The 60,948-nt window shown below is 40.6% G+C and overlaps 5 protein-coding genes across 6 annotated transcripts; 4 read left to right on the top strand and 1 right to left on the bottom strand.

The window, feature by feature from the left end:
• Nucleotides 1-3,038: 3,038 nt before the first annotated feature.
• LOC118569134 (olfactory receptor 52B2) lies at nt 3,039-4,007 on the top strand. The gene has a single exon (XM_036166864.1). The coding sequence runs from the start codon at nt 3,039-3,041 to the stop codon at nt 4,005-4,007; it is 969 nt and encodes a 322-aa protein (XP_036022757.1).
• An 8,155-nt stretch (nt 4,008-12,162) lies between these two features.
• LOC118569336 (olfactory receptor 52B2-like) lies at nt 12,163-13,769 on the top strand. Of its 2 annotated transcripts, XM_036167101.1 has the most exons (2): nt 12,246-13,156; nt 13,739-13,769. In XM_036167101.1, the coding sequence occupies exons 1-2, from the start codon at nt 12,246-12,248 to the stop codon at nt 13,767-13,769; spliced, it is 942 nt and encodes a 313-aa protein (XP_036022994.1). The 2 variants fall into 2 exon arrangements, with proteins under 2 accessions (XP_036022987.1, XP_036022994.1); XM_036167094.1 differs by lacking the exon at nt 13,739-13,769 and having other exon boundaries at nt 12,163-13,213.
• A 15,721-nt stretch (nt 13,770-29,490) lies between these two features.
• On the bottom strand, nt 29,491-30,456 carry LOC118578611 (olfactory receptor 688). The gene is given in 1 exon segment (XM_036179701.1): nt 29,491-30,456. A coding segment is annotated over 1 exon segment (966 nt).
• Nucleotides 30,457-40,794: 10,338 nt separating this feature from the next.
• LOC118582086 (olfactory receptor 52K1-like) lies at nt 40,795-41,748 on the top strand. The gene has a single exon (XM_036184604.1). The coding sequence runs from the start codon at nt 40,795-40,797 to the stop codon at nt 41,746-41,748; it is 954 nt and encodes a 317-aa protein (XP_036040497.1).
• Nucleotides 41,749-49,903: 8,155 nt separating this feature from the next.
• On the top strand, nt 49,904-50,890 carry LOC118578682 (olfactory receptor 52L1-like). Its single transcript, XM_036179833.1, is given in 1 exon segment — nt 49,904-50,890. A coding segment is annotated over 1 exon segment (987 nt).
• Nucleotides 50,891-60,948: the final 10,058 nt, after the last annotated feature.

The following is a 60,948-nucleotide window of genomic DNA, read 5'->3' as shown; positions in this document are numbered from 1 at the left end:
GGTTCTGAGAGACCTGCTTGCAGGAGACTCTCTTTTTGGCGCTTCCTCTGTTTAAAACATCCTCTTTCCTCCTGGGAAAGGCATTCATTTGGTCTTACCTGGGTGAAGAATAGGATCTTAGTACAGCAGTGTTCATTCTAGCATGGTGCTCAGGCCTTTTGCTTTCAGAAACAGTACGGTAGGTTGGTGGTCAAACAAGCAATGAAGGTGAGGTAACAGCAACAGCCCTCACTTTTCAGTGTGCTGTCCAGGTGAACTCTGTAACCCTCACAGTTGCCCCTCCACATTGATTGTTGTTCTCTCATTGCTGAGGAGAAAACAGAGGCATGCAGAAGTAAGGTGACGTAGCTGAGATCATTCATCTGGGTCTGGCTCCATAAGTCAGAGTTCCCACTCACCATGTCATCTCCTTCATTCTCACGGCTCCTGGCCTTTCTCTACCATTCTGGCTCTCTGTCTTTTTTTGTAAAATCATGCTAATATTCCTTTAGAGCCCTAGGAAGTGTTTTCTGTGAGACTATGTGTGCCTGTTTGTGACCCTTATTTCCTGACCTTTGTGAACCCAGAACCCTTCAGTGTTTGGCAGAGTAACAGCAGGGCTGAGATGGTGGCCCCAGAGAGTACTCAGTGACAGTTCTCCTTTCCAGTCAGTAGCATCCTTTACAGGACTTCATCAACAGCTGCCCAGGTCCTTGCCATCTCAGTCTTGTGGTTATATCATATAGTTGCAAGCAGAGAGAAGGGATTAATTGAGAGCTTGTATCTGGCACATACTGCGTTATTAAAAAGAGGGATAAATTAATAAGTAGCAGAGTTTAAGACAAGTAATAAAGATTTAAATACTGATACTTTTTCTTCTAAGAAAAATGAATTTGTTTTCTGGTGGGGCTTTTGTTTCTGTAAACTTGAATGTGGTGCTCTAAAATAAAGGCAGAGCAGTCCTACCAACACTCCCTTCCTTAAAATAAAAGCAGAGCAGTCCCATCAGCACCCCTACTTTAGTGATTATTCCAACAAAGCTCAGTTTCTCCCGAGTAGATTCTGAGCAAATGTTTAAGAGATCTCGCTTGAGAGGTATCATGTGATGAGACTGCTTGGCCTTTACCTGTTGGGGTCTGGTTCTGCTTTCTCCCTCGTGTCCATTTGTAGCCCCATTGTTCCTTAAAGTGGGTTGTGCTTTTACCAAATACATTTTCAGAGGCAGGAGGATGGACTCTTGAACTGAGAATTTTATTCCTTTGTATGACTCCTGGAACATGTTTATCAGAATGTCTGTCTAGTTTTTACGTGATGCCTTTGTAGTTTTAATTTTTCTCCTTTCTTGAATGGTATTTATTTATTTGAAATAAGAACCCATTCTCTAACTCTGGTCTGTCTGGAACTCACTATATATCCATGGCTACCCTCAAATTTGTGTCCTTCCTCCTGCCCCAACTTCCTGAGTGCTGAGATTTTAGGTACTTGTCACTATACCTAGCCCCATGGAGTTTTCTTCAAGGTCTTGTTTAGATTACTAATGACTATCTTTTTCCACTGACGAGACAGCTGACAGATAATTAGCATCAGAGACAAATGTTCCATGAGCATTGGAGAGCTCAGACAAGAGGGATTTAGAACACGTTTTAGTAACAGGGAGGCTTGGTTACTTCTGGAATGAAGGAGCAAATAGGGAGAAGGCAGGGCCGTCTTGGAGCTGGCAAAGGCCAGGGGGACAGAATAGACTGATTCACTTTTGTCAAGAGAGTTTCACTGGAAGAGGGGTCTGTGGGCTTCAGGTTTTACACAGATAAGGTTTAGACTTGATCAAAAGGTCTTTTATGAGACTTTGTGAAGCACAGGTTCATGAGGAGGGTGATGAATATTGCTCCTTCAGTTTCATTGGCTGCCCCTGTTCACTGCCTTCAGGGAGGCTGTGAATCTGGGTCACAGTGGACAAACATCTCCTGGTTGTCTTCCAATTTCCACCTGGCTCTCCATGTCCATCACAGGGAGTCATGAGGGCAGCTGTCCTGAGAAATGTTCAAGGTAATAGACACATAAACAACCTGATTACATATAATCGAGTTTAGTTAATATATCTTCAGGAAGGAGATATATTAAGAATACATTACAGAGTGGTGTGTCTTGAGGAGCTATTTTAAGGCTAAGATTTGGGCAAAATGAAGAGGAAAGGGAAGGAAATTTAGGTAAATACAGAATAAAATGTCAGGGAAGGAACAAGTACAAGCTGTGTTGTAGTGGTATTGTGTTCCTCAAAATGTTGTGCATGCTAATAAACTTATCTGGGGTCAAAGAATAGAACAGCCACAATATTAAACATAGAGGATAGGCAGTGGTAGTACACACCTTTAATCCTAGCATTCCAGAGGCAGGGATCTACCTGGATTTCTGTGTGTTCAAGGATACAGCCAAGCATGGTGACTCACGTCTTTAATCCCAGGAAGTGATAGCAGAAAGCAGAAAGGTATATAAGGCGTGAAGACCAGAAACTAGAAGCTTTTAGCTGGTTAAGCTTTTAGGATTTTGAGCAGCACAGTTCAGCTGAGATTCATTCTGGATGAGGACTCAGAGGCTTCCAGTCTAAGGAAACAGGATCAGCTGAGGAATTGGCAAGGTGAGGTAGCTTGTTCTGTTTCTCTGATCTTCCAGCATTCACCCCAATACCTAGCTTCAGATTTGATTTTATTAATAAGACCTGTTAAGATTCATGCTACACTGTGTAGAGAGCAATTTGTACTTATATGGATGGGAATGGTAGAACGAATGTTAAAAGGTGGAGGTGGGTGAAGACACTGGGGCCATGGTGAATGGAGGCAGGTGCAGCTTCTGTTGGTTCTAAAGCACCTTGCCACAGAAACTGTGCAAATGAAACCTTCAGGGCCAGAAGCCATTCCTACACCCTAGCCACTATCTTCAAGATGAGCTTTCTCTTGGGAGCTCAGCAATTCACAAGTTTTCATCTGCCTTTGTGCCTTTGCACACACTCAAATTCTTTCTGTTTCTTCACTTCCAGCCACTCATCAGCTATAGTGGGCATCATGATTCACAGCAACATCACCATCTTCCACCCTGCAGTTTTTGTGCTCCTTGGCATTCCTGGGTTGGAGGCTTATCATACCTGGTTGTCTGTACCCTTGTGCCTCATGTATGTCACTGCAGTCTTTGGGAACAGCATCCTGATAGTAGTCATCATCACAGAACGGAACTTGCACGAACCCATGTATTTCTTCCTCTCCATGCTGGCTATCACAGATATCCTACTGTCCACTACTACTGTGCCCAAGGCCCTAGCCATCTTTTGGCTCCATGCATACAACATTGCCTTCGATGCCTGTGTCACTCAAGTCTTCTTTGTCCACACAATGTTTGTGGGGGAGTCAGCCATCCTGTTAGCCATGGCCTTTGACCGCTTTGTGGCCATCTGTGCCCCACTGAGATACACAACGGTGCTGACATGGCGAATGGTGGGGAGGATTGCTGTAGCCATTACCATCAGAAGCGTCTGTATCATCTTTCCCGTGATTTTCTTGCTGAAGCGGCTGCCATTCTGTCGAACCAACATCATCCCCCATTCCTACTGTGAGCATATTGGGGTGGCCCGCTTAGCCTGTGCCGACATCACTGTTAACATTTGGTATGGCTTCTCAGTGCCCATCGTCATGGTCATCATGGATGTGATCCTCATTGCTGTGTCTTACTCACTCATTCTGCGAGCAGTGTTTCGTTTGCCCTCTCAGGATGCTCGGCACAAGGCCCTGAGCACTTGTGGGTCTCACCTCTGTGTTATCCTCATGTTTTACGTTCCATCCTTCTTTACTTTACTGACCCACCGCTTTGGGCGGAACATTCCCCGGCACGTGCATATCTTGTTGGCCAATCTTTATGTGGTGGTGCCACCAATGCTGAACCCCATTGTCTACGGGGTTAAGACTAAGCAAATCCGGGAGGGTGTAGTCCACTGGTTCTTGGACATCAAGACTCAGTGTTGTTCCTCTACTTTGGGTTGATGGGTCCTTTCGAATCTTTATACTCAGCTTCATCAAGGAAGTTAGCCAAGGAGCACAGATCTCCTGGATAGAGAAGACTGTCCTTCTTTTGCTTCATCTTTGTCCTCTTCCCACTTTTCCATTTTCTGATTTGTCTTCCTTATCTCTTTCTTTTGTTCAATATGTGCTACCCACTTCATACATTTATCCTAAAAACTGGAGATGGTAAACTAAGTGTACATTTCTCTAATATGAGGATTTGACTCTTTCAGTAATTGGATATATCACAAGAAGTAAGGTTATAAACAAATAAATATATTTAAACATATTTAATATATGGAGAGGCTCTGATATTTTAAAGTCCCTAATACTGTTTCTTTACATAGAATCAAGTAAGCTGGGCTTGGTGGTTCATTCCTGTAATCCCATCACTCAGGAAGCTGAGGAAGGATTGATCTGGGTTTGAGAATAACCTGGCTTACATAGTCAATTCAAGAGCAACCTGAGTTATAAAGCAAAACTCTGTCACAAACATTAAACCAAAGCTAATAAAAGTTCTCCACTATCTATGGTGTCAGGTTTTTTTTTTTTTTTCTTTTTTAGAGGGCATATATGTTCTGCCTTCTGGAATATTGTCTCATTCTTTAAATTTCAACTCAGGAACTACCATCTCAGACAGGTGGTGTGACACACACCTTTAATCCCAACACTCATGAGGCAGAGGCAGGCGGGAGTGGGGGGATGGAGGAGGGGTTAGGGAGTGGGGTTGGGGGAAGGATAACAGCTACCTTCTCTGCCAAGTCTTTCTCATTTTCTCTGGGCAAGCCAAGGCTCCTACTTTTGCGTGCCTGGTTCATCTTATACAAATCTGTACATGTGCAGAGTGAGTTGTAATAAGCTGCTCATTTCTTTGTAACCAGAAATGACTGTAAATGCCTTGAAACCAGAAGAGTATGTATCTTTCTTATTTGTACCTTTATATGTGAAAAGTGTCTGGCATTTAATAAATGTTTGTGAAGTAAGTGAAAAGATGATGGCCTTCATGAAGTTAGAACATGAATCTCTAAGCTACATTGAGATGGCCAGTGACATCAGTCCATAAAACCAGTGATAGTTTATCCTCCCAGAGGCAAGTCAGCTGCTGCATACAGCTCTACTTCTCACACATTGGCTCTAACTCAGACACTAGGAACAGACAAGGCAGGGAGACACAGGACACTCTTTTTTTCCCCCTATTTTTCTTTATTAAGAAAATTTCTACTCACTCCACATGCTATCCACAGACCCCCTCCTCCTCCCTCCTCCTACCCTCCAGCCCTCTTTCCCAAGCCACCCCATATCCCCCAAATCGAGGTCTCCCATGGGGAGTCAGCAGAGCCCAGCACACTGAGCCTGGGCAGGTCCAAGCCCTTTCCCACTGCACCAAGGCTGTGCCAGGTGTCACACCACAGGCACCGGATTCCAGAAGCCTGCCTATGCACCAGGGACAGATCCTAATTCCCCCTGCCTGGGTGTCCCCAAACAGTTCAAGCCAAACAACAGTCTTCCATGTCACAGGACACTCTTGACTCTTCTAGCTGGCTCCTGACAACCTTGCTGTTGGGCATATGTAACAGTATTCATGAGGTCAGTTGAGCAGAATTGGAATAATCTCTTAAGGACTCATGTTCTTGACCCTTGCTCCTTCATACTTATTTAGGAAAGGTCATGTCCATTTATTTCTTCTGCTACCACCCACACTGGGACCCCTAAATTCGTGTTTCTACTGTCTTCCACCTTCTACCCCTCCCTCCCTCTCTCTGTCCCTTCCCCGTATGTGTTTAGACACACACATCCTCCTGTTCACTGGCTGTCACCTCTGGAATATAGAACCTCCTTTCAAGCCAGATTGTTTTCTGTGTTCCTTTTCTTGGGGGAGCCAATTAGGGCAATCTTATCAACTTCACCAAGTGGGGAACCCTTGAGTTTTCTCGACTTCTTCCTCTCAGGCTGGCTCCTGAATAAGTTATTATCTCTACTACTAATGATGAAATGTCTGCATAGTCATATAAGTGGTACTTGAAATCATACAATTTTGTTTGAATCTTATCCTCATTATTTTATGTCTATGCAGATCTGGAAATTCACTTAATATTTTTTAATTCTCACTTTTTCACATATAAAATGAGTACGTTGTGGCAACTGTGGGGCACTTTCATAGAGCACTTTTCATGTTGAGAAGGTTAAATGAAATAACCCATAAATACACACACACACACACACACACACACACACACACACACACACACATTCCACTTATATAATCCTTAGCTCAAACTGCAGAAAATCTGCTAGTACTGAGTTATTTGTTTAATTACAGTCTTATTTTTAATACTGCAAATTACTAACAATTTTATTTTATTTTACCTTCCTGTACATGTGCAGAGTGAGTTGTAATAAGCTGCTCATTTCTTTGTAACCAGTAATGACTGTAAATGTCTTGAAACAAGAAGAGTATGTATCTTTCTTATTTGTACCTTTACTTTTACCTGTACTGTTTTTTCCTTCCTTTCTTCTTTTTCTTCTTCTTTTTTTTAAAGACAGGGTTTCTCTTTGTAGCCTTGGCTGTCCTGGAACTTGAACTCAGAGATCTGCCTGCCTCTGCCTACCAAGTGTTGGGATTAAAGGTGTGTACCACCACACCTGGTTTTAATTTCTTAACTGAATTAACATTTTAAATCTTTTATACTTTAACCTAATTATAAGTGACTCTACGTTAAGCATTGTAAAGGGATGAACACATCTAGGTGCTACTTTCTGGCAAATCCTCAGAGGATCCTTTGTTAATTACAGAATGTTTTCATAGAATAGTCTGTAGATGTAGGCATGAAATACTTAATGCATGTTTTATAATTTGATGTTCGTTGGCCAAATAAGACTGAAAGATACTGACATCTTTTGAGTCATGCACATGACTATTTAACAGAAGATAGCATTCACAGTTTATCATTTATTTCTGTCACCATAGATATCTTTTTACATTTCCACAAAATTATTATTGATTACACAGCAATTTACATTTATAATATAATCTAGTATTCCATTAGTCAAAGTATGAAAATTTGAATCAATCATAAACTAAGTATTAGTTTAATAATATGGTGTCCTGACTTAATCTTTCATCTCTACTTTAAAATGTTACTGTACAATAATATATTAATGTATAGCATAATAAATAGTATTGATGATAATAATGACTATCTTGATGTGGATATCAGGTAGTCCCCACAAAAGGCTCATGTGATAAAGACTTTGCCCCCCCCCCCCCCGCGTGTGGCATATTTAGGTGGAACTTTTTTCTTTTTATTTATTGTTCTCTCATACAATACATTCCAACAGCAGCCTCCCCTCCCTCCACTCCACTTCTCAGTACCCCCTACTCCCCTCTCCCCCAGATCCACCCCTCCTATGTTTCACTTCAGAAAAGAGCAGGCTTCCCAGGGATATCAACTGAACATGGCCTAACAAGATGCAATAAGCCTGGACACAAACCTCATATCAAGGCTGGATGAGGCAACTTTAAATTGAGTTAAATTAAATGAATTCCTGTTTTTTTTAATTTAAAAAGACTCATTTATTTAACTTTATATGTATGAGTTATATGTATGTATTTTGCCTTCATGCATGCATATGAATCACATGTGTGCCTGCCTGGTGCCAGCACAGGCCAGAAGAGATCATCAGATCTACAGAAATTAGAGTTAAAGATGGTTGTGAGCCACCATGTGGGTGCTGGGAGCCAAACTCAGCTCTTCTGCAAGAGAGCCAGTGCTCTGAGCCATCTCTCCAGCTCCTACAGGTGGGAGTTTTGAGATGTGATTGGATTATGACGGCTCTGGTTTCATCAGTGGATGAATCCACTGATGAATTTATAATTTGGTGGAACTATTGGGATGTGGTAGAGACCATGTCTTACTCACCATTTTTGTTTCAGCATATTAGTACAAAGGTAAGTGCCACCTCTCTCTTACATGGTCTTACATACACGTATTTAATTCTTTCTGATCTGCTGTTTCTTCTTTTTCTATAATTTTTTATGTAGATTGAAGATTTGTGGGTATAGGTAGGATCTTACTAATCTACACACTGAGTAACAGCAGATCACATTCACATACGCTCCTATGTTAGTGATCAAGAGTCATCAGCAGATGTCGTATGTGTAGAAACTGTGGAAGGATTCTCTCTGGTTTCTGAGCTGGGATCTCTGGAGACTAGCTCTGCTGGGGTTTGCTTCTGTCTAACTGAGCAAGACACCCTCTTTGGAACACTGGAGAAGAAGCTTTCTCCTGACATAAGGGATCCTAAGATGAGGTACAAATATCATCCCCTGCCAATCCAGACCCTGCATCACAGGTGGAGGAAGAACTCTCTTCAGCTGGGGTAAAATTTAGGCTAAGTTTTGGTTCTTAAAGATTTTAGGTTTTCCCTGCATGACTGTTGATTTTGATAGGATTTTTTATGTCCTCTGGGTTATTGTAGAAGTACTCATTTTGACATCTTGAATTTCTGTGTTCTGCAGGAGTAGGACTAGAGTTATTTTTCCCCATAATATTAAAGTAACTTCAAATGTGGAAATATTGAAAGCAGGCATATTAAAAATTACAATTTAGTTGGCTTGAAACATTTCCCTGATACAGAATTAGGATGTATTATAATTTTACTGGCTTTAATGGAAGAAATTTAAAAGAATTTAAAAATAAAATAGAATCAATTTAGTAATTATTAATTCATAAAAGTATGCAAATGGGTTTCTGTTTTCCTTTTATGCATCAGCTATAGCACAGAATTGTCTTGTCAGACACTGTACTTCAAACTTTGATACTTTGTTTATTGTGGAGTCTTACTTAGTTTTTTGCTAAAACATTATTTCTCTTGATTGGTGACATTTCTGTATATAAGATAAATTCCTCACTTTATTTTAGGAGATTCAGCACCCCAAGCCATAAAGAAATGAAGAGCCTTATGATATCATGATATTATGATATCAACCTTATGTGAATTTGAGACAGAAACATTGTGTGTGTGTGTGTGTGTGTGTGTGTGTGTGTGTGTGTGTGTGTATTGGATGGGTGAGCATGCCCTTGTGTGTGTGCAGAGTTCAGAAGACATTCCACATCCTGTCCTATTACTCTCTGCCTTATTCCCAAGCCTGTCTCTCACTGAACCTAGAAGGTAGCTGGGTGGCCAACAAGCCCCAGTGCTCCTCGCCTCCAACCTCATAGTGCTGGGATTGTAGACTTGAATGACCACACCTGTCTTTTTGTTGTTGTTGTTGTTTAATGCAGAACAAGCACTTTTGCAGGCTGAGCTATCTCCTTTTAGAAAGCTTTTTATTCAGAAACAGAGTAAAGACATTCCTGTCTCCTCAAGCCAAAGTGGATTTGGGTTTTCTGTTGCTTACAATGTAATGTAGTATGTTCATAGACAAATCAGATTATGCATTTGGATCTACAATTAGCTTTTTGTTTACTTAATTATATGCCATGGTTGACACTTCTTTGTGTATACATGTGTGTGTATTTTCATGTGTCTAAAGGTACACGTGGGTATGCGTGTGTGTGTGTGTGTGTGTGTGTGTGTGTGTGTGTGTGTGTGCATCCATGTAGAGATGATATTCAACTTCAGCTGTTTTTCCTCAGGAGTCATCTGTGTTCTTTTGTGAGACAGGGTTTCCCACTGAGATCTGAGGCTTTGCCAAGTATGGAGGCTGGTCTCCAGCAAACCCCAATGACCCTTCTGCTTCTACCACTCAGCAATGGGGTCACAAGCACAAGCTGCCATGCACAGCTTTTTAAGTGGGTTCTGGGGCTCAAATTGGATCCTCATGTTTATGTGGCAAGTACTCCAGAGCGCACACACCAGAGAGTTATCTTCCCAGTTCCCATACATTTAAAAATAGAAGCAATAGAGGCCCCTTAACTTACTCTCCTATGGTGGTTATGAAGTCAGACAACTAACTCCACATTGTAAGAATGTAGATGTCTGTAGATTCTCATGTTGTAATTTCAGAAAGTAGATGACAGATGTTATTGAACAGAAACATTTGCAAAGTTAAGACTTTAAAAAGCTATTGTCAAGTTACTGTCCAAAGTAGCCATAGAAAATTACATGTCTCAGCATTAGGAGCTGTTTTCCTTATGTTTTTAAGATGATATAGTTCATTTCTTTAAATTTTATGTGACTGAGCATCTATTCTTATGTACAGACTGATTTTATTATAGTATATATCATCCATTTTAATTCTTTGCATACTTAAAATATATTATATATTTTCACTAACTTTTATTATTTCAGGACATCAATCTTTTTTTCCTATTGCAAGCTTTCTATAGATATTTCTCCTAGAATCACTTATTTTTAGAATCGTCCAGTCTATTTCTATAAAATTGTCAGTCACTTGCTGCTTTATATGGAACTTGGTTCTCTTATTTTACTCAGATCTTTCCAATACAAAAAATGTTTTGTCTTAAAACACTTGTTTTAATTTTAAATATTTTTATAGTTTTGCTATTTAGGCATAATGCTTTATGTGGAAATATCTGTACCTAATGAGTTGGGAAATAATTCTATATCCTAGTGACATTAATTGAATAGATTTTCCCATATTAGATTGAAATTGTAAATTTCGAATGCATTTCCATTAGTAGCTTGGATTTCTGTTAAGTTGTACTGATTTGTTCACTAACAGCAATTACCACTGATTTTGTATTTCCATGCTAGGCACTGAAAAGTATGAATAATTTAATATTACAGATTATGCCAAATTCCTAAGATGTAAAACACTTGCCTTTAAAAATATTAGTAACAAAAGGTCAGAAGTTGTTCAGGAATTGAGCAGAAGAGGGTTTTCTGGGTGGTAATATGGAAGACTGGCTGGAAACTGGAAGACTTTCAAGGTAGAGAAATTTGTTTTAAGTGAAGAAGTGCTTGTCAAAAGCGAAGAAAACTGGAAAATTCAGGTTGAGTGGAGAGCAGGTGACACTGTAAATTAACTTTGACAGTGTGTTTAGAGCTGGAAAAAAAGGGTAATGCAGGATTGTGGAGGGTTTTCTATGTTTGAAACGTTTTGGCTTTAATTTGTAAGTTGATAGGGTTATTAAAAAAAAACATAGGAACTGGGGTGATGGCTAGTGGGCACGAGTGACTGAAAGCAGGAGGACCTGGGTTCAAATCTCCAGCACCCACACAAAAAGCTGGATGTGGTTATAAGTACCTGTAATTGCAGTGTTGGGAGTTTGAAACAGGAGGATCCTGCAAGTTTGGTGGCCAGCCAACCTAGCTAACACCACAAGCTTCAGGTTCCGTGAGACATCCAGTGGTGAGTAATAAAGATATCTGATGTCTTTTTCCTCTAGCCATCACACACATGTGTACACTCTTACACACACATGTGCATGCTAGATCGCGCACACTCATGCACACACACATGTAGTTGGAGAGCTTCTCTCCAGGTGCCACCAAGCCTCCCCGGTCCCACAACCCACGTATAAAATAATCACTCAGATGCTTGTATTACTTATAAACTGTATGGCCGTGGCAGGCTTCTTGTTATCTACTTCTATTTTAAATCAACCCATTTCTATTAATCTATAAATTAATTAATTAAACTTGTGGCTTACTGGTGCCTTACATCTCCCTTGTCATGGCAGCGGCTGGCATATCTCTCCGCCTCAGCCTTCTACTTCCCAGAATTCTCTTCTCTATTTGTCCCACCTATACTTCCTGCCTAGCTACTGGCCAATCAGTATTTTATTTATACAGAGTGATATCCACAACACACACACACACACACACACACACACACACACACACACACACACACCCCAAAACAAAACAAACCACCACCAACGTTGTTTAGAGCCTGTCACAAAGGCTGTTATCAGAGCTGCTCAGTGCAAAGGGGTGAGGATGGGAAACAGGAGATGGAGAGTCTTGCCTGGCATGGGGATGCAGTTGTAATGATCAGGGGAGTGATCAAAGCCTGGGAAGAGTTAATGTGAAAGTGAAAACACAGATGTGTATATGGGTTCTAGACACTGCTGAGGTATGGTGAGGAACACTTGTTTGTATCTGCAGTGCTAATGTGGGAAGTAGAGGGGTAACACTCCTCACTTTAAGTCACCATGATGTTTGCTCACCCTCTACCAGAACTTATGACTGGCTCTTCCTCCTGCCTCTCTGTTTTCCTTTAGTCTTCACAGGGAGACTTCAAAAGCAAGCATGCTTGGAGCTAACCTCACCATCATCCATCCGACTGTGTTCATCCTACTTGGAATCCCAGGACTGGAGCAATATCACATCTGGCTTTCTATCCCTTTTTGTCTCATGTACATCACTGCAGTCTTGGGAAATGGAGCCCTGATCCTTGTTGTTCTGAGTGAACACACCCTCCATGAGCCCATGTATGTTTTTCTATCCATGCTAGCTGGCACTGACATTCTCCTGTCAACCACCACTCTACCCAAGGCCTTGGCTATCTTCTGGTTCCATGCTGGAGAGATCCTCTTTGATGCCTGCATTACTCAGATGTTTTTCATTCATGTTGCTTTTGTGGCTGAGTCAGGAATCCTGCTGGCCATGGCATTTGACCGCTATGTGGCTATTTGTACTCCTCTGAGATACTCAGCCATCTTAACTCCCATGGCAATTGGAAAAATGACCCTGGCCATCTGGGGACGGAGCATTGGGACCATTTTCCCTATCATATTCCTGCTGAAGAGGCTGTCATACTGCAGGACCAATATCATCCCACACTCATACTGTGAGCATATTGGTGTAGCCAGGTTGGCCTGTGCTGACATCACTGTCAATATCTGGTATGGCTTCTCAGTGCCAATGGCTTCAGTTTTGGTAGATGTTGCACTCATTGGTATTTCTTATACTTTGATCCTCCAGGCTGTGTTCAGACTTCCTTCCCAGGATGCCAGGCACAAAGCTCTCAACACCTGTGGCTCTCACATTGGAGTAATTCTCCTCTTCTTCATACCATCATTTTTCACTTTCCTTACCCACCGCTTTGGCAAGAACATCCCCCACCATGTACACATTCTTCTGGCAAATCTCTATGTGTTAGTCCCTCCCATGCTTAACCCTATCATCTATGGTGCAAAGACCAAGCAAATTAGGGACAGCATGATTCACATGTTGTCTGTTGTGTGGAAGTCTTGAGAGCGGTCACAGTTCTCAATGCTCTCTTACCAACATGAGAAAGAGAACTTGCTGGTGAGTTCCCTCATTCAGGTATTGTATTATCTGCAGCAGAAAGCAAATGGGTTCTAGAATAAAGTACATGTGAGTACAAATCCTGGTTCTATTATGGTCCAATTGTGAGCCATGGGGAGTTGAAATTTAATCTTAACCTATAAAATAAAAGCCTCTTCTACTTATGTTCTAAGCTTATTGTGAGGATTAAATTGAGTATATGAGCTACTTGATATGATACCTGGCATTATATGGATTCTCAGTAACTGTCTTCTAGCTTGAAGTATTTTGACTGAAAAATATATTTTCAATTTTATTTTTGTAAGATTTCCAGTGTGTCCAGAGACCGCTCTTCCCTCCCATGCTTGCCTGTTCAGACTACATCATGAGCATTGTATTCTCCAGCATCGTGGCTGTCAACACTACACAGCTGCAGTAAATATAAAATTAGGTGAAAATATCACAGAGTTCCTTGAAAAAACACCGAAGTGTTTAAATATGTTAAGGTTGGAATTGATTGTATTTACATGTAAGGGAATTTGATCATTATTATATGCAAAAATTCTGCTTTTTCATTTAGCATGTGGGTCATGTGATGCAGCTTAGGCACAATCCATAGTGTACTAAGTATCTGGGCTGAATGCATAAACAAAGAATAAAAGTGACCAGATCATATTGGCAATATAAAATTGACATGGTATCTAAAAATTCTGACTTGTAAGTCCATTATAATTTTTCCCCTTAATCAATTGTCTGTCTTTAAATCTCACAAATTATGAACATTTCCAAATTAATAATCTATTTTAGACTTTCCTTTGAGATCCACATTCATATATTCAGCTCTTTCTTCTTCATAACTAAATTCCATCTTTGACAATTTCATGTATTACATATAATGCATTTTGATTGCTTTCAGCTTCACTTTTTTTGTTTTTCGAGACAGGGTTTCTCTATGTAGTTTTGGTGCTTGTCCTGGATCTCACTCTGTAGACCAGGCAGGCCTTGAACTCAGAGAGATCTGCCTGCCTCTGCCTCCTGAGTGCTGGGATTAAAGGTACTGTTTTTTTGTGAAATTAAAAATAAAAAAAATAAGTGTATGGGTGTTTTTGCCTGCATTTGTGTCTGTGCACCATGTACGTGCCTGATGCCTGCAGAGACCAAAAGGGTGTCAGGTCCTCTAGAACTGTAGTTACATATTGTATGGGTTGGGAACCAAACCTGTGTCCTCTTTAATAACAGTCAGTGTTCTTAACTGCTGAGCCATCTCTCCAGTACCCCAGCCCTTATTATCTTCTGCCATCTCCTGCATTCCAGTCCTTTCCTCACATCCAGGCCTTTTTTGGTTGTTATTTTGTGACCCTCTGAATTTAACCAGGGCTACCCATGTTTGTGGGTTTGGAACTACCATGGAGCCTGGTGGGCTCAGCAGTGTAGATAGCTGAGATTCTGGGGAACGAGCTGACTTGTCTTTAGTTACATTGAACGATTTCTTGCCATCTCCCTTTCTGCATCTCACAGGCATCTCAAAATAAATATGTCTACATTTGAAAGGATAGCTTAGGCTATCCTACATAACAAATCATAAAATTTCTGGGGAATTAGCAAAAGAAATATTGCTATTTCATTTAAAATGTTGCTTGTGGCAATAGGAGCTATTTTTCACATAGTGGATGTTGTGGTTAAAATGTGAAAATCACCTACATCCTCATGTACCTTTGAACACCCAGTCTTCTTTCCTGGTGCTAAAATGTTGGTCTAAGAGTTATATTGGCTCCTATCTATCTATCTATCTATCTATCTATCTATCTATCTATCTATCTATCTTGGAGTCGGTGTCTTGCCATGTAACCTGTGTTGGTCTTGAACTCACCATGCAGACTAGGCTGGCCTCAAATTTGCTGGGATCACAGCTACTATGCCTGGCCTTATGTTAATTTTTAACAGTTCAAATGTTTCCTTAGTTGAGTTGTTAGTTTCTTTGGAAAGATACATTTACTAGAACCCTAGGAGACCTCTCATGGTTTGACTTCACTGTGTGCCAACCAGCACACCCCAAGTCCTCTAGAGACATAATTCTTAACTTTTCTCTGTTTCCCCCTTGCTAGCCTCTGTGTTCATTTCTCTAACTTACTGGAGGGTAATCTGGGAATAATGCTTTATTGGGAAAGGCCTATCTTTACTCTGACCATTACCGTTCATTGCTTTATTTGAAGTGTTTATTGGGTACTACACCCATACCATAAACTTCTTCCTTAAGCATTTTATTTAACTGACAAGTTTGGTTGGGAAAGCTTTGAAAAAAATCATTTCTTATTGTTTGATGTTTACCTAGAAGCAGTGCATTTTTTCCATCTCCATAGGGTTCAGTTTATTTTTAATCCAATGTGCTTCTCCCCCTGATATATATGTATCCCAATCTGTGGAATGTGGGAATTGGATTATATGTAGAAGGAAAATTAAGGCTACACATTCGATTAAGATTGCCAAACAGGCCGGGCGGTGGTGGCGCATGCCTTTAATCCCAGCACTCAGGAGGCAGAGGCAGGTGGATGTCTGTAAGTTCAAGGCCAGCCTGGTCTACAGAGCGAGTTCCAGGAAAGGCGCAAAGCTACACAGAGAAACCCTGTCTTGAAAAACCAAAAAAAAAAAAAAAAAAAAGATTGCCAAACAGAAGACCTTAGAATAAGAATATTACCCTGGGTTTTGTGAGTGAAATCTAAGTTAGTCACAAGGGTCCCCACAAATGACAAAAAGCCACAGAGCTGTTGATACTAGTGTTGTGAATGGGAGAGCACAACTGGATTTTGCTAGTGTTGGAGATGAATCAGTATAAGCCAAGAAATGGGGGCAGAGGAGACAGATTCTTCCAGGCCTTGTGGAGTTAACTCCAGAAAGACACACATGCCTTTGTTTAACTTTGGGAAACACATTTCAGACTTCTGACCTGTAGAACTGGAAGAGAATAAAGACATATTGTTTCAAGCCACTAAGTCTGTGGGAATTAGTTGTGTTGGCTGTAGACTCCAATACACTCACCATTTACATTTTGTTTGCTTCTTGGAAAGTGGCCCATTATTTCCACATATTTTCTGCCCAGTTCTCATTTAGCTACCTCAGACATGTAGCCAACACACATGACAAACCTTTTCTTTCCCAGACTCTTCTGGTAGTGCTGTGTGTTTCAGAGGCAGGTGATCTGATCTCACAGGACCCCCACGACCCAATTCTTACTGTTGTCGCTGAGCTCTCCGCTTTCCCGCATAACTCAGCTTCTATTCACATTTCACACCTTGGTGTGGTTATTCTCTCACTCACTTACAGCCATATAGAGGCTGAGAGGTCACCAAGAACACACACCCTGCTAATCACCAGCCACACAGGACAAAAGTTCCTGGGAAGCTATTGGAGACTTTGTAATCTGGCCTCTAGATGGGGCCACAAGACTGACTCATCAAGTATGGGCAGAAATAATTTGTGTCTCTTACACATTTAGGTCATTAGGTATCCTGAAGAGTCCCCATGACCTCTGGAGGACACGTTGAAGACAGTAGCATTTAAAGTGAAATGGTTTTAGAAGTCTGGGTAAACACATGGAGGAGTACTACCAGCAGTCACTTATCCAGAAAGAACACAGTGTTTTACAATTTTTGGTTTGTGAACAGCCTAGTGTTTTGTTGCACTAAGCAACTGAACATTTGAAGGTGTTCTCTTACTAACATGGTCACTGAATTATTCTGATTCTTAGAACTGCTGTGTGCCAAGAAGTATATTTAACTACCAGGAATTTCAAAGGACAGTGCAGTTGTGTTTGGGGCACCTTAACACTGTCCACAGACATAACTGTTCTTTGTGTGTTTCGTCAGCTGGACTACTGGGTTAGTTAGAACAGTTCCAGTGTTCATCTTTTACCCCTAGCTCTTGTGTTTTAGCATTTCAAATTGTTGGTCTTGGATGAAGCACCTATCTCATTGGGGTAGAATGAAGTTTCCTATAGATACCTGAACATGGCTTTCAAATTTACCCATCCTGATTTAAGGGCTGATTATTTGTGGCTGTACTGTAGTTTTTGACTCTGCCCCCCCATCATTCTGTATGAAACTATGTAGTTCTGATTTCCTACTGTTTCTTATCATTGTTCCACATCCAGACTCCATTTCTCAGGTAGCTCATTGTCAAGCATGGATTCATCCCTGGATTTCTCTGAAGGCTGCTTCAGTTTACAATTGTGTGTGTGTGTGTGTGTGTGTGTTTTCAGATAAGTCTTCTCTTTGTAGATCAAGCTAGTCTCTGCACCCCAAGTGTTAGGATTTCAGGTATATGGCACCCTACTCACCTACATTATTTTAATCTATGGGGAAATACACCCCTTTTACTTTTCTCTGACCATTTGAGCCATCCATAGTGAATTTGTTAGGTAGCTGCAGGAATAGGCACTCTGTGCTAGACACTCTTTTTTCTTCCTGGTTTTACTACCATTAAAAACAGTAAAAATATATTCTAATAACATAAAAGGGCACATGGAATAGTTTTAGCAGTCTTTGGATTTTATTGCAAAATAAATGACCAACCTATGGAAATCACATTTAGACAGTCTTTCTTGTCTACTCCTTCTTTCACTCCTTCCTCTTCTTCCTTCTCATCATTTTCTTCACCCTCTTTTCTTCTTATTTTTCTCTGGTGTTAAAGATCTAGGCCCCAGGCATACTAGGCACATACTCCAGCACAGAACTAGACTTCAACTGTCTCTTAGTTTTCTGAACACCATAGTGACATAAGAGAACTGTCAACTCTGTCCACTCACAGATGAGGCAAGAAAAATGAGAGGTTGGTAAATTGCAAGTAACATAATTTCTTCTTGGCTTGGACTGCTGCTGACAGATACAAGTTGTTCAAGGAGATTTAGAATTTATTGGTTTATAGAACATAGGGAAAGGCTTAGAAACTAGATATTTGCCCATTCAGGTAGGGTGTTGGGTCTTCATTTTGATTCCAATCTTACATCATCATATAACATTTGCAGGTTGTTTTATCAGAAGGGGAATGTGCCATACCTCGAGAGAGTCAGAAAGTCATGTTCCATTCAGATAATATGTAAGTGCAGATTCTGTTCTAGGGTGTGGAATATAGAAGTGTCCTGACAGTATGGAATATGAAAGTAACAAATTATCCTTCCATTCTCTCTCACTCCCTACTGTTAGTATATATTATATTAGATTGTGTTATATTATACTCTTGTGTATAAGATCTGTTTCATATGCCCAGTTGATTGACAGCACGGCTTCTTACCACTAAGGGAATACCTCAGCACAGTCATATAAATTAGAGTGCATCATGTACAACAGCAAACATTTATGGAGTAAAGGATAAGAAGTAGGATGCCTAGGGCATCTTTGTTGACATTAATAAGGCTCAGGAGTCAGAAAGTAAGGTCAAAATGGAAGACTCCCCCCCCACTCCCTGCTTCTCCACAACAGAAGCAATTCATGTAATGTCTCAACTTTTGGTTAAATCTAAACAGTTTTCCAAATATTCTGTGAAAACAGCACATTTTTTTGGGCAGGTAAAATATTTGTCAGTATTAAGGTGAACATTTTCCTCTGTTTCCTAGTCACTATCAACACCTGGTTATGAATATTAGAATAGGTTATATATAGGCTTATATGTGGTCTGGAACAAAATATAACTTTGTAGGCTCTATAGAGGTGTACATCTACAAGGCATGATGTGACAGTTTACTAAACATATGTCCTTTATGAAAGGTCGATGTAGTGGGTAGCCATTCCAGCTTTAATCTGGAAGTTCCAACCCTATTGAGGCTTTGGTAACTGTCACGCCTACAAGGCAGGGCTGAGAGAGGACCCTGAAGACCTGAGATCTAGATGGGTTGGCTCTCTTGGTTCCTGGACCCTGGATGCTGGAGGTAGACTGAGCAGAGTTTTCCAGAGAACACCACCAGACTATGCTACACCTTTCCCAGACCCTGTAACCTATCCCTTCACTTGTAAGTTACCCCACAAAACAAACCTCCCTTTTAACTACATGGAGTATCCTTAATAATTTCACCAATAGGTCAAGTCAGAGATACTTAAAACGTTTTGTGCCAAGTATGTTTATATATGTGAATTTTAGCCCACAGCTCACTTAAATAGGATGATGTCTCCCTGGAAAGGCACAGAGCCAGCCATTAATAAAAGTACAAACACCCATGTTCGAGGCCAACCTGATCTATAGAGTAAGTTTTAGGACAGCCAGTGCTACACAGAGAAACCCTGTCTTGGGAAATAAAAAGTGAAAACATCATTTCATGTCTGGACTGTCATGCATGGTGTCAGGTAGCTGCTAGACCACATGGAATCTCTTCCTGGAAAGCAGGTTTTTCCTCTAGTGGCCCTAGGGCTTTAGCCTTTCCCCTCCTCCAGAATGGGATTCCTGGGGAAATCATAATTCTCTGGAGTCCATTGCTTCAATAATCTTTTGTCAAAGGGAGGGGCATAAGTGTTCATCTCTAAAATATTTCCTCTCCCACCAGGGTAATTATAACTGTTTAATTCACTTGGCAGATACCGAGCATAAGTTGTTTGTACCTTTCCTTGGGAGGCCAGCTTCTGCTCACTTTCCTGCACCCCTGTTAAGCTGTAATTTTGCAAGTGGGAACAAAAGGGGACAGGTGGACAGCCAAAGGGAAGAACAGAGTGTCTCCCTTAGAGTGTCTCCTCTCTCATTGTTTGGATTGTTTTAGCTATTGTGAGTTGATTGTTTTTCCATATGAGGTTAGTCTCATTCTTTCAAGGTCTATAAACAATTGTGTTGGGATTCTGATGAGGATTGCATTGAATCTGTAGATTGCTTTTGGTAGGATCACTATTTTTACTATGTTCATTTTACTGATCCATGAGCATGGGGGGTCTTTCCATCTTCTGATATTTTCTTTATTTCTTTCTTCAAAGACTTGAAGTTCTTGCCATACAGGTCTTTCACTTGCTTGGTTAGTAACCCCAAGATATTTTATATTATTTGTGGCTATTATGAAGGGTGCTGTTTCCCTGATTTCTTTCTTAGTCCATTTGTAATTTGTACATAGGAGGGATAGTTTTTTTGAGCTAATTTTGCTTCCAGCAACATCACTGAAAGTGTTGAGCAGCTGTAGGAGTTCCCTAGTAGAATTTTTGGGGTTGCTTATGTATATTATCCTATGGAAATCAATATGGTGGTTCCTCAGAAAATTGGGCATCAATATACCTTAAAATCCAGCTATATCACGCTTGGGCACATGCCCAAAAGACACTCCTATCCTACCACAAGGACACTTGTTCAACCATGTTCATTGCAGCTTTTTCATAATAACCAAAAACTGTAAATAATCTAGATGCCCCTCAACTGAAAAATGGAGAAAGAAAATGTGATACATTTACACAATGGTGTATTACTCAGCTGTTAGAAAAAAATGACATCATAAAATTTACAGGCAAATGGATAGAACTAGGAAAAAAAAATCATCCTGGATGAGGCAACCCAGACCCAGAAAGACAAAAATCATATAGAGGTATTATTTGTTAATTAAGGACAATTACACTACAATCCAGAGACTCAGAGAGGCTAAGTAACAAGGAGGGCTCTGGGTGTGGGGGACACATGGATCTTCCTGGGAAGGGGAAATAGAATAGATTTTGTGGGTGAACTGGGGATGAGTAGGGATAGAAACAGGAGGGATCAGGTGGGGGGCAGAGAGTTTGGGGAGAGAGTATGACTGGAATAAGGGGCCATTTAGGGAAGTATGTGGAAATCTAGTGCAACAGAAACTTCCTTGAATGTATGAGGATGACCCTAGTGAGAACTCCTGGTAAGGGAAGATATGAGCCATCTTCTATAACCAGGCAAGGCTTCCAGTGGTGGGACTGGGACACCAACCCAGCCACAAAACCTTTGACCCACAGCCTATCTTGGCTGCAAGATGTGCTGGGACAGTGGTGACAGTGGTGCCTCAGGGTTTGTGGGAGTGGCCAACCAATGATTGTTCTAACTTGAGGCCCAAGCCATGAAAGGGAGCCCATGTCCAACACTGCCTGGATGGCCAGGAACCAGAAGCCAGATGGTTTAGAGACTTAGGGTAGAATCAAACACAACTTGCAAAAACAAAACAAAAAAGTCAATTAAATGACTCCTAATGATATTCTGCTAGACTCATAGATTAGTGCCTAGCCCAGTCATCATCAGAGTGTCTTCTTCTGGCAGCTGATGGGAGCAGATGCAGAGACTCACAGCCAAACATTAGGTGTAGCTTGGGGGAACCCCACAGCATAGGGGGAGGAAAGATTGTAGGAGCCAGAAGGGTTGAGGATACCATGAGAACATGGCCCACAGAATCACCTAAGCAGGGCTCCTAGGGCCTCACAGAGACTGAAGCAGCAATCATGGAGCCTGCATGGGTCTGTGCTAGGTTCTGTGAATACATGATGTGGTTGTGTAGTTTGGGATTTTTGTGAGACTCCTAGCAGTGGGACTAGGGGTATCTCTGACTCTTTTCCCGGTTGCCTCATCCAGCCCTGATATGAGGGTTTGTGCTTAGTCTTATTGAATCTTGTTATGCTGGGTTTGATTGATATCCCTGCGAGGCCTGCTCCTTTCTGAAGGGAAAAGCAGGAACAATGGATCTGGGAGAGAGAGGAGGGGTGTATGTGCATGCGCGCGCGCGCGTGTGTGTGTGTGTGTGTGTGTGTGTGTGTGTGTGTGTGTGTGCGCGTGCGTGCGTGCATGCGTGCGTGCATGCGTGTGTGTGTGTGTGTGTGTGTGTGTGTGTGTGTAACTGAGGAATGGAGGGAGGGGATGATGTGGTTGGGATGTATTGTATGAGAGAATAAAAAAAAAAAAGAATATCTCCTCTGAGGCCAGAGGTTCAACATAGGAGAATAGTTACAAAATCATACAAGAATAAAAGCAAAAAATTAGTGGTGTGTGTGTGTGTGTGTGTGTGTGTGTGTGTGTGTGTGTGTGGTGCATATTTCTCTGCATCTCACCTTCATCTTGACATAGTATGCTGCTAAACAAATTATGTATGAAGCCATAGTTTTGGTCTAGGCTCCTGCATAAGGCTCCACCAGACCAAAGCAGAATGGAGTCACTTGTGCTAAATCTCATGTAATTTATCAGAACTTTATATTGGGCTTTTTTTTTTTTCATACAGTAGGTTCCAGTCAACTTGAATCAGTACAAAACAGAAGGCCCTTTAATTTTAACCCTTTAGGGAAAGTAACAGAAACAGCCAATCTACTTTTTGCTGTTTTCCCTTTCTTCAGCACTTGCCTACAGGCTCCTCTGCTCAGTTCATGGAAACATTTCTTGTATTTTATGAAGTGAGTTGGTGTCCAGTTTTAGAATGATAGATAAAATTCAATTTAACCTGTAAAGTAGGTTTATTATAATTTTACCTTTTAATGCTGCATTTAGTAAGTCTCTCTAGTGGGTAGAGTTGCTCTTATGCAAATATGAAATTTAGTTAGAGTCAAACTGTTTTCTAAAATATTAGTAATTTTGGAACTTATTTGTGTGTTTAAAATGAGACGTGATTGTATCTCATATTTCCTATCTGAAAAGTTTATTATTTTTCTTTCTTTTCTTTCTTCCTTCCTTCCTTTTTCTCTCTCCCCCTCCCTCCCTCTTTCTTTCTTCCTTTCTTCCTTCTTTCTTTCTCTCATTCTTTCTTTCTTCCCTTCTCTCTTCCTTCCTTTATTTTCTTTCTTTCTTTTTTTTGAAACAGAGTTTCTCTGTGTAACCCTGGGTATCCTGGAACTCACTCTGTAGATCAGGCTTGTCTCAGTCCCGGAGATCCACCTGCCTCTTCTTCCCAAGTGCCCAGCAGATCTTTTTTCCTTTTTGCATCATGCCCCTCAGCATATAAAGATGCCAAGGGTTTCTAACTTAAAAAGATACCTATATTTCAAATATTTTTCCTTTGGTCTCCCATTATAATTCCTGGTCTTACCCTGTCTTCCTAGGGTCTGCCTTTCACTGACCTGACTTCTTTGTATATTGTCTTCACGTCCTCATTTCTTTAGTGTATGACTATCCATCTAGTGTCCTATCACAACACTAAATACCTTTTTCTAGGAACCCCATAATCCAAAAATCCAACCAGTCTTGTATTAGGGTCTCATTAGATAGCAGATGCCTTATTCAAATTAGAATAATTTGAGAAGTATTTCCTTATAAAGAGATAGGGACAATGGTGGGGAAGTAGTCAGGTCAGAGATTCTGTCTGAGTGACAGCCCACTTACCTGGGGGGAATTCCATAGTCCCTAACCCTGCAGGGACAAGTGGCTGGAATCCTAATGAAAAAGTATAAAAAGGTTTACTTGGACAATGGTTTTGGCGTGAATGAATGCTGCGTACTGTCTCTTTGGATGTGAGCTGTTACACTGATGGCACTCATCCTTGTGGAAGTTGCTCCGGATTGTTTTCAGTGCTAAGGAAAGATTGCACTGGGCAGGCCATGCAAGTAGAATTTTACTTTTCCTTCCCTCAATGCTATTGGAGACCAAGCCTGGAAATGCTGCTTTGCTAGAACAAAAAGGGGGCATGGCCTTGGTTTGGGAGTGGGGTGATTGGATCTAAGCACTGGGATGAGGTAGTGGGAAACCCTTTGAGTACTTCAGTGGAAAGTTTGATTGATGGCATTTGTGGCACACATTGAGTTAGTCCCAAGGTTGTAAATGGTTTTCTCTGAGGCTAGGCCATCTGTGTATGTTAACTGGCGCCTGTTGAAGTCAGTCTTCTAAGTGCCTACAGACACTGAGACTTGGGCTGCTATCTTCTTCAATACCTATGTTTCAGAAGATGTTCTCCAGGTCCTTGAGAAAGGCACCACGTGATTGTAAAGTAGATGAGACTCCAGGAGAAGATTTATGTCCATTTCAAAGGAAAGCATTTACAATAACAATTTTCTGAAACAAATGCTGTGAGAAAGGGAGATTAGGGCCTATAGCCAGGAAGAAACATTGTTTAAAGTTCAGTCACACTCGTTGTATTGGCTGTGCAGTTGTTTTCCTTTCTAGTAGATTTTCTTGGGATATGGCTGTATTTCTTTGTAGCCAGAAATTTCTCTGCGCCCCCTTCCCCCCCAGCCCCGTGGTCCCACCTGGCCCCGAGGTGCCACTTATAAAATAATCACTCAGAGATTTAATGTTAATTGCAAATTGTATGGCCTATGGGTCAGGCTTCTTACTAGCTAGCTCTTATAACTTCACTTAACCCATAACTATTAATCTATGTATTGCCATGTGTTCCTTGACTTTACCTGCATCCCACTACATGTTGCTCCTTGGATGGTGGGTGGGCATCTCCCCTGACTCTACCCTTCTTCTCTCTGTGTCTCTGTTTGGATTTCCTGCCTGGCTGTAAGCTTTCTTGCCATAGGTCAAAACAGCTTTATTTATTATCCAATGGGAGTAACACATATTCATAGCATACAGAAAGACGTCCCACAGCATGCCTTTGATGTAACTTGTAGGGGAGAGGTGGAGTATGCTAATGGCTTGATTTATGTTTGAGCTTCATACTTCATAGGGAATGATAGTTCATAACTTTCTAAGTCCATGCCCTGTCTTCCTGCCCCATCTCCAATATTTTAGGACCCATTATTAATCGAAGAGTTATGTGTGGTAGGACAGAGCTGCCTAGATTTCTCTGTTGTGCTGCCTCATTAATTACTAGGCTGGCATTCTCAGTCTCACTGCTTCTCTTACTATTAGACATTCAATGTTGGTTTTGTAGGACTTCAGAATGCAAGAATTGTGGAGTCATGGAGATATCCACTCAAAGAAGGGCCTGACAGACTAGCTAGTGTGTAGCATGGCCAGAATCCCTATAGTAGGCCCTGAAAGGACAATGCACAGAACTGTGAAAGTAAAATTAGAGCTAGAATGAGGACCCCTGGCAGTTAGAGATGATAGGAACATGGAAGATCTGCTGAGTAAAGAAAGTTCCCCAATAAGCAGAACTAGCCCAAGAGACATGCCATTTGGACTGTACCAAGGACAACCATATCTCAGCCCGTTGGAGTTTACATCACAGCACTATGTGCCCTTGATGATGGACATGGATTTTCAAGTTCATGCTTGTCCTCCTTGGGTTTTGATCTTGCTTGTGTACCATTTCTTTTTGTGCCCATATCCCTCCTTTTTGAATGAGAATGTTTGTTTTATATCATTATATTTTGGAAATGATTAACTTTCTGATTTTTTTTTTTTTGTGTGTGGGTGCTCAAGGTAAGAGTCTTGAGTCTCAAAGGGGACTTTGAACTTTGGACTTTTGAGAAATGTTGAAACAGTAAGACTTCAGGAAACCACAGTAGATGCATTTTGTATTAGAAGATGGACAAGATGGCAAGGAGTAGAATGTTGTAGTTAAGATATGAAGATTCTTCCCAAAAGGACCATGTGTTGAAGGCATGGTCCCTAGCTAGTGGAAATATTGTGAAAGGTACTTGGGTTATGAAAGCGCTAACATCATAAACAAATTAATCCATTGTTGAGTTCATAGGTATGTAAGTTCTTAGGAAGTGGGGCCTAGTTAGAGGATGTAAGTTACTAGGAGCATGTATTTGATGGGTCTTGTCTATAAACCTTCCCTACTCTTTCTGTAGTTTCTGACTTCCATGAAATGAACAACTTGATTGCACATGCCTCTCTAGCCTGATTTCTCATTTCTCATCCTTGCCACAGAAATAAAAGCAATGGAGCTAGCTGAGCATGGCCTGAAAAATCTAAGCCCCCATTTTTCTTCTTTAAGTTGTTTTTCTCAAATGTTTTGTTATAATGATGGAACATAACTAACATAGTCTTAGTATGATTGAAAAATGTCAGATAGACACACAGGGTCAAATTTTGCTTTATCCACAGAAGGACGCCTATGCTATCTAACTGACCATACCAAAGGAAAGATGATTTAACTGCTTGAGAGTCAATAGTCTAAAGTTCTCATACTTGGGCTCCCAAATTTACTGGCATAATTGGTCTTTCCATGAAGTCTATCACAATGCCATGCTATTGTGTCAGGAAATCTCCTAATACACACACATTGTCTTGATCCAATATTTCATATTTGTTAATCCATACTTGGACATTGAAATAGGTAACAAACAAATTTGCTCTATTTGTCTTTGTTCTACTCAAACATCACTTGTCTTGTGGTGTGATTCTGGTTTAGAGCCTCTGTTGTTCTTTGTGTTGCCAGTGAACTATAAGATTCCATAATAATTTTTATATTTCACTAGAGAAGTTCGAATCAATTTGAATGTTTTATTTTTTAAAAATATTTTTGCTGTATTCTTTGTAGAGTTCTAAGGCAAATTAATTCAAGAATTTGTGAACTGAAAAAATAACCGCTGTCAAACTCTTACTAAAAAGTTTTCTAGGGTGGCTGCTTGTAAGGTTTTAAGAAGTACTATATTTTTCATTAGATAGGAAAATTGTTGTTGACTTCTTTGTTTTCTTCAAGAATTGAAGAACCCATTGTCTGGAGACCAGAGACCATGGCTGTGTCCAGATTTCACATTTCTAAGCTATCTTTAAATTTTTGTTCTGTAAAGTTACATTTGGCAAAAGACACTATAGAAATTGAACCATTTCATCTTCACAAAAGAAAGAGAAAAATCAGTTTTTCACAGAAATATTTTTCTATATTAAATGTGAAGAAACACAAAAACTTCTGGGCTTTGTTCTTTTCTGAAGAGAAATGGAGGAGAAGTGGATCTTGGGGAGACAGGATGTGGGAGGAACTTGGAGGTGTGGAGGAAGGGGAGGATGCTGTTGGGATGTTTATATGAGAGAAGAAGAGATAAAAGTTAAAAAGTAAAAAAATCTTCTGGTTTCTCTTCAGTATAGACTTGCCTTGAAGAATATGTTTTTACTTTGGTTTTTGCTTTGTGAGGGTGCATGGACAGTGATGATTTCCTTGAGATTTTATTTTACTGTTTAGAAGGGTTTCTTTTTTTTGTTTTGTTTTAATTTATTATATTTGTGTTTTAATTTTACACATCAGCCATGGGTTCCACCCCCACTTTCCCCCCAGCCCCTCCCCTCCATTCCCACCTCCCAGGCAGTGGGACCCAGACCTGTCCTTAGTGCTTGAGTTAGCTGTTTGGAACCTTGGGCTTACACAGCGACACTTTGCTCAGCCTGGAAGGAGGGGACTGGACCTGCCTGTACTGAATCCACCAGGTTTAAATAGAAGGGTTTCTTAGTCTCAGTGTTTGTCATCTGATTAAACATGGCTTTGTACACTCTTCAAATGCTCTACAAGAACATGAAATTGTACCTCAGTCATATGATCTGAATATATATACTCATACTCCAGATTGACTGGAGGATACTTGTGTAAGTAAGTTTGTTGCAACTCTGTGGGTTTGGTCCTGGATTTTAGCACCAAATGTGAGTTTTCAACTCTGGGGAAAGGTGTCCTGACTACCTGGGGAGTCAGGCAACACCTTGAGCTGCTTAGGACCGCTCTTACAGCTGAAGCTGCAAGGAGACATTTTAGCTGTAGAGGGCATGTATCCCAGACACCTCCAGCTGCTCAGAACAACAGCTCTGCCCTGTTTGCACAGCTCTGATGGCTGGAACTGCAAAGAAGCATCCCAAACCTGGAAAAGAGATTTTTCTGACTTTTTGGGAAAGTCAGGCCTGGAACTGCTTCAGCAGGAAAGGGTATCCTGATTGTTCAGGAAAGTCAAGGTATACCTGATGTGATGGGGGATGGTCTCCCTGCAGGATATAGCAATCCTGCTCCTCTCCTGGAGAGCTGCTACAGCTGAGCTTTGCTCAGCCCCATTTAAAGGGGCTTCCTAGCAGAACACTGCTTCTCTGGCCTAAGATATTGCTTCTTTTGCTTTACTCTGCAAAAGGGGGAACCCCTGCAGAAATGTAGCAATCTCCTCCGGCTCCAGAGAAAAGTGTTATCTCTTGTTCTATCCATTGAGGGAAGTCTCAGCAAAGATCTTCTGTTTAGTTCTTCCTTGCTCTGCTCTTTCAGCTCTCCCTTGTTTTGTCCACTGAAGGATGTCTCAGCAAGGATCTTCTCTATGCCAGTGGCCAGTGAATGAAGATCTTCACACCCAAAACTGTTTTGAGAAAGAGATTTATGTGGGTAGGAGGAGTCCAGCAGAGTATCTGCTTCTACCTGGGTGGAGAGAACAGCGCCCCCCTTTTTTTTTTTGCCTAACTGACCATGCAGGGTGGTTTACATAGGATGTCTTGGGGGTGGAGTCAACTAGGGGTTGACTTGGGATCCAGGGTTCTACTGTCTAGTTCTGTGATTGGTTGGTTTCACAAGTCAGTTGGCCAGGGGAAAAGATGGCTCTGATCTGACTGAGCCAAACTGTTTTTTTTTCTGCCCTGATCTGAGTCATCTTTCCCTAGTTCTGGGCAAGAGTCAGGGTGGGTTTCTTTAGCCAGCCCTTTTCTCTACAGCTTGGACTTGGTCGCTTTCTGTTCCTCAGTGAAATGGTAGTCACAGACATCTTCCTCTTCTTCTCTTTTTAAAAAATATTTTTTTTAGATTATTTTATTATGTTTTGTATATGAGTATTTTTGCCTTTATGTATTTCTGTGTACCAAATGCATGCTCGATGAGCCCAAAAGGGCATCAGATCCCCTGGGACAGTAGTTAGATAGTTGTGAAACACTATGTGGGTACTGGGAATCAAACCCCAGTCCTCTACAAGAGCATCATGTGCTTTTACTTCTGAGACATCTCTCTAGCTTCCATCTTTCTCTTCTTGATGGTTGTAGAACTGCATATTCTATTGCTGCCATTCATATCTACTGCCATGCTCTAAATGTAATTTTACCAAAAGTGAGTAGTATATAATTTTAACTTGCTTTACTATCCTAGCTTCCTTTTTAAAATTAGTAATGAGGTGAATGGAGAGAAAGGGTTAAGAGCAGAGACTCTGGAGACTATCTGGGTTCAAATCTCATGTTGTAACTTTGTAGTTAACCTTGTTAAAGTTTCTCTATTTACTTTCCACATCTGCAGAACTTACAATGAACTATACTTGCATCATAAGATGTCACAGGAAGTGAGAATTAACATTATGAAAAGCTTCCAGCAGTAGTTTGCACATACATTGTATTATCCAAAGTAGATGAGTTTGAGTCATACCCCTGGAAATTGGGAGAGATGGAATTTTAACCTGGTATTTTGGGCTCAAAGTCCATGCTTTCTTTTCCTGCAATACTGCATTTGGTGTTCTGTCATCTATAGTGAGTTTTACTTCCTAGACACAAACTCACTCAAGCCCAGCACCCTCTGGAAGCCTACCCTCAACTCCTGTGTCCTAAGGGCATATACCATGGGGTTGAGAGATGGGGGGATGACAATATGCAGCACATTGAGGAGAACAGGGATGAGGGGAACCTTTCTTTCTGCTAGGTGAGTGACAGATACTAAAATAATAGCTGTGTAGTAGAACAGAATGAGGATGAGGTGGGAACTGCAGGTACTGAGGGCCTTAGATATTGCTTCAGTGGAATTCAGCCTCAGCACTGTGCGAATAATCAAAGCATAGGAAGTAAAGACCAGAATCATGTCACTTCCAACCATAAGCCAGGCCAAAGCTAACTGGTAGAACCTGTTAACAGTGATATCATCACAGGCCAGACTAGTGACCCCCAAGTTAGAGCACAGGCAGTGATCAATTTTATTCTTGGAGCAGTATTATCTCTGTGCAGCTAGTACAGGCACTGGGATGGTTAACAGGCCATTCCTGAGAAGCATGGATAGTGTGACTTTGATTACAAAAGCTTCAGTGACTATGGAAGGATACTGAAGGGGATAACAAATGGCTACATATCTATCCATTGCCATGCATAAAAAGATGCCTGACTCCATGCACATAAAAGAGTGGATAGCATAGATCTGAGCAAAACACTCAGGGAGGCTGATGGCCTTGGCATCAAACCACAGGATGGCCAGGATCTTGGGCATGCTGGTGGTAGCCAAGCCAATATCTACTGCAGCTAAGATACCAAGAAACTGATACATTGGCTGATTCAGGCTAGGCTCATGGTAGATGGTGACCAAGATGAGGAGATTAGCACCAAGAGCTACAAGGTAAAGCAGAGCCATGGGCAAGGAGAACCAGTGCTGCCACTCATGAATGCCTGGGAATCCCAGCAGGATGAACTCAGACACTTGAAACTCTGAGCTGTTGGTTGCATGCAGGGTGGTACCCATATCATGGGATGTCTTGTTCTCAGCATCTGCCTGTGGATTAAGGGGAAACAGAAAAAGACTATTATTATCTAGGCTGAAGGAAGAGGAATAGGTCTCACCAATAATGTGGTCTTTTGAGCATACTAAATTCTCAATGAGTCCTTTAGAAAAATTCCAGACAAGTGCAAAAGAACACAAACATTTATTGTTTTGGTTATCTTTTCCCTAATTTCTGTTTGGTGTGTTTTTTATGTGCTGTGAAATATCCACTTAATTTGCTATATATAAACTTTAAAATATTTATATTTGTATTCCATTATCCAAACAAGAAACAATCATAGAATATCATTCTTTCCTCGAAAAATTTTTACCAATATTTGTTTCTGAATGGCTATTATTTTTTAATGATTGACATTTTGGTTTATATTGCAATTAATTTACATGGAATTGATTTTTCTACTAATGAGAGATCTATAAACAAACTGATTTTGAGTAGTTAAGCATGGGTTCTGCCTCTCTCATCAAGTGATTATTGTGCTTCTTTTGTCATAGTCTTAACTATATGACACCTCACTACGACACACACAGACACTCGTACGTGTACACATGTACGTACACAGAGTACACTTCTATTCTGGGAATCTAATGTTTCTATTTTTGGTTATTTTTGTGTAAATACCAGGAAGTTTAATATACAGGAAGTTTCCTTCCTTTCACTATTCCTTCAATTTTAATTCCCACTGATGCCTTAATTTTCTAGATTAACTTCAGAATTTCTGTGTTGATTTATAAAATAGCACTGTTTTGTTTGGGGTTATATGTTGATAAGTTTTTGGATAAAAGAGGAACTTTTGCATCACATCTTTTCATTACAAACATGAATCATTTGTTCCTGTATTTATATCTGTTAAAATTCTGATTAAAATTTGTATTGGGAGGCTGGAGAGATAGCTCTGTGGGTAAGAGTGCTGGAGTTTGGTCCACAGCACTTATACATATCAGGGGCTCACAAAGACCTGTAATTCCAGCTTCAGGGGATTTGACACCTTTTTCTGGCCTCTGAGAGTACCTACACACACATCTGTATATACACATGCATACACATAGGCAATAAAACAACAAATAAACCTTTAGAATGTTGCCCTGTGATGTTCTTATAATATTAATATTTTGTTCTTTTAAATAGGATATTGATTCTCTAGATATGTATTTAAATATATACTTATACATATTATATATTTATATATTTTTTCTGGCATATGATCATCTGTGAAGTTGACTCTAATTATCCTTATTTCTTCTTGTATTCATTAACTAATAGGCTCATGCTGTTTCTATTTTGTGTTCAGTTGTTTACTTTTTTGAGATAGAGTCTCATATAACCCAAGTTGGCCTCAAATTGGCTCTGTATCTAAAGACAAAGTTTTAAACTCCTGATCCTCCTGCCTCTCAAGAGCTGGGATTCCAGCCATTGGTTATCCCCTTCAGGATCTAGCCACTGCAGCTTCTATGCTCCTTTGGTGCTCCCTTTAAAAGTTTTATGATTTAAATTTTTTGTATTGTATCAAGTACATAATTACTGATGGTTTAAAAACCTTATACTTACTATTTTACACATTATAGTTTTGTTTTGGTCTTCTTTACCATCCACTTTGCTAAAGTATTGTTAATGTCTATAATTTCTCATTGGTACTGGTTTTTTAAATATTTTTTAAAGTTAGAAAAAAAGTTACATGCAAACAGTACTTTTTCTCTTTATAAATATTTATATCCCCTATTTTCTGTTTCCTGTCTCAATGAAATGGTTAGAAGCTTGTGGATAGAATATCAGTGTAAAACAATGCCGATATGATCACAAGTAAATCAACTTTTTAATTTATATTAATGGGAATACAGTTTGGATTTACATTAAAAACTATATTTTTAAATATTTTATCTTTGACATTATATATCTTTTGTCAAACATAATAAAACAGTCTTTGGAGTTTATTGTTACTGGTCTGGAGAAACTGGATGTAGACTATTACTTCAAGTCCCCAGGCCTACCACTCACAGATCAGCTTAGACTGTAGCCTCATTTCTCTCTTGTTTCCTGACTACAGATTCCAGCCCTTAACTAAGTGAAGATCTGAGAGAAGGGAAATATTAAAGATGATAAATTTTAAAAAGAAAAGAAAAGAAAACCAACTATGGAAGCCAGAGATGAGATTTGTAGTCAGAGACTGGGACAGAACTCCAGGATAGAGACTATCGCCTCACCTCTCATTCATCATCAGGACTGAATTATGAGGCTGGAACTCTCCTTTCACCTCCAAACAAGCAGGACCTTCCCCACCTCACTTACCCCTTCAGGAGGGTGTGAAGAGGCTCCCTGTTAAAGGGTCCTGCAGAAGCTTCTGCTGTCCACACTATGGTGACCTGTGGACAGCCTATCATCCTGAACATATCCCTCCCCTCTTCCTCATATCTGGGGTCTGAGGGTTTAGCATAATTCCCCAAGTTGCCTGTTTCTGTTGTGTTGACTGTTGGGCCCTCCTTACTCTATTCTCAAGAGCCCAATGCCTTAAATGTTGCCAGGGGAATAGACTCAAGAGCTCTTTGGCAAGTAGCCCTGGTCCCAGGTGCAGCCTCACAGACTCCAGGTTCCTCGTGCATCAATTCACTCCGGTCTCATCAGTCATTCCTCTAGTTATAGGAAGGTTCTGAAAGCTTTCTTCCTGTCAAGATCTTTATCTTAGTCAATATCTCTTCTAGAGACCACACTCTATTTTACTTCCTCTTATTTGTGTTCTGCAGACTTTTAAGTCTTACCACCATTTACTTGTGTCTTACCCCATGTATTGTTCTTGCTAAAAACCTCAAAATGCCAAAATAATGGATATACTTTAGAACTTGATAATACTAAAATGCATGTTGATCACTTCCTTCATCTATGACTATTTTCTATCTTTTAAGATAATTTTTAAATGTTGAATTAAAATAAAAAGTAATGAGATTATTTTCCCTTACAGAAGCATTAATCTGTTTTGGTAAAGGCCATTATTTGTGATAGTATATACCAAGCAATTTATTTTGAAATGGAATGAATGAACTCAATGGTAGTTGATGTATGTGGAGTTGCTGGACAAATGGCTCAGTGGTTAAGAACATTGGCTGCTCTTCTAGAGGACTAGGGTTCAAGTCCCAGCATCTACATTATGGTCCACTACCATCTGCAACTTCAGTTCCAGGGAATCTGATACTCTCCATGGGCACCAGACACATACTTAAGTGGTACACAGACATACATATAGACAAAACATTCATATACAAAAAAAAATAAATAGATCTTTAAAAATGTACTCAATGGATTTCTTTATATTATTAGTGGAATTAAATGACAACAATGTAACAGGATGGAATATACCTATGGTCAAAGGTGATGAAATGGTAATGTTGTCTGAAATGAACTTAGAATTAAAGAATAATAAAATGAACCTGAGTAGGTCAGACTGTATTACAAAAAAAAATTGTATGTCCTTAGGGAGGATTATGTTGATGCTCATCAGAATCAACACTTTTAAATTCAGAGGTGGACCAGAATCAACAAGTCAATACTCTAAACCTACTTTCTGGGGGAATCTCATAGGGCTCCTGAGATGAGTAGTCAGGGGCCTAGTCAAGTGATGCTTGATGGTAAGTAAGTCTAGGTAAACAGATCTAGTCCATTGACTGTTTCTGAAATTCAAAGTTGTTCTGATGATTAGCAGTGACAATGAGAGATGTAAGACTACTGTAGGCTGCTATCCAGACTACTGGGTTATATGTGCCCCAGTGGGTACTAGTATTTCCCGACTGGGATAGGTAGATTTCCTAGATTTCAATTAGTATTTATGCCATTGGGAAAATTCAATTGTCAACAGAGACTTAGAACAGACATGTGTGTGTGTGTGTGTGTGTGTGTGTGTGTGTGTGTGTGTGTGTGTGTGTGTACATGTGTGTATTTGTGCATGTGCATGTGTGTTGCTGGAGTGCTCTATTTCTGAGCTACATCTCCATCACAGAAATTTCAAAATTTGGATCCTTTGTTCAAAATTTTTCATACTAAAGGACTCATTTTATTGCATTATACCACAGAAGCAACAGAAAAAAAGAGTTCGCTATTTCCTGGAGTGATGGATCCCAGTTATCCAAGAGAAAGGGGGTTGTGTCTATTCAATGGAGGCAAGTGGACTATATGCTATGTACCCATAATAGTCTTTTATGTATCTCTTAGTGCTCCCATATCAAAGAGTAAAAGTTAATGGCAGAAACATAAATTTAAAAGTTGTAATTATGTAATCATAATAGCATTGTTTTACATTGATTTCTAACCATGAACTCTATTAGCAATCAGCTTAATGCATCTTGAATACAAACTTCTCCATTTTGTCTTCTCTGTAAAATGCCTCTGGGACCTTTAACTAGTATTGTTCTTTCATCTGGAACAAAGCTAAGCTTTGTCAGTAGAAGGCGTGAAGGGAATTTAAGTTTCCTTTTTCTGCAGGAGGTAAAATTCATAATATGAAACCACATTTCCCACCTCTGTGGTGTGCCAGCAAAAATCCAAAGATGTATTGAAAGAATTACACTTCTTCTTCTTCTTTTTTTTTTTTTTTTTTTGTCTTTGGCTTTTTTCACTTGAGGGAAGGTGACCAACACCTTCATTTCTTACAGAATAAGTAAAGAAACCCAAACAAAAAGATGATTATTTAGTGTTAAGGATGTGATGAATTAAAAAAGCTGAACAATCACAGCATGTGTGTAGACTGTATCACAATCTTAAGAAGAACTGATACTGTGTGTGTGAGTGTGTGTGTGTGTGTGTGTGTGTGTGTGTGTGTAGTCATTAATCCAAGTCAAAGATCTTGACTGTGTTTAGGGTATCCTTATTCCAATCTCTTGATGCTTTGTATAGTTTCTGACTTTATCTGAAAGTTTTGAGGACTTCAGTCATGCAGTCCACATTCTCATCTAATATCCTTTAACTGAAACATTTAGTTCTCTCTCTCTCTCTCTCTCTCTCTCTCTCTCTCTCTCTCTCTCTCTCTCTCTCTGTTCCTCCAATCATTTTATGCTTCTGCCAATTGTCTTGCCTGCATGTATCACTAGGTTTCTGTCCTGTTTTGGTACCTAGCCTGTTTCCTGATGTCTCAGAGTAATCATAGCATCATCTGCCTTCAACTCACTGTTACCAAGTGTCACTTCTCAGAAAACAGGGTATTTTACATTAGGTTTATACCTTGCCTTTACCTGAAATGAGACCAGCTATATCTTCTCATTTGTTCAGGCAATGATCAGTGTTCTAGAACAAGGCTCTAGTAAATGGACTGTCAGAGTCTTGGTACTGTCCACACCTGTCCAATCTTCTGAGATTTCTTTCTGATATAGCCTGTGTTGACCTCTGTCTTTCTGATAAGGGATTATCATTCTGATGAGACAAAAATCTGTGTGAATCCTAGCTGTAAATTTATATGCATGCAGGTGTGGTGGTGCATGCTATAATCCCAGCAATATGGAAGCAGAGAGAGGTGGATCTTTGTAAGTTGAAGGCTAACCTAGTCTACATAGTGATTTCTAGGCCAGTCAAGGCTGCATAGTGAGACCCTGTTTCAAAAAAAAAAATTTACATGAATGTCCTAGTATGAGTTTCTATTGTTGTGATAAAACACCATGGCCAAAAGCAACTTGGGGAGGAAAGGGTTTATTTCTGCTTACAAGTCTCAGGTTCACATGTTATCACTAAAGGAAATCAGGGTAGAAATTGATGTAAGGAAGAGTGCTGCTTACTGGCTTGTTCCCCATAGTTTGCTCAGCTTGCTTTCCTATAGAATCCAGGACCACCCACTCAGGAGTGGCTCTGCCCCCAATGGATGTCCCCCTCCCACCCCCAATCATTATTAAGAAAATGCACATAGGCTTTCCAGGAGATCAATCTTGTGGGGGCATTTTCTCAATTGAGTTTTCCTCTCCTCAAATTGAGTTTTCCACTCTAGCTTGTGGCAAATTAATATAAAACTAGCCAGTACAATATGTTTGCTGTCATAGAACAAAATCTATCTTTCCTGTCAGAAAATTCTTCCTGGATTTGGAGAGTCTGTGAAGATTGATGTATGCCATCAGATATACCTTTTTTTTCTGATGGCTAAACACATAGTTCTCCAATTCTTCCCTATCCAATATATCATCCAAATCTTCCATAGTCCTAGATAACCCCCATCTACAGTAGGTTGATCTGACATTTTTATCAAGAGTTATTTAGTGCCTGAGAAGTGAGTTAAGCATATAAAGTCCAGTTAAAGAGCCTGAGTTGTTAGAAGACATATGGGAACAACACCTACAGTGCTTGGCTTAGCCTTGTACCCACCATTGCAACTCTAGGCACAGAACCAATAGCATTTTCTGAAACAGTATTCTCTGGCAAGGTCCTTCCTTCCATCAAGACCTCTACACATTGTTCTACTCTTCTCCTGGTTCTTCCCTCACCCTGGGGGGGGGGATCTCCTTGGTCTCCTGCATTGCTCCTAAGGTTACTTATTCCTTATCACTTCCCTGCTTTCTTCCTGAGCCTTCTTGGACCAGTGTCTTCTAGATCATCATCAGTCTAGGTCCTCCCAGTACCCCTGACAATAGGCCTTTCCTAGTTCCCTCTTGGCAAGATATCCTGGAGTATTCTGTTCAAAATATTCCCTGCTGGGGTTGTTCCCATGGGAATCAATAAAAAGGAAAGGTATTGTTGACTTTTGTTCAAAGAGGAGCCAGAAATATTAATTGGTGTCTAGGTGGTTGAAAATTCACTTTGGATCCCTACAGACAGTGTCTCAAAAGCATTCTATTAAATACTCTTTTCTTGGGGCCTGTTGGTAGCTTAACCTCTTACACTTCGGTAGGTCAACCAATGCAGTTCTTTGGTGAGTAACGGTACAGGGTAGGAAGAGAGACATATAAAGGCTATATTCATATTTTAACTGTCCTATAGTCTGGGTTGATGGTTTCTCTATAGTGAAATGGTGTGCTCTTAATATCATTAAGTAAAATTGAAAGAACAACATAGGCAATACTATATACTGTGTTTGAAACCTGCCCAGACCTTTATGTGGTGTTACACAGGACAGACAAAGGAAAGAATGAGTATGTGGGAATTCCTCGGCAAAGCAGGCAGTTCAGTCCTGGGTTAGGAGGCTTTTTGGAGGCCTGCTCTTTTTTGATTCTTAGAAGACTAGTCACAGGAAAACATTTATGAAAGCAGTCTGGAATTCAGATTTCTCTGGCTCCTTAACCCCTTGCCTCTTTTTACTTATTTCTTTGATAGAGACAGAACTGCTAGGTTTTTTTTTTTTTGGTCAGATATTTAGTTAAGAAACATGGATAAAATAGTAATATTTTCTGATCCAAGGGCTATCAGGTGTAATTATTTCTAACAGTTTCCTGAAGACAGAGACTTAAGGACGGGTTGTTTAGAGGTTAACTTGAAGGAGATGTTCAAGTGATCAGAGTCACACTTCTCTACATCCTCTGTTCCCCTCACAGCACCACATTCTGGGGTGATTAAGGGAACAGTGTGTTCCTGGGTAGGGAGAAGGGGTCATGATGGGTGGGAGTAGATACAGCACTTTTGATCAGGCTACTCCAGTTACTACACCCTGTCTCAAAGTCCCCCAAATTTCTATTACTCTTAGCCAGATTGCTTCCAGAATATTATTTATCAGGTACAGTCCAATTAAAGGGATATTTTCAATATTTGACAATTTTTATATTAAATCTCATTCAATTTTCACTATGCCTCTGAGGAGATTTTATTTTATTTTATTTTTTATTGCATTTTCTTATTTTAAAATTTAATTTAATTTTACATATCAGCCACGGATTCCCCTGTCCTCCCTCCTCCCACCCCCCTCTCCCCAACCCACCCCCCATCCCCATCTCCTCCAGGGCAAAGACTCCCTGGGGATTCAGCACAACCTGGTAGATTCAGTACAGGCAGGTCCAATCCCCTCCTCCCAGGCTGAACAAAGTGTCCCTGCATAGGCCCCAGGTTCCAAACAGCCAGCTCATGCACTAAGAACAGGTCCGGGTCCCACTGCCTGGGTGCCTCCCAAACAGTTCAAGCTAATCAGCTGCCTCACTAATTCAGAGGACCTGATCCAGTTGGGGGCTCCTCAGCTATTGGTTCACAGTTCATGTGTTTCCACTAGTTTGGCTATTTGTCCCTGTGCTTTTTCCAATCATGGTCTCAACATTTCTCAGTCATACAATCCTTCCTCTTTCTCGACAATTGGACTCCTGGAGCTCCACCTGGGGCCTGGCCATGGATCTCTGCATCTGCTTTCATCAGTCATTGGATGAGAGTTCTAGCATGACAGTTAGGGTGTTTGGCCATCTGATCACCAGAGTAGGTTAGTTCAGGCTTTCTCTCGATCTGTTGCCAGTAGTCTATTGTAGAGGTATCATTGTGGATTTCTGGGGACCTATCTAGCACTTTGCTTTTCCTATTCCCATGGGGTCTTCATTTATCATGGTCTCTTTTTCCTTGTTCTCCCTCTCTGTTCTTGATCCAGCTGATATCGAGGAGCAGATTTTAATATAATTATTTCACATGTGAGGAAACATAACTGGATGTTTGGAAATGGCTAGTTGCTTTTCTTAGGTCAATACAGCTGACAAGTCAGAAAAGATAACTTTGTAGCCTTCACAACTGTCATTATTGCACAATCCCATTGGCAGCTGTGGTTGAAGGAAAAGAAAATATATGCCTTCCTTTAGAGGGAGAAGCAAACCTTCTTGGCCATTTTCAAACTATGCTTTCTTGAGTCACATCCCAAGAGACTTTTGTTTCTTTACCTTGTAGTCAGCGCCTCACTTTTGTCATCATTGGGGCTATAAGATCAATAGCTATCATTGATCTTTCCCACCTAGCATGTGATTCACTTCTCTTACACCCAAAGCTTTTCTAGATGCTGAATATGCTCACTAGAGACTGTATATTGTTAGCTCATCTTGGCAGTCAAGTAAAACCTGGAAGACAAAGATGCTGTCACATGAAGTATTTTTCCAGATGTTCATATTTTGGGCAGTTTCTGATGTGTGGTGGGTTAAAGTTTGATGACCACCTGAGGTCAGTGCTGATGAAGTCTTCATGTCTTTGTGTCCCTGTACTTATGTTTCACATGAGAAGATCATGGTTCCTGAGGTATCAAGATGTAAGAGAGACACAATCCCCAAGTCACTGATCCTCAGTCCTTGTTTTATCATCTCTATTGTTACCCTCTTTTAGTCATGGTCCAAGGGTCCTAGATCTTCTTTCCTGGCCTGTAAGAGCCACTCTCACAAAGACAGGAGAGAATCTTGTATCTCTTGGGTCAGTGCCTGTGAGCTGTGGCTTTATTCACTTGTGCAGACCTGTGAGACTGCTTCGTTATTTCTTCTTAGATTGCTATTTATTTTATAAAAGACAATAATGACATTTAATAGGGAGCATCTTGGGAACACAGATAATGTTGCAAACTGTTGCTGTGATAACTTTCTGCTCCACTCCCAGTAGGTGGCTACAACACACAATTCTTTGGCCTTAATATTACTGATGTGTCCAAGAGCTTCGGTTTACTCTCCAGTTCACCAAAATGTTTAATGCAACACACTAGGACCTTGAAGGAGAGGGAGGTGCAGCAGGAGGCAGATATTGAGATATTGTGTCAGAAAGCAAGTGAACAGGATGGGAATAATGCAAGGAAGGGCCTGATAAGCTTTAGAGTCTCAAGGGACTACACATTATTCTCTAATGTTGGCAGTCAAATCAAATCATGTCTGGAAGAGTGACTTGCCTCTAATTGAAGGATTTTACAGATGTTAGTATTTTTGGCAGTTTCAGGAGTTCAGTGGATTAAGGGTTGCTGACACTGAAGCTAATGATGAATACATCAAGTACCAGCATTTGGAGTATGAGCTTGAGAGGAAAGATTTTAAACTAATAATACTTACTAGATACTTACAGTTAAATAAATTAGCCCAGAACACACACACACACACACACACACACACACACACACACACACACACACACACACATTGTGGATCTAAGCTTAGAATCTGGTTTCTGAACTTCTCACCAATGTATTTCCAACTGTCTTACCTCTTCTGGTTTGAAGATGTGCAGAAATATTGAATAAATTGAAATTTATTTTTGAGCATTTCTTTAGAACTGTCAGGTAAGACTGATGTGGTGCTGGTATTGACGTCAGTGAGACTGTACACCCTGACTTTCTGTTAATCTGTACTCACTGGGTCTTGTATCTCTGCCTTTCTTTACAGTGACCCTTTGCTCCTTGGTGTGGGATAATGACCATGATTCTTTCCAATAATTCTCACCTCCTTCTACATACTTTCTTCTTGGCTGGCATCCCAGGCCTGACTGCTGCCCACATTTGGATATCCCTTCCCTTCTGCTTCATGTTTGTCCTGTCACTAACTGGGAATGCAGTCCTGCTTTCTCTCATCTGGACAGAACACAGGCTCCACCAGCCCATGTTTCTGTTTCTTGCTATGCTCTCTTTTGTTGACCTGATCCTCTCCCTCTCCACTCTGCCCAAGATGCTGGCTATTTTCTGGTTTAGTGCTACAGCCATAAGCTCCTATGCCTGTCTGTCCCAAATGTTTGTCATTCATGCATTCTCTGCCATGGAGTCAGGGGTGCTGGTGGCCATGGCCTTGGATCGTTTTGTGGCTATCTGCAACCCACTGCATTATGCAACCATCCTTACTCCTGAAGTTGTTGCCAAGATTGGAGGGCTGGTGGCACTGAGAGGTGTGAGTTTAACCATCTTCTTTCCAAGCCTGGCCCATAGACTGTCTTATTGTGGTTCACACATAATTGCTTATACCTACTGCGAGCACATGGCAGTGGTGAAGCTGGCCTGTGGGGCCACAACCGTGGACAGTCTCTATGCCTTAGCTGTGGCAATCTTTCTTGGTGTGGGGGATGTGGCCTTCATTGCCTACTCTTATGGACAGATTGTCAAGACTGTGATGCATTTTCCTTCACCTGAGGCACGTGGTAAAGCAGGAAGCACATGCACAGCCCATGTCTGTGTCATCCTCTTCTTCTATGGACCAGGCTTTCTTTCTGTGGTCATGCAGCGCTTTGGGCCATCCACAGCCTCTGCTGCCAAGGTCATCCTTGCCAACCTCTACTTGCTCTTCCCCCCTGCTTTGGACCCCATTGTGTATGGGGTTAAGACCAAGCAGATCCGAGAGTGTCTGTTTACAATTATACGCTCCAAGAAGATTGAACCCACTTGACTGTCGTTTTTTTTGTCAACTGGAATTCAAGATGCCCCTTCTCCATAGATTAGAAGCTCTACTACCCAAGTCATTTGCCTGGTGGTGACAGAAGGCATCCTGGGATATTGTAAGAAGGAAACTCTTTTCTGGGTTCTCTGATGTTTGCATACTGAAATTCCAGACTAAGAAGATCTGTAGCTCCTCAGTTATTCACTAAGCGGTACCTTTTGGCATCCTTTTCTTCTAAATTTGATAGTTTGTGTTGATGATATAGACATAGCAGTTAAGAAATAAGATGTTAGTTGGGCATGGAGATATAGGAGGGAAACTGAGGCATAAGAATCTTGAGTTTGAGGTTAGCTTGGGCTACATGGTGAGTTGTAATCTGATGAGGGCTGCATAGGAAAACCACCTCTCTCTCTCTCTCTCTCTCTCTCTCTCTCTCTCTCTCTCTCTCTCTCTCTCTCTCACACACACACACACACACACACACACACACGGATTTTTATACATTGAAACTCCAGGAATTTAGTGAGAATTGTAAAATAAGTCCTTATTCTGGGCACGAGGAAATGAGGCAGCTCCCACCAAGTAGCACACACACTCAGCCTCCACATGGGAGCAGAGATCCTCTCTACCAGAGAAAGTCTGGCTTCAGAGAAAGAGAGATAGCAAATCATGGTGATGTCTTGGTGTTTGAGTTTATGAGAAAACACTTAAGATTCTTCATGCCCCACTTGTTTCCAGAGTTGCAGGTGAAGCTTTATTTTTGTATACTCGTTCAGTTTAATTTTGTGATAGACTGTTCTTCTAGTACTGTATACTTTTAACCCTTAAAAATAATGTATTCTCCTCTTTCTCCATATTTAGTCTGAAGAGTAGCGACTCAAGCATAAACATACCCAGTATTTTTTCTTGATTCTCATTCTACTTACTATTTTCTTTCTTCCTTTCTAACCCTCTTGCTCATTTCCTCCCAAACTCCTCCCATTGCCACCCACTTTAGTGTATCTGCTGTGTGGTTTTATATCCTTACATGCATAGTATTGCCCTAGTGTTATATATTCTATATATGTAAGTGCCCTTCTCTAGTTCCTCAAGTGTTGTGTTCCCTCCAGTCAGTTAGCCAAGATGCCTGTTCTTAAGCTCATCGTTTTTGTTCACCTTTATCCATTTGGAGAATTTTCCAATCACACCAACTCACCTGTTTTCCACCATCAGAAAACTTTTCTATTTCTTTTGTCATTTATTATAATTTACAATTGTATATGTATTTTTGAATGGACGAATTATTTCTGCATCCACAGCAGACAATGATTGTATTCTTGTCATGGTTCCTGGCATTTGATAAGAATAAATGTTTGCTTAATAAATAAACAGCTTTTTCTTTAATGAACTACTTTAGGAACAGCACATTTCTTAATCAGCCATATAAATATAATATGTGTTTCGGAATAAATAAATAAACAAATAAACAAATCTTTATAACAATGAGTATTCAGTATATTTTATTGAAATGAAATAAACCATTGTCATCTTTATCACATCACAAACACTAGCATCTTTACCATCATAATCATGATTGAAATCTCCTTCCATTCTTTCCAAAAGTTGTAATTTCAAATGGCTGTGTTTCAGGCCCTGCAGAGAGCACTGGAGGTTATGCTTCCCCTTGCAGGACAGACTTAGGCTGTATGCAATCACCAAACAAACAGAAAACTGTGGTGGGTATTGTGTTCCCTGAAATATCGTGTTCCCCGAAATAAACATATCTGGGGTCAGAGAAGAGACAGCCACTAGAACAAAGCCAAAAATGGTGGCTAGAAAATGGGAAGAGTAAGCCATAACAGAAGTTGGGCAGTGGTGGTACACACCTTTAATCCCAGCACTTGGGAGGCAGAGCTAGCCAGATCTCTGAGTTCAAGGCCTCTTTAGAAACAGCTAAGCATGGTGACCCACTCCTTTAATACCAGAAACCCAACCTTTAATCCCAGGGAGTGGGGGCAGAAAGAGAAAGGTATATAAGGCGTGAGGACCAGGAACTAAAGAAGTAAAGCATGTAATTAGTTAAGCATTTGGTTGATTAAGCGTTCAGGCTTTGGAGCAACACAGTTCAGCCGAGATTCATGTGGAGGAGGACTCAGAAGCTTCCAGCCTGAGGAAACAGGATCACCTGAGGAACTGGCGAGGTGAAGAAACTGTGGCCTGTTCTGCTTCTCTAATCTTCCAGCATTCACCCCAATAGCTGGCCTCGCGTGTGAGTTTTATTAATAAGAACCTTTAAGATTCATGCTACAGCAAACTAGCATTTGTCTTCTGGTCTTCACTCATTCCTCCTTTCTTTTCCTGACATTATTCTTTCATATGTGGAATGTTTCCCAGAATTTCCGAATGTTAGCAAGATGATGATCTGGGAGAGAGATTGAATAATTTCAGGATTACTGAGGTGGATTCTTTAGGTGAGTGACAGGTTGAATGAAGGTTATCTCTAAGGGACTTAGAAGTCTCTGAGGACTTTGGATAAACTACTTTTAACAATTCTCTGAATACCTTGGATTAATGAAAAATGTTGGTAATAAAGGCAGATCCTGCGTACTCAGTTCCTTGAGATAAAAAGTTGGTTTATGATCACATTCAATGTCCTCCAAATGCAAGCAGTTTATGTCATTATTCTTTTCATTTGGTATATGATGGAAACTAGAGCTCAGTGACACTGTGCAGCATTGCAAGAGAACACTACCACACATCACCATCTTGGAAAACATTAAAATTCACAATTGTTTGGCTTAGACTGAATGCATAACACTTTTGCACCACTGTAAAGCTGGACACTAGGATGCTGAGAACTGTGTGCAAATTTATTTAATAAATGAGCAGATGTAGCTTCCTAAAATGTGTGGATGAATTAGTTGTTGATTAGAGGAGGGAAAAGATTATGAGCTGAAGCATTGCTGTCACAGAAACTATAAACACTGGGTATGTCCTTGAGAGTCACAGTCTGAGACAGTTGTCATTTGTTTTAGTCTGAGTTCTTCAGAAACAGTCTCTAAAGCACAAATTCAAATGAAAGGAATTTATTGTGAAGTAGATATGGGAGCATCAATATTGAAGACTGAGGGAAGCATGATGGGCAGATGAACTTATACTGTGGTCTGGATTTCTCAGCGGCATTGGCAACCCAAGAAGACTTCTTGAACTGGAGAGACTGTTCAGAATTTTTAAAAATTTGAACGAAGTGGGTTTTATCTTTATATTCTTACATCACTAGTCCAGTGAGTGCTGAATGGAGAAGAAAAATACCCTGGGGCAAGAAAGCCTCTTAATTTTTTTCCTCCATAGGAGAGTGACTCAGTTATGACTTCTAGCAGCTAATGCTTCTAGATCTTGGGTAATAGTACCCATTAAAGATGAAAAATTCACTGGGGTCTAAGACTCTTCTGTGAGAACATGAAGTATAAATGCCACATCGGTTTGAGGTTCATGGTTCACAGAGCATGCATTTCCTAGTGCAGCTCTCAGGGTGTTCAGGCTTAGGAGTCATAGTCAGCACCACACAGAACCTAGTCACACAGTTCTGAGTGGGTGACATCACTCTGGGAAGTTCACTCACCCCCATGACTCTCCTGCCAGTCCTAGCTTAGGCTTTGATCAAATGTGTCTGCCAGTCCTCTGAGACCTACCAGTGGGTATTAATACCCTTTCCCAGAGCCTGTTCACAATCATAGTCCCTCCTTTGAGGAAACATTAAGAAGGGACTTCCGTAACTTTCACAACCAGTGACAAGATGAGGCACAGAGACTTGGGCTGTGGAAAATGAGGTCAGATTTGGGACTTAGTATTGGGGCAAACCTACTGACAGCTGATTTTTTTTTCCACAGCCCTGTGGCAATGATTATTTCTTAGCTTGGTTAATGGGGCTGGAACTCTGCAAATACACTGGTTTAACACATCTTGGTAGTCTGTGTATGTGTGTGTATGTACATAGTTTTGCGGGTGTGTGCATCAGTGTGGGTGGATGAACCTGCATGAGGAAGCCAGAGGAAGACGGCAGATGTCTTCCACAGTTTCTCTCCACCTCATGTTTTTGGAGTTCACTGACTCAGGCTGGCCAGTGGGATGGAGCATCTGGCCCACAGTACCTGCACTGCAGGGGTTTGACTGACTGAGCTTTCTCTCCAGCCCAACACCTCTTAGTAGTTTTAGATTTGTTTCTCCTGAATCAGAATGTCTGTTCTTTCCAGGTCTGGCTTAGGCACTGTCAGGGGGAGTAAAGCACAGGACACAGAGCTCACAGAGGACACATTCCTGCAAGCTAACTGTTGGTGCACAGACACCTACTGATCTCTTGAGCCTCACAGTCAGCTGGAGATACTCACAGGCCATTCCACACAGTCTCATTTTCTCATGTTCACAGCACACTAGCACAGGAGGATGCAGGCCCTTTCTCTGAGTCTTTCCAGAGCTACTAATTGTGTTTGCAACATTGGAAACATTAGCTTCCCAGGTCTTGAGTGATGTGTTTAATTTTCTCTCCAACATTCAGAAACTGCTATGCAGCCCTTCTGAGCACAAAGTTTCCCTCATCATCACCAAAGCTAGAGCAGGGTGCCACCATGGAGGCTGCACTGGTGTCTGGAAGCTCTGGAGCTGGAGGGGGGGAGGTGGAAACTCTGGGACTGAGGGAGAAAGCTTAGTAGAACCTTCCTGAGTCTGACAACTTTCCCCTTTTCTCCCTCAGCTGACACAGCTTCAACAGACACATCCTTGAGGACAGCCCAGAGACAAGGACGACTGTCCTGCCTGTTATGTTAGGTTCTGGGATGTGTTGGTTGGAGCTGTGTCTCTGAGTGCTTGACGGTGCTGCCTTCCTCTTATGTCAGGGCATTATCATGGACCCCACTGCTTCTACACCTCTGCCTGTGTTCTTGTCTTTCTTTCCTACTTCATAGAGTCCAGGTCACTGTTTAGGAGACTACGGAGAGAAAGCCATGTCATAGTGCACACAGCAGACTCCCTGCTCAAGAGGCAGTTGAAGAAGTTACTGCTAGTCACTCTTGTTTTCTATACACATCTAGAACTCTGTCCTTGCTCTTACAGCTGAGATTCAGCAGAGCCCACGTTCCCATGAAGCACCCAGAGTGTCTTGTAGGGTGGGGTACATCAAGACTCAGTGGTCACCTTTCAGTAGACACTCTTCTGTTTATTATGTACTTATCCCTGAAGTCCAGCCTCTGCTTCATCAAGTTCCCATGGTTTCAAGTCTTTTAAGACCTTTGCATACTTACTTACTCGCTGTGTCATTTAAACATTTGGATGTGTGTTTCCTTAGCCAGTCATATGCAGGGAAAATTGGATTCCAGGGCTGTTGTTTCTTGCTCTGGAAAGTCTCCCATAAGTAAGACTTCATCCCCACTCTTCAGGATTGGATGATCTTATGGTATAAGGTAATCAGTGTAGTCACACAGCAGTTGAGAGAATTATAATTGAGGACAAAGAGAGACATGTCAGACTGCCCTGCAGCACTTAAGCATGACTTGACAAATGACAGATGGCTTGGGCTGGATCTGCATGGGTATAAGTGAAGTACAGCCTTGGTCCTTTTCTAACTGTCTTACACTTCCTGGTGAGAGAGCTAAATGCATGTTTCTGTTTAGATTCCTGGAGACAAAGGCTTTTCTTTTTTTCAGTAAGGCTCACAGAGGCCCACTTTCTTACACAAGCAGCCCTAGGCTTTTACTCTGTGTGCACAAGCCACAGAACACAAGGAGGCAGCTGATGCCAGGGAACAGCATCATTACACCTCAGCTCTCTTGGTAGTGATCCTATAAAAGCTATGGACATACTTCCAAAATGTATAGAGGTACATTTGCTTCTATACTGAACAATGCAATGCATAGGAAGGGGTAGCTAAGAAAGAGAATAAATTTTCTCTTTGTGTGGAACACCAAGCACCAAAGGGAGAAGTTTTGTACATGGTTAGATTTCCACAAATCTCTCAAGAGAACTATCATTATTCCTTTATTTTTAGAGATGAAGAGAAGCAAAGTCTGGAAAATTTGTGTTCGCTAGGCATTTTGGATTTCGTAGTTATTATAGACAGAGTTTGGGGGCAATATCATAGTCATTACTGATTTAGTTTAAGTTAATCAGAAATATAGATGTTGGATCCCAAGAAATGAGTCATGTTTGACTCTTTGTGTGTGTGTGTGTGTGAATGTGAGAGTAAATCAATACTATTTCAGAGTGCATCATTTTAGTAAGGCACATAGAGTCACAAATATACCATCTAATGTTTTGTTGCAATGCTTCAGGAGTGAACCACATGGACAAGATTGAAACAGTCGCTTGTTTCATTTACTTGTGCCTGTTGTTAACATTTATGGAGGCAACAGCAATGTATTCTTTCTTGCAAGACAACACCAGACAGACATTTGAAACATAGAAGGAGGTTTATGGATAAAAAGAAAAAAGGAAAGACATTTGGGATTTCATTCTTTAATAATTTTTAGTAATAATGAAATCCATATCTTATAGAATAATGTCAGCCTAGACTTGGAATGTATACTTTGATTAATATTTATAGTAAGTTGTGTGGCTGATCTTTATTTTACTGTCAGATGAGAAATCAAGGCTTAGAAATTATAAGTATCCTGTCAAAGTTTTATTACTAGAATATGAAATAGACAGCTTAAATTTAATTAAATTTAATGCTATACACCGTGATGTGTCCAGCAGGCTGGCTTGTGGTTACCAAGTTTAATGAGATCTGATTCTGTCTTTTGAAATAAAACACTGTGACACTGAAAGGGTTTTTATGATGCTGACAAATCAGAATGTCACAGATAAACAAAGGCAGGTCGTAAAGTATGGACAATATTACTAGGGTTGGCAAACCACTGTGAATCCCTCTGCAAGCAAAGAGGGCACTGGACTCTGACTTTTGATGGATGAGAAAGACCAAATTAGATAAGAGAGGAAGGGAAAGAAGCACAGCAGTTTTGTATAATATGCCTGTGTGCTCATATAATTACAATAGTGCAAGGTAACAGCAAAACATGTGTAACAGGCAACACAACTGCTAGGAAAGCAATGCAATAAGATAACCTCACAAACTTGGATGCCAGTCTGTGAGTGGTTCCATGCATGACTTTCACCAAAGCATTTTATGTACTTGTGAAAGTTAAAATTTAGAGAGAATTTGTGATTTAAGGGTTTAAAGTAAATTTTAAAAAGAGCTCATAACAAAGTTGCAGAGTGTCACTGCATGAATTCACATTTGATGTTTTTCCAACCTGAATTTTTTCCATTATGTCTGGAAGAATTTGGGTAAGGGAAAGTTGGATTGCAAATTCAGGCAATAATATTGGGGGCTGAGAAAAAAGAAGGGCTGTGAGATATTAAAGTCAGTGGGATTGTTGAAATGATAAAAGGTATCAGTCATAAGAATGAGTAAAGACAGTTTTTGATTTGGACACATAGATATGGGTTTATTCACAGAAATATTAACATAAAGTAGATAGAGGATATTTGGGAAGGCTGGGTAAGCCAGAATGCTTTGAATGTTGAGTGTACTGGCCCAGGGAAGCAAACAGAAAAAGTAAATTTGTGCATCACAGGAATATTTTTGCATCAAAGATAAACTTGGAATGAACTGAAGCACATTAAGTAGTTAAAACAATGCAGTGGTATTCAACATAGGTGAAAGAAAGGGAGGAGATCCTGAAACCCTGAAACCAATCTGCAACGAGATGGAGATGATTGTGGGATGCAGCCTATCTTAGGAGTAACTGCTGAGTACTGTGTCCTGAGGCTGCAGGAGATGAGTGTCAAAGTGACAGGAGACTTAGCCTTCAGCACTACCTACACAGTTAGTAAAGTCAATGCTTTCAAGTTGACAGTTTCAAAATTTAAGTCATTGAGCAGAAGAGTTAACATTTCTCTCAAGAAACTGTGTTCAGGGTTTGCTCTTATCTCACATTAGAGCTAGACTCCACCCAGGTGAGATGTGTGGAAGGCTCATCTGAAAAACATTTGTATCCAGAAAGGGTTTTCTTCCTTGAATCTAACTTTATTCCCTCGTTTTGCAGCTTAAGTCACCTGTTGCTCTGATGAACATGGTGGCTGGCTCTGCACAGTGTCTTAGCATATCAAGAATGGAGAAGTCGTGACTTGGATGTCTTTGCACTCTTCTTTCTCTGTGCTGTTGATCATGGCCTTCAGCAATTCCAGCTGGAGGCAACCCCAGCCCTCTTTCTTCCTAGTAGGTATTCCAGGCTTGGAGGAAAGTCAGCACTGGATAGCATTGCCCCTGGGTGTCCTTTACTTCCTTGCTCTAGTGGGCAATGTGACTATTATCTTCATCATCTGGACTGAATCCTCCTTGCACCAACCCATGTACCTCTTCCTGGCCATGCTCGCTGCTGTTGACCTGGTCTTGGCCTCCTCCACTGCACCCAAAGCCCTCACAGTGCTCCTGGCTTATGCTCACGAGATTGGGTACATTGTCTGCCTGACTCAGATGTTCTTCATTCATGCCTTCTCATCTATGGAGTCAGGCATACTTGTGGCCATGGCTCTGGACCGCTATGTAGCCATCTGCCACCCTCTGCGCCATTCCACCATCCTGCATGCAGGGATTATAGGGCGCATTGGAATGGTGGTGCTGGTGAGGGGATTGGTCCTCCTCATCCCTTTCCCCATCCTATTGCAGAATCTTGTCTTCTGCAGAGCCACTGTCATAAGCCATGCCTACTGTGAGCATATGGCTGTGGTAAAACTTGCCTGTTCTGAAACCATAGTGAATCGAGCCTATGGGCTGTCAGTGGCACTGTTGGTAGTTGGGCTAGATGTCCTGGCCATTGGCATTTCCTATGCCCTCATCCTCCAGGCAGTGCTGAAGGTCCCAGGGGGTGAAGCTAGACTCAAGGCCTTCAGTTCATGTGGGTCTCATGTTTGAGTCATTCTCATCTTCTACATTCCTGGAATGTTCTCTTTCCTCACTCACCGCTTTGGGCACCATGTTCCCCATCATGTCCATGTTCTGCTGGCCACGCTCTATCTCCTTGTGCCACCTGCCCTCAATCCTCTTGTTTATGGGGTGAAGACTCGACAGATCCGCCAGCGAGTGCTCAGGGTGTTCTACACAAAAGCATCAATTTGAGTACATCCTAATGGCAGGCTGCAGAGTCTCCTCCTGCCAAGGACTCAGTGAAGAGCTCATGGATGGCATGGAGTATATGGACAGAAACCATGCTACAGTGTATATTTCTGCTAGTTGTCTGTGCAAAGAAATCCCCAGGCACATGGCTCAACAGTTTACTGAGATGTATCTGGATAGCTGTGTTTGTGGATATTTCTCCTTTATCCTATTATTCTTTCCAACCTCAACAATTCTCCACTGTTGTCATGGGGACTGGGGGACAGATTTTTTTTTTTCCTCAATCCAATAACTGATCATGTAACACTATCTGGAACAAGAATGGCAAATCCTAGTCTGTGCCTGGTTTAGGATTCAGTGTCTTTACAATCTCTAAGCCAATGCAATGGATTCTTATCACTGTCTCACAGAGTCTCTTAAAGGAGACAAAATGGCCACATACTGAAATACTACCTTTTGTTATAATGTAGATGTTACCTACTTATTTATTTATTTAAAACAAGCATAAGTGAAATAGGCACTGTATGTAAGAGATAGATTTTCTAGGAAGAATTATATTTCCACATAGTGTTTTTCTTCTTAAAAATCTGGTGTTTTAAATTTTATTTATATTTTTGTCCAGTATAAACAGCAGACAAGGCTAAGTATTGAAGACATCTGTTTTTTTTAGGTATTTACTTAATAAAAGTAATTGTATATTTTTTCTATCTAACAAAGCTACTAAATGGCACTAGGTTCTCATGCCCAGCTTTAGTAAATGTAGAAGCAATTTTGTTACTTAAGGTGAGTTTCTCTCTTGGAAATGGTAAATATATTGTGCTGTCAGGCATGTCATGTGTTTCTGAGGATAGGAACCAGGTAAAAACTCACTGGAGACCTGCCACACTTGGTGTTGGACATTCATCTAAGAGTCTGTGCTTTAAAATTAGAAGATATTTTGGTCAGCCCCCCAAAAGACAGAGTTTTGCTCCATTGATTTATGATGCTCAGGAGAGGAGGAAGGAAGGCTATTTTGGGAATTCATTTTAGAATTGTTGAAGAGTATGGTTAGTGATTCTGCTCTTACCATTGTTTGTACATTTTACTACTGATGAGTGCTTTTCTGTCTGAGAGGCTGAGCATTGTTTAGTTTGGCTGGCATCTTTGGATGAGGTACTGAGGATGGATATGAGGTATATTTATCTCATGAGAAATTATATGTTTGTATTAGGTAGGTATGTCTAGATCTTAAACTCTCTAAGTTGTCCTAGGGAAACCCAGGTTGTGACATATTATACCCATTAGGGGAAAAAAATCTTTCTGACTTTAGAGGTATTTTGTTTTGTCGGCTTATAAATGAAGAGTGTTCTTTCTCATTACTAAAATCACTTGGAATATCGTTCTTGGAATATGGCTGTGATCATGAGCTCTGGAAAGGCTTTTTCAATCACAAGATGGTAATGTAATTCTGGTTGAAGACAAGAGAGTAACAATACTGAAGAGCTTTTGTTTCCAATGCTGTCTAGGCAACAAACTGTGGCTTTAATCTGAAACAGAAATAAACTTGTGTTTGAATTAAACCACCACGTATTTGGGGAATTTTTGTTGCAGCACACTAACCTATAGCTTAAAAAGTGTGTGCTGGAGCTGGTGAGATGGTTGTTTAGTGAGTAAAGTGATTGCCACACAGACATGAAGATCTAGAATTAATGTAAAGCTATGCATGTGAAGGTGGCATGTCTAATTCCAGTGCTATTCTGTGAGACAGGAAGCAGACATTTGCATGCCAGACAACATAGTGTATTGAGTGGTGAACAGAAGGCCCTGTCTCAAATGGGATGGAAGGTGAGGACTTACACCCTTGAGTGCATGGGCAACCAGAGGTTGATGTTGTATGTGGTGGAGCTGAGGATCGAACCCAGGGCCTTGCGCTTGCTAGGCAAGCACTCTACCACTGAGCTAAATCCCCAACCCCCTTTAATTTTTTTTTTTTTTTGATACAGGGTCTCTCATTATATCCAGAGCTCATTGACTAGCTAAACTGACTGGCCAGTAAATTCCTGGGTTCCTCTTGTCTCTACCTCCAGTTCTGGGATTATAGGCATATGCTGTCATAGCTGGCTTTTAAAACAAATGTGGGTCCTGGAGAGCTGAACTCATGTCCTCAGACTGTGCAGCAAGCAGTCACTGTGCCATCTTCTCTCTTACATGAAAAATCCCCTAAGGCAGAAGCCAATGCCTCGCTGTTAAGCAGTCCTTAATGACTAAATCTGGTGATTAGATTTCAAAATTATTAAAGTAAAGCCATTTGAAATATACCGAGTACTGATGCTTAATAAAACCAACAAATACCATCATCTTTGTTCTGCGAAACATTTCTCTAATGGAAAATTGAAAATATCAAGTGTATCTATCATATGGCATTATAGTCTAACAAACACCCAGTGAGTGGTGGGGCTCAGGAACTACGCAATTAAAAAATGATTATAATTCCTTTTAAAGGAATTTCTCTAAATATTGAGCAGAACTTAATTATCAATTGAATGCATATTGAAAGGGACAGAGAGAGAGAAAGGGAGAAAGAAAGAAAGAATGAAAGAAAAAGCAAAACAGATAGATATAGATAGCATGAGAAGGCTACATTTCAAGCTTGCATGATTACAGTTCTGTGGGCTTCATCAGTTTAGCTCTGGCTGTTTAGGGAAGGATGCTTCTCTTCCTATGGCTGAGATCAGAGATCCAGCTCCATGGAGTTGAATGTGATTGATCTGGAGTCCTATAGCCATTCAGTTGCTCTTGCTTTCCTCTATGAGAAATTTTCACAGTTACATGGTCTTGTAGATGAATCACACATTAAATCTGCTTATATAACTGCTTATCTGGACATACAGGAAGAAAGTTTTGCTAGCCCATTCACTTAAAAAATTCCATTTAATCTTGAAGATCCTGTTCAGTCACATCTCACTCTATTTACAGTTTCTAGACACTATTGTCTTTCCTGTATATTTTCTTCAGATTTCTTGGATACATTTTTGCAGAACTCAAAGCACTCTGACCTTGGGTCACTGTGATGTGTAGCCATTCTTAGATTTAAAGCTGTAGCTGTGACTCAGATTTCTCCTGAGTGATGAGCAGAACGTGGTTCAGATAACTCCAGACCCAACCATGAGCCCAGTGAGGTGATACAAGTTAGACAGTGATGTTTGTGTAAGCAGAAGAAGGTTAGCTTGTCAAGATGGAGTGTCACTAAATTCACCTTCTTACTTGAAACAACTGAAAAACTAAGTCAGTACCCAGTACAGATATTTGCACATCCATATTTCCAGTGGCACTATTCAAAATAGCCAAGTTATAGAACTGGCTTAACATTCCATCAATAAATAAATGAATAAACTCAGTATATACACACAGTAGAGTTTTATCCATCCATAGTGAATTTATGTAGTGTTTTTGTTTTTTTTTTAACTAAGTCTATTGTTCTATTTTATCCATAAAGACTCAGGAACCAGATGCTGGGATGAAAACCTGTCAGCTCAGAGAGGCAGAGAAAATACCCAGCTGATCTCCAACTCTGCTACCATCCCAGAAAGAGAGCTTTCTCCTACACATGTCAAACAAAAGCTCCTCCAAAGAGTGTCTCCCACTTCTGCTTCCTGTGTGTCTCTCTATCCTTCTGACTCCTTCTATATTCTATGGTTTTTCCTGTCAACTGATTGCTTGCTTTACCTCTTGACCTGTGGTTGATTTTATATACTCCTGTTTAAGGAGAAAGCTCTTGGATTAAAGGTATGTGCTAAGGCTGAGCCACACCACAGCTAGAAGCAGATTTTCCAGTAATTAACTGTAGCAGGCTATCTTTTGGGTCACCAGCCAACTCTCAAATCATGACATGGAGATTTATTATTAGTTATGAATGCTCAGCCTTATCTTAGCTATTTTTAAAATCTGTTTCTCTTTATCTATATTTTACCTCGGGGACTTTTACCTCTCTTTCATTCTGTATATCTTACTTTCCTGTTTCTTGTGTCTGGCTACCTGGCAGTTGTCTGACTTCTAGCTCTGGGTGTTTCCCTCTCTTTCTCCCCCATTCTCTCCTCTTCTCCTTGAGGCTAGATTTCTCCTCCTATTTATTATCTCTGCCCACCAGCCCCGCCTATCCCTCTACTGCCTAGCTATTGGCTGTTCGGCTTTTTATTAGACCAATTGGGTGCTTTAGCCAGGTAAGGTCAAACAGCAACATGTCTTTACATAATTAAACATATGCAGCATAAACAAATATAACACACTTTTCTTAGTTAATGTAATATTCCACAACAAATAACTCAATCTCAGAGTTCACACTGTGATTAAATATCCTGTAACATTTCCGCCCTTTTTCTAAATTAAAAAAAAAAGAGAGAGAGATTTTAACTCTAACACAGTAAAACTATTTGCAGTAATGAAGCTATTTCTGTCAAGCTTTTTGACAATGTCCAGCTTGGTTGTATTTGGCAGTCTTAGGATTGAGTATTTCTGAGTTCCAAGTTTTGTAAAGTATTTGGTGATTTGAATGTCCTGAGCAGTTTGTAGTCCATCTTTCATGGTGTTTGTCAGCTTAGTGGCATTGTCACAATCCAGGTGGATTCATTGTTGCAGTGGCCCATCTCCTCTTGGAGACCTCAAAGGTTACTATTAGGAATGGTTGTGGTTTATTTTAGAAAACTTAAACATTTTAAATGTCATATTTAGCAGATCTCCAAAAAGTCAGAGGACACACACAATCTATTAAGTACATCTAGGTTATACAAACTTAGTTCATAGTTACCTGCATTATACTCAAACCCAAAAACACATACAGGAAGCTAGATGAAGCTTATTTCTACAATTAGTTAGTACTTTGTATGACCACTAATAATGTGACAAAATCTTTTTACTCTTGAAAACTTTTTACTCCAAAACTCTTTACAAGCTTCAGGCAGACTCTTTGGACAAGGACAAAAGGCAGCTACTTTCTTCACCAAAATATCACAAGAATGATTTCTAGGCAACATACTAAAATTCTTCTCCTGTGACACATATTGACTGAGCCCCCCACAGTTCAAATAACTCTTATGACTGTTGTCTTTGATGCTCCTTCTAGTATGGCCCATTAAGCAGTGCTTAAAGCATTCACTGCTTTCCGGCTGAAAAACACCAAAGGCCAAATTCCTCTAAACAAATCATTGTCAGGCCTATCACAGCAATACCCTAGTTCTTGGTACCAACTTCTGTATTAGTTAGGGTTTCTATTGCTGTGAAGAAACACCATGACCATGGCAACTCTTACAAAGGAAAACATTTAATTAAGTTGACAGCTTACAGTTCAGAGGTTCAGTCCATTATCAGTACACAGGCAAACAGTGCTGACTACATCTTGATTAGAAGGCAACAGGAAGTGAATCCAAGGTCAGTATTCTTTGAGAACTGCAAAATGTACCCAAGAAATATGAAGAAAAAATATATATATTCAAAATTAAATGGAAGTTTTTTTAAGTGAATGGGCTAGCAAAACTTTCTTCTTGTATGTCCAAATAAGCAGTAATATGAGCAGATGTAATGTGTGTTTCATGTACAAGACCATGTAACTGTGAATATTTCTCAGAGTTAAGCAAGAGCAACTGAATGGCTATAGGACTCCAGATCAATCACAATCAGCTCCATGGAGCCATATCTCTGATCTCAGCCATAGGAAGAGAAGCATCCTTCACTGAAATTTCAACTGTATCTTCAGCAACCACTCAGAGCCCATGACATGGAAGGGGTCTTTATGCACCACAATGCCCAAGAAATAAAAGAAGAAGTCTCTTTCCTTCCCTTCCATCTTTGTTTAGGTGTCAGCCTTTTGTACCAGGTCCCTGTAATTTCTATCTTATTTTGAATCCATTCCCTCCTGCATGTTCCAATTTACTAGCAGTTCCATAAACAGACTTCCCAAAACCTCTGCTCCTTCCCTTCTGAGACTTTGCTTTCCAAGTCATCTGGGTCTAAGAAGAGGTAAGAATAAAGAACTCCTGTGCCTCTCAAGGTTTGCTCACTAAAGGATGGGCTGCGTTACTCTGACAGCAGATGCATCTGTGAGTTCCAGGGACAGAGGAGGAGGGAAGACATACAGAACTAAGTAGGGAGAGCAACTGTCCGATACAGCAGGCAGGGGTCTTTATGCACAGGCCTCTACTAAACAGGAAGTAAAGAAAGGGTATGGGAGCTGTGGGGGACTGTGGCTGAATTAGCACCTCAAATCTTAGCTTACACAGAGACACCTCCTGAGTGGCCTTTCAGCCACCTGCTTTTGTACAAGGATTCCATTTCCTTGTGTGAATGGGAGAGCAAGTGAGTTACACTTCCTCTTGCCTAGTTGGGAGAAGAGGCCTGCAGTGGTGTTAGGGTGTAGGCATGGGATACAGCCAGATATGCTGGGTTTAGTTTGTCACTGGACAGTGGGCATAGGAGGTCAGAGAAGGCCCTGACAATCCTTACTTCAGAAGAAAAGCTTCAGACAGGAGAAGATGCTTTGCTTAGAAAAGTCCCCATGGGAAAGTTTTCTTATATGAATCGAAGATTAGTTTTTCTGGAATTCCTCTCTGGTGGTCCAAATTTTGCCTTTTTTTTCACCCAATGTAGCCATTTACATTCTTTGAAATTAACAGTGATATTTTTATTTTCTGCAGAACATACACCTATAATTTGCAAAAAATGATCCCCTTAGCTGGATGTGATGGTATATGACTATAATCTCAGTTTTTTGAGATTTATTATATTTTATTTTCTATATTATATTTGAGATTTATATATATTATAGCTGAGGAAGGAGGATCAAGATTTCAAATTCAGCCTGGCATCTATACTGAAACTCTGTCTTCAGAAACAAGAACAAAACCCAGCCAAATAGACCCCACCAAATAACAAAACAAAACAACAAACACCCAGCCAAACATACAAACAGCTATCCATTACACCCTAGAGCCACACCCTGCAGATACTTATGGCCATATCTCAGCTTGACTAGGAATACATTAACACATAGTGTTCTGTGTTGGACAGGATGCTTTGGATAGGACAGAGTTAAAGTTTTGGCTCTGTGGTTCTTCAATGAATACTTGCCTGACACATCCTAGATGCTAGGCAATTGCTAATTAATAGAGCTAACACATTTTAGAATTATGCAATTACTTTTTATATTGTGAACGACAAAACTAACTTTGGAGTTTCCCTCCTTTTCAATTTCTTTTTCTGACTTCCATTCTCCAATGTTAAACACTACAGAAAATACAGAATCTTCATGAAGCTGCTGGTCCACCCATTATGTTTTAGAAGTCCCTCAGTGATTTCTGAGAACAGGGTTGTCAGGGCTTTAACAAAGAGCCCAAGTGATGTCACTGGGTATCACACAGTTTTCTCACAAATTACCAGGCTCAGTGAAGGTGCTAGAAGAAGCCAGACTCTTAGACAGACTCCGAAGCAAACTTATACACAGTTAAAGATGACAGGGAGGTAGATGAAAAGCAGCCTCTCCTGTCCTGAGGTTCCCACACTAATGTTCCTAGCAGAAGCCTCTGAATACTCTGGTAGATAAAATGAAGTAGGATTTCAAGTTGGTGAGGTATACGAATTTTGTAGATTTCTTGATTTATCTTATTTTTTAACCACATATGCACATGCGCATGAAAGTGTGTGTGTGTGAGTGTGCGTGTGCGTGTGCGTGTGCGTGCGTGCGTGCGTGCGCGTGTGCGTGCGTGCGTGCGTGCGTGTGTGTGTGTGTGTGTGTGTGTGTGTATGTGTATGTGCCAGTGGAAGCCAGAAGAGGGTATGGTATCCCCTGGAGCTGCAGTTACAGGTTGTGGGTTATGGGAACTGAATTTTGGCCTTCTGGAAGAGCAGGAAACGCTCTTAAACCTCTGAGCCATCTTAACAAGTCCCACATTTTTTCAGTTAACAGGAAATCTATGAAGGGTTGCTTTGCTACTACAGGTGGGCTGTAACCTCAAAACTTGGGAAGTCAAGATTGTACAGCCACAGAAGACGAACAACTTTAGCATTATTGCCAGGAAGGAGACTCTACATTATTGGTAAGGCAACAGTGCCTTTGTGTGGCCATGAGCTGGAATAACAGTGCAGGAGTAAATTCCAATTCTCCACTGCTGTTTCATGTTTGAAAGAAGGCTGACAACCCTGTTCTCAGAAATCACTGAGGGACTTCTAAAACATAATGGGTGGACCAGCAGCTTCATGAAGATTCTGTATTTTCTGCTTATAGAATATATGGAAATTTTAGTGGCTAATTTGATCAGTAAAAGACACTAAAGCTTTTCTCTGGTAACATTTAAAGTTATAATCAAGCCAATGACATCATCAGGACAGTATATATCCTTGGTATTTCACAATTTATAACTTTATTCATATATGTATGGTGACTATATTTAATATATAAATTAAATATATAATTTTATTTATACATGTAATTATTAAAGCAGGGTCTTGCTATGAAGCTTGGAACTCACTATATAGCTCAGGTTGGTCTCAAAATTGATATCCTCATGCCTCATTCTCCCAAGTTTTAGACCTAGAGATATGTGCCATCATATGTAGCTATAATAACATTCCTTTAGTTCTTCATATATAACTAAGTATTAGTTACTGGCTTTTAAAAACATGGTTAGTAGAGTCCCAGCCACCACCTCCTGCCTGATGGGATGAGCAAGAATGTGGTTGAGAGAGGAGAAAGAAAGAGAAGAGGGACATGGGACATGTCTAGGTCTGTGGCCCTATTGCAGCTGGGGTCTGTGTTGATATCTGTGGCCTGGGCTGCCACCTGAAGCTGTGTTGATGTCCTAGGGCCATGCAGAGCTGGTCCCACTCCTTGCTGGCTGTTGCACAAGGCTGCCTCTTACCCTAATAGCTCAGAAGAGTTGGTCCCAGTGCTGTACAGATGCAGGAGAGCTTTTCCTGCCCCTCCTTGGGGCTGTGTGGGAGAGCTGGCTCCTTATGAACATAGATTCAAAAATACTCAATAAAATACTTGCAAAGTGATTATAAGGACATATAAAAAAGACCAGCCATGATGATCTAGTAGGCTTCATCCTAGAGATGTAGGGATGGTTCAATATATGAAATTCAATAAATGTAAACCACTACATAAACAAACTGAAAGGGGGAAACACATGATCATCTCATTAGATTCATAAAAGACCTTTGACAAAATCCAACACAATTCATGATAAAAGTCCTGGAGAGATTATGGACATAAGGGGCATATCTCAACATAATGAAGGGAAATTTACAGCAAGCCTATAGCCAACATCAAATTAAGTGGAGAGAAACTCAAATAATTTCATTAAAATCAGGAACAAGATAAAGTTGTCCATTTTCTCCATATCTATTCAATATAATGCTTAAAGTCTTAGCCAGAGCAATAAGACAACTGCAAGAGAACAAGAGGAATACAAACTGGAAGGAAGAAGTTAAAGTATCATTATTTGAAGATGATATGATAGTATGCATAAGTGACCCTAAAAATTCCACTGAGGATCTCCTACAGTTGGTAAACACTTTCAGCAAAGCAGCTGGATAAAAAATTAACTCACAAAAATCAATAGCCTCCTATATACAAATGATAAATGGACTGAGAAAGAAATTAAGGAATCAATACCTTTCACAGTAGCCTCAAATAACATAAAATATCTTGGGATAACTATAACCAAGCAAGTGAAAGACTTGTATCATAAAAACTTCAAGTGAATAAAGCATAGCACATCAAGTTGTGGCAGGACTAAGCCCCACCCCCTGCATCAAGGCTGGGTGAGACAACCCACCATGGGGAATAGGTTCCCAAAAGCCAACTCAAGCCCAGGGACAGGTTCTGATCCCACTGCTAGGAGCTCCACAGACAGAACAAGCAGCACAACTGTTGCACATACAGAGGGTCTAAGTTGGTCCCATGCAGGCTCCCTAGCTGTCAGTTCAGAGTCTGTTAGTTCCCACAAGCCCAGGTCAGCTATCCCCCCGGCTAGTACAATCTCTCTTCAACAGAATTCCCAGAGATCTGCCCAGTCCTTGGCTGTGGGTCT

This window comes from Onychomys torridus, chromosome 1, assembly GCF_903995425.1.
Source record: "Onychomys torridus chromosome 1, mOncTor1.1, whole genome shotgun sequence".
Classification (NCBI taxonomy): Eukaryota; Metazoa; Chordata; class Mammalia; order Rodentia; family Cricetidae; genus Onychomys; species Onychomys torridus.
Note: the sequence above shows the minus strand (reverse complement) of the source record. Positions and strands in the feature narration are given on the sequence as shown.

Coding starts and splice junctions, on each gene's coding strand:
- LOC118569134 (XM_036166864.1), top strand. CDS start 3,039: ATGATTCACAGCAACATCACCATCTTCCACCCTGCAGTTTTTGTGCTC.
- LOC118569336 (XM_036167094.1), top strand. CDS start 12,246: ATGCTTGGAGCTAACCTCACCATCATCCATCCGACTGTGTTCATCCTA.
- LOC118582086 (XM_036184604.1), top strand. CDS start 40,795: ATGATTCTTTCCAATAATTCTCACCTCCTTCTACATACTTTCTTCTTG.